General features: G+C 46.2%; 2 protein-coding genes across 6 annotated transcripts; both read right to left on the bottom strand.

Annotated features, from left to right (window-relative positions):
- Positions 1-2,431: 2,431 nt before the first annotated feature.
- Positions 2,432-5,344, bottom strand: LOC144888723 (uncharacterized). The gene is made up of 2 exons (XM_078767780.1): positions 4,949-5,344; positions 2,432-3,428 (listed from the first exon to the last, which is right to left on the bottom strand). The coding sequence occupies exons 1-2, from the start codon at positions 5,304-5,306 to the stop codon at positions 2,512-2,514; spliced, it is 1,275 nt and encodes a 424-aa protein (XP_078623906.1). The 5' UTR covers positions 5,307-5,344; the 3' UTR covers positions 2,432-2,511.
- Positions 5,345-11,449: 6,105 nt separating this feature from the next.
- LOC137439130 (F-box/WD repeat-containing protein 5) lies at positions 11,450-48,225 on the bottom strand. 5 transcript variants are annotated; one of them, XM_068134845.2, is made up of 10 exons: positions 47,991-48,210; positions 44,683-44,745; positions 43,663-43,820; positions 43,165-43,333; positions 39,760-39,908; positions 29,880-30,225; positions 29,202-29,276; positions 24,121-24,256; positions 23,644-23,868; positions 11,450-12,476 (listed from the first exon to the last, which is right to left on the bottom strand). In XM_068134845.2, the coding sequence occupies exons 1-10, from the start codon at positions 48,172-48,174 to the stop codon at positions 12,257-12,259; spliced, it is 1,725 nt and encodes a 574-aa protein (XP_067990946.2). In that variant the 5' UTR covers positions 48,175-48,210; the 3' UTR covers positions 11,450-12,256. The 5 variants fall into 5 exon arrangements, with proteins under 5 accessions (XP_067990946.2, XP_067990943.2, XP_067990944.2 ...); XM_068134842.2 differs by having other exon boundaries at positions 29,202-29,396; XM_068134843.2 differs by lacking the exon at positions 44,683-44,745 and having other exon boundaries at positions 29,202-29,396; positions 47,991-48,225.
- Between the last annotated feature and the right edge of the window lie 23,864 nt (positions 48,226-72,089).

Below are 72,089 nucleotides of genomic sequence, written 5' to 3' on the forward strand. Positions count from 1 at the left end.
GCATATACCTCCCTCGCCTTCTCAGATAGATGGCTCACAAGATGGCCGACCCACAAGCTCTCATCAATGCCACCGGCAGCCAACAACTTCTCCGCCATCTCCAGATACGCTTCTGGCTTCGTGTCTCCCGTCCAGTCCGGCAAACGAACATGAACAGTTTCCGGGACTCTTGCAGCAGACCCCTCTGCCCGCTGTCGTTCAGTCAACATTCGCAACTCATGCTCTCTGACGTGTTCAGCTTCTGCTGCTGCCGCACGCTCTCTCTCTCTCTCACGCTCTCTCTCTGCTGCCGCATGCTCTCTCTCTGCTGCTGTCTCTGCTGCCGCATGCGCTCTCTCTGCTGCTGCACGCTCTCCCTCTGCTGCTGCCCGCTCTCCCTCTGCTGCCGCAGCACGCTCTGCCTCTGCTGCTGCCGCACGCTCTCTCTCTCTCTCACGCTCTCTCTCTGCTGCCGCACGCTCTGCCTCTGCCCTGTCATTCTCCCTGTTATACATGTCAAGTTGTTGAACCGGAGTCAGCCCGGTCCAGAAGGGCGAACGCATGCATTTAGTCATGATGGAATCGCTTCCTAACATCTCGGGTTGAGTGACCGGGTCAAGGCTGCTTGCGTCGCTCACATCGCCACCCACGTGACTGTCAACATGATCAGGTTGAACTCTCACTTCTCTGGTCGACATAGCTTGGCTACGAGTTATCATAAGACAAGGCACAAAACACAACGCTCAAACACAACGCTCTGTTGGGGAAATACGACACGAACTACACAATATCACCCGCACATCAAATTGCCAATGAGAAAAATACCACGTACAAATACTCACGTTTTTTTTTTTTTTTTTGTCGGTTGTTTGGAGGGATCCGAGGCTCACTTATTCTGCAGTGAAGCACCACCCAAGACAGCGTCCTACGGCGAGAAAGTTCCTCCAAGACGGCGTCCGCTGGTGAGAAGATGCAGAGAAGATGCAGATGCCGAATTCCCGTCTCAATTCGAATGTCTCTCACTTGAAAGATCCTAGGACGAGCAACCCATTTGTCGCGATCCCGGCTGTGAAATGGTTCCCAGCACGGAATACGGACGTTAATGTCCGGGCTTCAAGTAGTCCACGGAGTGGACAGAGAGAACTCAATAAACACAATTGTGTTTTAATCGGCCTTCTAGGGGTAAGGCACGATGCTTTATTGGCTCGATCACAAAACCATGAAAGGTAACAAAATGGAATAAACTGCACAAAGCCTGCAGGAACTGTCGGCAACAGACGCTCCTAACAGGACGCAGGTAAGATCACTCGCGGCTCCAATCGACGATCTCCGGGACTCGGAGGGTAACAGGATGGAATTCACCGCACAAGGCCGGCAGGAACGGTCGGCCAGCAGCTCCAACACGAAGCAGGCAATCACTCGCGGTTCCAATCTACGAGATCCGGGAATCACTCGTTCTCTTCCGGAGTTACTCGCTCGTAAAATACCGAACTGTAATCGACCAGCCCAACTCGGCTGTCGTGAGGATTCAAGGAAAGCCCTTTTGAGATTTCCCACTCGGAGCCTTCGAGCCGCGTCCGTTGCACAAGATGGCCACCGCCTCTTTTCACTCTCCACCAATCACGTGCCGAATCGCCTCCCGATCGCGTGAGGCTCCAAGGAGGCCACGTCACGCGGTGGGCGGGGCACCAAATCTGGGTGAGAACAGGTGGTTTCACCGGTGGTTTCTCACAATAGTCATAGCGATAAGTTGAAAATGAATCCAATCTGAAAATATGGTCCGCCGCAGCTGAAACACATGTTGTGCCGCAAATAAATCATTTTTATTTTACTTTTTTAAAATTAACTTCTCACTTCTACCTTCTATGATCAGTTCATCTTCTTTGATTTGAAGAATGGCAATGAGTGGCAGTTGACGGCTGACTCCTTTTACTTTTTAGAAGATTCATTTTCAACTTATTTATTTAAAACAGTACAACATGTATACATTACGCATGTCATGGAAAGTGCTTGCATGATTAACAGTGTTTAAGAGTACTGTTACTTTTGCTTCGTTTCCATGTTCAATACATAATGTATACATGCCAGGATAAGGCAGACAGACATAAATAATTGAGACAATCAAATTTGTTTATGATATCCATTACATTATAATTTACATCATTGTTCAATTTACAGCTTTCAAGTTTGAGAAATTTGTACTATTAACTATATTCACAGGTATAAGGTCGAAATCATGAACACAGGACTTTCATTTAAAAAATGATTGTACTTAAGAATAAATTAATTTTAAACATGTCAACCACACATAGATGACAATCAGTGAAAAAATCACTGATCATCCAGGATTCGAACCAGGAATTATGCTACTGCATAATGCTTTGGCATGGGTCGTTTTCCTTTTGAGGCCAAGAAAATTATATCTTGCGAAATTGATAGCAGCCTTCTTTGTTTGTCATCTGGAACTTCTACAAAGTCTGCACCATCCGGCTCACTGGATACACCTATCAGCCAAGCAAGGAAGTTGAACAGTTAAAAAGGAACCTCTGCCTTTACTTTATCTTCTGTTAGGTCGTCAGAAGTAGGTGGCCATGGTGGTGGTGAAGATGGCTTATTGGAGACAGCAGCCTTTATGATAAGTGCAGCGCTATACAGCATGCGTAAGTCGTCATTTGTGGGTGGTACTTTGGATTCTGAAACAGTTGGTATACTCTCCTCTTCATTATCTGTGCTGTCATCTGTTAAACTCCCTGCTGTATCGTCTACCAAGTCCTCGGCCATATCTTCTGCTGATAGACACTCACTAAACACAATGTCACTCATGTTTCTACTTTTGGCTTTGATGAAGACTAACTGTGGAAAGCTTTTCTGTAGTCGCGTCTTCAGATGCCATGTTCGATATGGTGCATCGATGCCGCTGACATCTTTAATGGCGCGGATAAATATCTTATTGAGTTTACTCAATGTAAGAATTTCTTTGCCTATAATTAGACGCTTTCTGATGGTGTTTTGGCTGAATTTGTCAAAAGCATCAATATAGCCATTTTGAACTGGGGTCAATGGCTTGCCAGGTTTACTCAAAAATCTTGTGTAGTTCTTGTAGCAGCCATGATGGTACTGAAGCTCCCTGGCAACCAAGTCCTCCCCTTCTATTTGATGCAGCATTGGTACATCCTCTTTTGCTTTTGCAGCCTTTAGAAGTTGACCTCCACTGATGAGTTCACATTTTACTAGCCTTACCATTGACCTCTTTCCTGAGATGTGACTGCGCTTGTATTGGTTGCTATGGCAGAAAATGCACTCTTCAGGAAGCATATGTCGCCTGCTCCAATCTCTTTGGCTGCTGTTTGCATCTGAGGAACGCAACATTCTCTTTCTGCTGGGCTCTCCACTGCTTTCACTAACTACAACTGGACCATCGTCAAGTTCGTTCATGTCTGTCCCGGCATCTGCATCAAACAGAAGGAAGAAACAAATTTTGAGTGATTAGAATTTAACTTTTTTTCAACAAATATGAAACATGTATTTATTTTCTTCCTACCTACCAACCATTGAATTATTGTCTAAACATAAATATACACAATTGTTTTCATTTTTTTTCTTCCAGTTACTTGTATACCCAATTTTTTCTGACAATATATTTAAAAATATATATAATACAATTATATTTTTGTTTGGCCTTTAGGATATCATGGGATGGAACGTGCAATTTGATGCAACAATAAAAACTTGTGCCATCTCACGTTGGTATTTGCCCCAAATAAAGCTGGCAGCATCATCCATGCATTGACAAAATAGCGGTCACACTCAAAGTAACTGTGCAAGTAAACATTTGCACCTTAAAAGTATACATGCACACTGTGCACAAAAAATTGTCGATAGCTCCGCCGTCTTCCAGGATTTTTTGAGAAACTGTTTAGAACAAAGTCCACATGTTATTTTTTTTAATTGTCGATAGCTCCGACGTCTTCAAGGATTTCTCGGGAACTGTTAAAAACAAAGTGGGGTTTTTTTTCCGCCACCAAGACGGCAAAGTGTTTTTTCATATCTAATGTATTTCATTGATATTCAGTTGTTGTTTTTCTACTCAGATCAGTGAGTAAATTTTCTTTTTTGCCTCAATAGTAGGTGACGTTTTTTTTCTTCAAAAAACTTCCATGTCACCCCCCCCCCCCCCCCAAGAATCTATTGGTGCATCCCTTGTTATACATTTGTACACGCTTTGCTAGTAAAAATATTAATGACCATGACCACCGCGCAAAAAAACAACAACAAAACAAAAATACAAAATAAAAATAAACTCAACATGTGTTTATTGTTTATAATTATAGAGTTTAAAATTTTGCAAACATCTGTCTTTTTTAGTAACAAATATCAAATCATGGTTTTTTTAACAACTTCTCCGACAAGGTAAACATACTTTTTATTACCATCATTTACAGGACAGTAAGAAGTACCTACCGTACAATTTAGTAAAAATGTGTAGTCTACATGTACAAAATTATTTCTTAATTCTTTGTGGATCCTAAAAACTGTAATGAGGTGTGACATGAGCCTGATGACATAAACCACAATATCCCCACATATCATGATACTATTACTAAAGTAAAAGAGCATGCTTGCAATAGTACGATTTGTATTATAAATTGTAGTCTTGAAATAGATAAACAAAATCATAAAATGTACATTTCATCATGCATGACTTGCTGAGTCTGCTGTACATTTGTCAATTGAATTTGAAGATACTACTCTTCTAAGGCCAACTCCAAATCTTCCGGAACTTGTTACTAACTTGCTTGAATCAAGCATGATGATTTATTTGATCATGATATATGGCAATGTAATGTGAATTCTATCATCACGATCAGATTCTATCATCATGATCATGTCTATGTTTGCAGAACAATTGAAACTTTTGGCTAAACTTAAAGCTTACTAAAAAAATTACTACATAATCATATTAACTTACCATGAGATGTAGATGTTTCGGTCTTTTTCTCCTTCAGCCTGTTCACTTTACTGATGTCACAAAAGCGACGTGAACAATCATAATGGTAGCCAATGTTGGGATTTTCTGGTTTGGCTTCAATGCAGGATTGTGTATCGGCAAAATCAAGCCCCAGCTTTACCGCACAGTCGGCCAGTAAATCGCGTTCTTTACAGTCATAGAGCAACCATTTACTCGCAAATTCAACAAAGCGGGCCCAGTTTTTATCATTGAATTGAATGAAATTGCTTTTAGTTTTATGGACAACATGCATCACGCAAAATTTGGACGAAAATTGAACAGGTTTTCCTGTCACTGCCGAAGCAATGGGCGTCGCCATCTTGGTTTGTCAGCTACCGAACGGAGCTTAGTATGAGCTGCGTGATTGGACAATTACGGCACCTGACGTATCTGGAGCGCTCATTCGCTGAATTTATCACGTGAACAACCTTGTCCGCGAATTTTAAACCTGATTTTTTTATCGAAATTCTTTCTTTATTTGTATTTTAATGTGCAGGTATATTTATTGGGGACATTATTATATCGAATGGAACGAATATTTTGCTGATTTTCATGAATAAATCAAGTAATCCCCATTCCTGTTGCACGAAAAAGTGGATTTTAATGGTATGCCCCATGGCCTATAAGCTGTCATTGCAGTGTTTCCCAGGCATCAGTGTGTGTGCCGTCCCCCGGGTGGACGTTAAACTGGGTGTCCCGTTCTTGGACGTTAAACATCCCACGGCATCCTTTGTGAAGAGTAGGTGAGCTTTCGCCGCCATCTTGAACAAATTACAAATTCTTGCCCTGACATCCTGAGTTGGAGTGGCGACCCGACCTGGAAAGTAGCTGAGTACGTGCTTGTGTAGGGCACCAATGCTCTGTATGGTACATGATGATGATGATTATGATGATTATATTGGATTTATTTTGAATTGTTAAAAGGTTATTTTAAAAGATCGTTCTCCTTGTTGGACCTAAGTATGAAGGATAGAATATGTCTGTGAGCGCAGGTCCTCGCACGTTTGCAGAAAGAAAATGCACACCTGAAGCTGTTATTGTACCACGTGGAGCAGAAAAACTCGACTGTAAGTCCATCGTTTTATTTTCTCCAACTCGATTCAATCCCATTGGTAAGAACTCCATTAATTTTCATCAAGTCTCTGTGCACAAAACGTGTTGAATGTACAACTGTTCCTACAATGGAATTCATGCAAAAATATGAGTAATGTGTCATGTGACTTGATTTCCACCTGCTGTGTGTTCACAAAAAAACAATGGTAAAAGGCACGAAAAGCAAAGTCTATCTCTGCAACACCTTAAACGATGAATGGGTTGTGAAACTACACCTTCAGTGATATAATAATGACAATAAAATAAATAAATAAATAATAACCACAATAAAATAAATAAATAATAACGACAGAGTTCATAGAACACCTTACCCTACGCAGTGTTGATGAAATATGACATGGGAAGAGTCTCTTAGACTCTTGCTTTGCGTTTCCGAGCACGATATACATTCGGTTTGTTCAGGAATCTTACATAACAGGAATCCATTATGAAGCGGATGTGTCAAACGGAACAGTCCAGAGCTGACGATGCTCCGCTGTGATGCTGTTTTCATCACCCTCAAGGTTTACCCACACAATTACAAACCTTCTGCCAACTCCTCGAGGAGAAAATGACGATTTTGAAACAATCTTTGAGATAAACGTGCACCAAACAAGCAGACCTAGGCACCACCATACATGTCAGAATGCAGAATCTCAAAAGGTTACTATGCCCCCAGGGCATTAATATTTTCCCTAACGAAAGGTCTTTTGAAAAGTACTGCTAAACGGAAGGTTTTTTGAAAGTGCCAAAAAGGCCAATTGTTTTCTTCAGTATTCAAGTATATAATTCAATTTAAATAAAATAAAAATTTTAAATGTAATAGAAAAAAAACACCTTTTTTGAAGTTTACCACCATTGATACACCGTCTTTTACACCACCCTATCAAACACGTTACATTAGTTATTCATGCCTGGTGTTTATGTGCTTTACGACGTTGATAAAAACAGTAACTTTCCTGTTTGGAATGATTTTCAATTTTGTTTGACTGCCAGACAGGCCAACAAACTAGAGAAATTACCTTACTCTGTGCACATACACATTCGGGAGGAGATTCCTTACAATTTGCCAAATTCAGAGCCAAAGTACTGCTGAACTCAGCAAAGAAAGCAGAAGACAAGAGGGAGCAAGAGGGAAGCACAGCAACAGTAGAGAACAGGGACATCGGGAGATCTGTGGAAGGGAGACGGTTGGGGCGGGGTACACGGAATAAACAATATGGACACTACAGGGGATTTCAGGAAAGAAAACAGGGAATTTGAAGGAGGTGGATTTGGGGTCTTTTAACGGGGGTAGAAAAGATCAAGATTTTGGATGTTTTGAGATGGTGGTGAACAGCCGTTTTGAAGACCTGGAGGGAGGAGTGGGATTGAAGAGAGTGAGGGAGTTTGTTCCAGAGGCGGGGAAAAAGAGGAATGAAAGAGTTACAGGTGAGCAGAGGGTCTTTATTTTGGCATTTTCACCAGAAGAGTGTTGCTGGCAGATCTTGTGTGTCCTGAAGGAATATTTGGGGATCAGAGCATGGCCAGAGCTGGGGGAGCTATGCCAGAGAGGAGTCAGTAGAATATAGAAAGACCGCCAACATGCCTGTGTTGAGAGAAAAGCCCTCATAATCAGCTTCGTCATGGGAGATACCAATTATTCATAAAGTCTTGGTTTCTACAGTGTGAAGCCGAGCTAGGTGTGAAGCAGGAGCACCAGCCCAGAGGGGAGAGCAGTACTCCATCAAGCTGCTGGTGAAAGTTTTGTATGTGGTTAGGAGCTCAGAGTTCGGTTGCTAAAAGCCCGGATAAGCCTATTCTGTGGATAAATCACGTATCCGGTCCATTAAATTTATCCACAGGATAGCTTCTAGCAACCGGGCCCAGTTGGGCCAAGAAAGGACTTCGCACGACGGAGGATGTCCAGTTGACGACTGGCTTTGGAGGCCAGCTTGGAAATGTGGTTTTCCCAGGAAAGATCATGGCAGATAGTGAGACCCAAAATCTTGAGTGACAGAACTTCTCAGAGAGGATTGTTGAGAAAGTAGATGGGAGGGTTGTCCAGTCGGTCTTTTCGGAGAGATATTGTGAGAGTGTGAGATTAGTCAGGATTGAAAGACATGTTCCACTTGTTTGACCAGTCTGATTTTGTCCAGGTCTGCCGAGAATGAGGAGGCTGCTCCCTGCCGATCTGAGGGATGAGGAATGGAGCGGCAGAGAGTGGAGTCATCAGCAAAGAGATAGAGAGGATTTTCCAGAGAGTCGGAGAGATCATTGATGAAGACCAGAAAAAGCACAGGGCCCAGAACACTGCCTTGGGGAACTCCAGCCTGGACAGGAAGAGGAGATGAGAGAAACCAATTTCGAGGCACACGTTGACTCAGACAGGAAAGGAAGTACGCAAGCCATGCCCGGAGGTTTCCATGGATACCATAAGAGGAGAGTTTGGAGAGCAGAGCAGATTGCCAGACCGTATAGAAGGCACGTGATAAGTCAAGGGAGACAGGTCTGATTTCCTGTTTGGCATTGAGGACCTCCATCCATTGTTGAGACAGCAGAATCAGCATGTCTAGAGTAGAGTGACCTGGTCTGAATCGAAATTGATGATTTGAGATCAAGCCATTGGAGAAGAGGAAGGATTTGATATCCGAAGCGATGATTGATTCCATGACCTTGCTGATTATTGGGAGCAAGCTGATTGGTCTGTCGTTGCAAGGATCTGTTTTTGCACCTTTTTTGTGTGAAGCGGTAATATTGGCTGATTTCCAAGCAGATGGCAGAATACCTTGAGCAAAGGAGAGGGTGAAGAGAGCAGAGAGAGGGTGAGATAGAGCGGTAGAGCAGAGGGGGAACGGTAGAGCAGAGGGGGAGCGGTAGGGCAGAGGGGAAGCCGTAGCCGGAGGCACTCCTGGGGTCGTGGTGGAGAGAGGTTAGTGCAAGGAGAGTGAGGAATGCAGTTTTTGATAAAGATAGCAACCCCACCACCAGGACGACGCTCGGGTCTATTATACCGGAGGAGTGAGAAACCAGGGAGAGATACTAAGGAGTCCGAGATATCTTGAAGGAGGAAAGTTTCTCTTAAACAAATAAAGTCTGGTTTGTCAGAAGCAACCTGTATGGGGAGATCAGGAGGTGGATCGTAAACTACGAGGTGATCGTAAACTACGATCGAGGTGATTTAACGACACGTTAAAATACATCACCTTTTGGCCATCTTAAAGCCCTGTAGGCCAACAATGCAACATTTACAATCTCAATAAAATTGGTCCAAGAAAATACATCCAGGTATCATTTAACGACACACACGGAAATATCGTCATTTTCATAACGATACATTTAATTATACTCTTGTATGTTATGTTATGTCATCACATGTCGCCATTTTGGAAAGTAGCTAATTGTTTTGCAAAAACCAACGGAACTGCAAAAGGCCTGAAACTTGAGCCCTTTCATTCAAATACTCAAAACAATAAGAGTTGGCCCTTCTCAGGCTGGATGAACAACCTGTAGGAATAAGTAATTTACCTTCGATGGAATCGAATCAGAAAGAAATCACGAATGCTGTGAGACAGGAGTCACACGGAATCAGAAACAACTAGAACAGCACTCGGTAGAGAGCAATCCTCCGCCAGGCTGAACTGTTTGTATCAAACCGATAGGCCGGATCTGGATCTTTGCCAAAGTCGAATTGATTCGTCCTTGGCACACTTCCAGCCTGTCTACTAAGTTTAATCCGAATCCATCCATAACCTTTTGAGATATCGTGATCAAGGTCAGACAGACAGACAAACAGATGTGAAAACATGACCTCCATCCACCTTCAGCGGCGGAGGTAGGCCTATATTCATTGCGATCAGGTAATGGTTGCCGATCGAGAACAGGAAGAATCAGAAACAGAAGTCGGAATGATGGACACAATCTTGTATTCAATATGGAACTGGAAGGGCACAAGTCACTCGGACATGGACCTGCGAGGAATACAGGATCAGAGTGTAGTGCAGACAAAATGGGACAAGTAATGAAGCATACATAGACACAAGTAACAATTACCTGTGTATTATGGCACATCTAATGCAAACCTCCATTAGTTTTTTCCCCACCAAGAGGAGTTCATATGGCCGGTCATTATATGGGTTTGAGATACGTAGACTTGTCTGTTTTCGCTTACATGGCGGCATCAGTCCGCACGCGTTGGCGCCATTTTGTTTTTAGGTTCCAGGGCCCTGAATTGTTCGGTCTGTCTTCACCTGCGTTTACTGCACTTTTTTGAGAGAGGAGACATCGACTGAACCCCAAAGAGTTGGAAGGTTCACTCTTGCCAGACAATTATCCTTAACAATGGATTTTCTCCTCACTCTGACCCTCGACACCTAAACTTTTGGCATATAATCCAGTTTTATACATGGAACCTTTTATTTACTTATTTTTATTTTAACGTTTTACTAACTTTTTTAAGGTATGCAGTGGATACTTAAATGCAACTGCAAACAAGGCAAAGGAATGACTGATCATCAATGCGGAGAGGACGATGGTTACCGGGCAACACGGGTTTGTGACGTTTGCATCACATTTGACCTTTTCCAGTCAATTGTGGATTGTCCTTGGGAAATTTTGTGCAAAAAGTGAAAGCAGCACAATATTATGAATGATATATACAAAACATCCAGCGGCAAGTGATGGTGACGGAGTCTGAACTGCCCTTGTTGGTAAAGGTGGAACCCTATCAACCCCCCGTTCCTTGCAACGGCAAATGCCAACCCTAATCACTCACGCCACTACATGTACAACCACCTGCAGACCCCTAGACACATTAAAACTACACCACAAAGACACTATAGTGCCATTCTTCCTAACATCCCCCCACCAAACAATGGAAACTACAAAAATCACATCCACACCCACATCACCACAAATACAACAAACCTGGGCCCAAACAGTATCCTGGGCACAAACCCCCACCCATCGATGACACAGAGGAATTACTTCCCAGGTCTGATCGTGTTCACCTTTCACGGCTTCACTGTGGACACCACCCACAACTTTTACACTACAAACAGACTCGACGACACCACTGACAACTGCAACCACTGCCAGGCCGCTCCAACACAATAAAACATCAAATAAATATGTTGTGCAATAGCACATCATCTTGGATGTGAGGGATCTCTGGGTCGCTCCTGTGAGATCAATTGGCTATCTCTGTGCCGTTGGCCTGTTCAACCGGAACTCACTGGGGCAGCACAACAACAACCATGCGGAGCTCATGTAGACCTGTGACGTGCGTAAAATCTTGGACAAGACTTCAACCAGATCTGTTGCACACTCTCAAACAAATCCCATGGACTCATATAAAGGTAAAAAGAAAACGGAATTCATGAAATCATGATATTATATTACACCATTTAATATCCTATTTTAAAATGTTTTGACCAACTCTCAAATGTTCACAGTCACAGTTTGTGGCGATATTAAAGGTGATCCTAGTAAAAAACCAGCTTACCTATTGTGTTATATTATACAACGCAAGCTTCAAACTTGTACTTAACGGAACAGTATAAAGCATCTCAAAGCAATTTCCCATGATCAGAAAGCACCACCGTCAACAAATCCATTAAAACATGTTTGCAAGGACTAAGCCCAAGAGCACTAGGAACCGGATGGCATTGCAGAATTAAGCAGCGATGGAGCTGTTGCAACAACACCTGTGCAATTAAGGAGGTGCAACGAAGCACAATGTGTAATAGGGAGCACCCATAGGCTGACGTTGCTCCCATTAATGGCCTCAAATGGACAGAACAGCAAAATACAAGTTTTATACCAGCTCCAAACAAGGCATCTGAAATGGCATTGTCTATCCCGCAGGTGCATCCGGAAGAAGGAGCAGCAAAACAGCTCTGAGGTTACCCAAATGTCCAACCACTGCTCGAGAAGAACACAAGGGGGGAAGCTCTCCATTCTATTGGAATTGGAATTATGAGTAGAGATGTCGTGTTCTCTCGTCCTTCATGGAGAAATCCATGCGGAATATTTAAAACTGTTTACAACTGGGCATGCCTTCTCGTCCAATGACCGTTTAAGGATGGATTTAAACACAAGACCTGAAATAAATATACACAAGGCACTTTAACGCTTTTTGGGGTTAGTATCAATCCGTGAGAGAAGCACAGCAACCGTGTACCCTTGGTCACGTGGTGCCTACAAGAGTTGCTCCGAGAGAACTCGTGGAGCCGTTCCTTGGCGCATGGCGCTCCGTGAGCTCCAAAGCCGCAGCGTGTTGTCTGCAGAGGCAGACAGCAACAGGTGTGGTCTAGACGTACAGGTGGCAACGGCGTGCACGCGGTCTCCATGATGAAGGTGTGCCACCGCCACACCGTAATGGCGATCCCACAGTGTGGCGAACCGCTCTTCGGAGCCACTAAGGGTGTGGTGGGGATGAAACAAGAAAAGGAAACAACTAAACATGAATTAAAAGGTAACTTTTTGGATGAAATTATGCACATTCTTTCATAGCCTGAAGATGTTTTTTTGGGTCTAAATAATATATCTCTTCATCGTTTATTTATAAAGATAGGTTTAGCATTTGACACGGTGCAGTTTGATTCTCGCTAATTCTAACAGACATCCTCTTGAGGTGACACAACATGTCGAGAATGCACAATTACACTGCACACCAATACACTAACAACGCAATAGCGCTTGAGGTACCTGTTTGGCCCCCACTGGAACTGCACAACTGCATAGCATCAGGAACAGTGGAGAAAGAAACAGCACCACCGAGCACTACTCAAAACCTTCTGTCAATAGACTCACCTCCACCTTATCAGCAAACAACCCGTTTTTTTTTAACTACCTAAAAGCTTCCCGTGCACACCTTAAGTACAAACACCAGTTTTAAAATCATTCCGTCCAGTGGTTCAGAAGTAAAACAAACACAAGACCAATAGTCTAATAACTGCATAGCAGGGCTTGGATCTGCTGAGTGGAGGGGAGGATCTGCTGTTACCCCGTCATGTGACCACATACGCAACTCTGATTGGTGGATGTTTGTGAGGGACATACATACATACATACATACATACATACATACATACATTGGATGGACAGACAAACTCAAACGGCATTGCCCTACAGGCTACACTGTAAAAATATGGCTGCCGATCCACGTCACTGATGACGTCATCAATTTAGTTTTTCATGATCATTTTATCCCGAGATCACGCTCAAGAAATTTCTTACTGGTCAGATCAAGCATTCTACTTGTTGATTTATGACGTCATAATGACGGCACCTATGACATCATCACTAGCATATGTCATTCCCCATGGGGAGTACTTTACAATGAGCCACCTTTCAATTTTTTTCCATGGAGCGGTTTCGGAGATAGAGAGGTGCAATGTTTTTAGGTTTTTTTCAAGATGGCACCCGTACCACGTGACCTATGAAGTCATAATTATAATTTAAAAATTCTGCAGGAGGAGGCGCTCATGGTGAAAATTTCGTGTCAATACATACATACATACATACAAATATATACATACATACATACATATGTACAAACATACATACAAACATACATACAAACATACATACATCAGATGGATAGACAAACATTGTTCCAGACAGCATTGCCCTATGCTGTAAAAATGCAATGTCAGATGTTAAAGGAGCAAAATAAAATGTGCAGCAAATTAAATTAAATTAAATTAAAGAAATTAAAATATTCCATTATTCAGTTACCAACAAAAATTATAAAGTTGAAGACAAAAATGTCCAGGAAAGTTTGAAGTAGGGTATCAAGGACAGGCACGTGACTAGAAACAGCACCGAGCAGATTCCAAACCAACTACTTCTACGAATCCGCATGCCCAGCTAAGGGGCATAGTGACCCCGTTGGGTGTTGACCATTTTGCATTTTGGTCCCTTGAGACGGAGAGAGAGGGGGGGGAGTATGGTGGTGGGGGAGGTGGGGACACCTCAAATATTTCACAGATTCATGTGATAAATTGAAGCATGTAAAGAGCTCCGAGGAATTTTCAAACATTCAGTGCAACGAAATAAAGCCTAATGCGACCTAAAAGGTAATTTGTTTTATCATGTATGAATTGATGGAAGAAGCGACTAAAACGGGAAAAATTAAATTGAGAAGAGGAGAAGAGAGGATTCTTCTTCACTCTCTCCAATGTAGCTGCAGGTCTGCACCATCACTGGAGAGCACGGCTGTGAAGGTGAGGGCATGCCCCCTATAGGTTGGGACAAAGACTTGTGGAAGTTAGCTCGGATGCATGGCGAAAACTCACCGACCCTTGTGGAAAAGACACTGTGACATCTTCAAAGTCCAAAAGTTCTAGTGTACTTTTATTCTGGACCATTAATCTCATGAAAAGGTTGTTCCTTAACATAACCACCACAAAAAGGATTAGCATAGTTTGGGCCTCTTTTATGACCCACAGACATTCATTGGTTTACTTGTAGAATTGACTAGAAAACTAGAATGATACTCGGTAGAGTGCATAGTCCTGGCTCACGTGTTCATGCTGAACGAAAATACTGTTATTAACTGAACACACTAATATTATGGTCCATTGTTTTTATGACCCATATACCCATATCATCCATGCACGCTATCGTGTCACATAACTTACATTTCCATTATCCGAAGAATTATTGACTGGTTATTAGGATATTTAACGACCACGTCCTGAGCCAGGTTTGGTGATCTGGAGAAAGCATTCGATAGGGTTCCACGCAAAGTATTGACATGGGCATTGAGGAAGTTAGGAGTGGAGGAATGGTTGATCAGAGTAGTGATGGCAATGTACAAAAGAGCGCACACAGCTGTAAGGACGAAGGACGGGAAGTGGGGAGTTTGAGGTGAAGGTGGGAGTGCATCAGGGGTCGGTACGAAGTCCATTACTATTTGTAGCTGTGATGGAGGTGCTGGCTCAGAACGTAAAGGAGGGTTTACCGTGGGAGTTGTATGCAGATGATCTGGTGTTGCTTGCGGAAAGTATGGATGGACTGAAAGAAAAGATGAACAAGTGGAAGGAATGTATGGAGACAAAAGGTCTGAAGGTGAATATCGGAAAGACGAAGGTGATGGCAAGTGGTAAAGCATGTGGTGAGGTGGAAAGAACTGGGAAGTGGCCATGTGCTGTGTGCAGGAAGGGTGTCGGAGTGAACTCCATTCAATGTACAATGTGCGCTGAGTGGGTTCATCAAAAATGTAGTGGTCTGAGAGGGTCATTAACCAGTGTGGCAGCTACATTCAAATGTAAGGTGTGCACAGAGGGAGCTGCAGATGGAGGAAATGTTGAGTTGGATCTTGGAGACGGCATGAAGCTGGAAGGTGTGAAAACATTTTGCTACCTCGGAGACATGCTGAATGGAGAAGGTGGATCAGACTCGGCAACGGTTGCTAGAGTGAGATGTGTATGGAAGAAGTTTCGGGAACTGAGTGGCGTGCTGATGATGAGGGGAGTGTCGTTGAAGCTGAAGGGAAAGGTGTATGCTGCATGTGTGAGAAGTGTTATGATTTATGGGAGCGAGACATGGGTAATGAACGTAGAGCAGCAACGAAGGTTGGAAAGGGTGGAAATGCGAATGGTTCGACGGATGTGCGGAGTATCGTTGAGAGAGAGGAAGACAAATGATGAATTGCGAAAGATGATGGGAATAGAGCCTGTGATTGATGCTGTGAAGAGGAACAGGTTGAGATGGTTTGGTCATGTGTTGAGGAAGGATGAAAGTGACTGGTTGAGAAGAGTGATGGAAATGAATGTAGGAGTAGAGGACGGGGAAGACCGAGAAAGACTTGGCTAAAGATGGTGGAAGAAGAAATGTGGGCAAGGGGGTTAACAAGGAGAGATGCAGAAAATAGGGCAAAATGGAGAAGATTGTCATGGGGACCGCAAGGCTAACCCCCGCTATAGTAGGGAAAATGGCCTTTAAAATGCATGTTGTTGTTGTTGTTGTTGTTGTAACGACCACCTTTGTGCACATTAATGCTAAATTGCGTCAATGAAGGTGAATATGAAATTTGTTTTTAAAATATATTCCCCATGGCGAGTCAAACATGTTTTTTTTTGTATACAAAGTCGAGGCTCGTGTAAGAGCTGACACATTAAACGCAAAAACATAAACGGACACATAGAATACCCAATTTCAGTGAGCTGGCGACAAGAGGGGGAGAGAGAGGGAAGCACACAAGCACAACAACAGTAGAGAGCAGGGACATCGGGAGATCTGTGGAAGGGAGAGGGCGGGAGGGTAGGGGGGACACTCCTAGGAATTTCAGGAAAGAAGTTGTAATTTGAAAAAGGTGGATTTGGGGTGTATTAACGGGGGTAGAAAAGATCAAGGTTTTGGATGGAGGAAGATAGGAGATGGTGGTGAACAGTTGTTTTGAAGACCTGGAGAGAGGAGAGGGATTGAAGAGAGTGAGGGAGATTGTTCCAGAGTTGGGAAAAAAGAGGAATGAAAGAGTAAAGGTGAGCAGAGAGTCTTGATTTTGGCAGTTTCACCAGAAGAGGGTTGACAGATCTTGTGCGTTGTGCAGAAATATTTGGGGGACAAAGCACAGACAGAACAGGGGGAGCAAGGCCGGAGAGGAGTCGGTAGAAGACAGAAAGACCACCTACCTGCCTGCGGTGAGTGAGTGAAAGGCCCTCAGAATCAATTTCATCACGGGAGATTCCAATGATTCTAAAAGCTTTGGTTTCTACAGCGTGAAGCCGAGCAAGGTGTGAAGTTTCACATTGATCTGTTAAGTGTTTCAGGAGAAGACGATTTTTTAAACATTTTTAATTTCAATCAATATGGCCACCAGACTATGTGACTGATGACATCATAAATGTAATTCTTTGCTAACCTCCGTTCGTAGATCAGATACATGACGTTTCAGATTTTTCGGAAAAGGATTTCGATTCAACCAATTGTGGCTTGAATACCACCTCACCCATATCATGGTTATCACCTGATATACCTTATGGGGGAGTTGATGACATAGGCCAAGTTAAAAAAAAAATCATTTAGTGGTTTCAGATATGTCCAAATTTTTCCTTTAATGCAATATGGCTACCATAACATGTGACCTATGAGTGGTCAATAAAATATTCTCCATAGGGAGTCCCTCCTATGTTTAAAGTTTCGCATTGATCAGACAAGTGGTTGCAGAGAAAAAAACTGAAGATAAAAAATATATAGATGTGGACAGACACACACGCGCACACACACACACACACACACACACACACACACACACACACACACACACACACACACACACACACACAGATTACAATAGGCAACCCCTTCGATGTGAGACGAAAGATAAGCTTGAACTGAAGGTGAGAATAAGTTCAGTTAAGTGAAGTCGAATGAAGTATAACTGAAAGTTTTGGTTGCCCGTTTCTTTGACAGCACAATGATCAAAAATGGATGTTTCAACACCCAAAGTCCATTGCTGTTCGGGATAACAGTGGACAGAGATTTAATATACACACTCAATTAAAGTTTGCTGTCAGAGGAAAAGCTAAACTGATCGAAAACATTAATTGATCAGTGTCCTTAATGGAAGAAGGTAAATTTAAGAACCGCTGCACACAGGCTGACGCAACGCAACAAGATTGTCGGCGACAGTTTTTGATAATAGTGCAATGTGTGGCGGTTGATGACTGTCGTAAACTAGTTTTTCCAGATGCATCGGTGCTAATGGAAATAGTAGAACATGTTCAACTTTTATGACGAGTTATCCACAACAATCGTGCATCATCATGTGGTGTGCGGCAGTCTTTGACAATCGCCCAACACGGCGCAATGTATTGACCAATTAAGCTTCAGCTTACAGTAGCTTCCAGCTATAGCATCATATCATGCAGCATTTTTATAGTTGTAGCTTATGTGAACTTTGAAGCCCAAAAAGGTGTTATAGTCAGGGCCCTTAGGGATATTTTGGTTCAAATTCTTCCAAAAGCATCAAATTTGGCGCAGATGTTGCCCATGCCATACTCTTTCGATTTTTGACGGGCGCCAAGGGCGGTATGATCCGGGGACCGTACCGGTCCATCCCGCCATGTCACCTGACCTATGACGTCATAATTAGGATATGCATCCAATCACATGGCGTACTATAAGTGGTCAAAGTTCAAAATGAATCGATCGAAAAATGAAGGCAGGGATCCTATTTTAAGGTTTTCATAAAATCCAATATGGCCGCCAGGTCACATGACCTATGACGTCATATTTATGACATGTATACAATCATGTATACATGAACCCGGATCATGATCGCACAAAAATTAAACACAAGGATATGGCATACAGTTCATAAAACATCAAAATCCGTACCTTTGTAATTAAACACAAGGATATGGCATACAGTTCATAAAACATCAAAATCCGTACCTTTGTAATTAGACTGATGAACTGCATATGCCTGAAAATTAGGAAATAGACATGTAAAACTCTTCCGGGTTCGGTTGCGAGAGGACGCTGGCGTTGCATATTCGCCGCTTCTCCGACTGGATGGATGTACAGGGTCTGCTTCTACCTTTCTGACCTGACATCTCACACCTGTCCTGCCTTTTCACACCCGCACGTGCCGCGTGTTCTCCGGCTGGATAACGGAATCTGCTTTTGATGGTACGGAATACGGAATTCGAAAGGCCCGCTCCCGTTGATTGTGGCCGTGGCCTTGTTTGCCGGTGGCCTTGTGGCCTTGTTTGCCGCTGTGGTCTTGATTAGCGGCTGCAGTCGTTTGCCGCTGCGTTTGCCGCTGCGTTTGCCGCTTTGCCTCCTCGACCTTGGCCTCGTACTCGTCCCTTCGCTCCTGCCTGGCATGGCTCTGAAGTACTCCGCCGCAAGGCTTCTTCTGCTCAATACCCGCTCCACCCCATCATGCATCTCTGCCATCAAATCAAATGGACTCCTCCGACGACCCAGGTACATTCACCGTGGCTCCGGTCGCAAGTTTGTTTATTTGCAATCAGGTCACTCCATCCCCGTCCTCTGGTCGGCTCAGCGCACTCTCACTCTTCGTCCCAGCGCACCTGGTCACAGCAACCCACACGATTGCACCTCTTGCCTACGAACCCTGGCTAAATCACCTGAATTCATCCCTGCTGTTCAAAACAACATCAAGCTCACCCTGTTCAACACCCGGCCCCTCAACAATAAATGCCTCATCCTGAACGAATACATCCTGGATAACAAACTGGACTTTCTCTGTCTCACCGAAACCTGGCAACAACCTCTGGACTACTACACACTCAACCTCACCACACCCAATGGATATTCCTACGTCAATAAACCACGCTCGGAGGGCCGAGGTGGTGGAATTGCCGTTATCCACCGTCAAGACATCAAGACCAACCTCATCTCCATCTCATCTGCTCCATCATTTGAACACCTGGCTTTAAAACTCTCTGGTCACACGCAGTCAGTCATGGCTGTCGTCTACCGCCCTCCCAAACCACACCCATCATTCCTGTCTGACTTCTCCTACTTTCTGACCCAGCTATGTTCCCTCTCCCCCTCAATCCTCCTCCTTGGTGATTTCAATATCCACATGGACTCCACTGACTCCACAATAACCACTGACTTCACTGATTTACTCACCTGCTTTAACCTCACTCAACATGTCGACTTTCCTACCCATATCCGTGGTCACATTTTGGACCTTGTCTGCTCCACTGGATTAAATTTGCACCATCTCTATGGCTCCGACCTCACCCTCTCTGACCACTTAGCCATCACTCTGACCATCAACATCCCCGCCCCAACACCAAGGCATTATCGCACAATCAACTTCCGTAAGCTAAACGCTCTTTCACCTACCTCATTCTCATCCACCCTCTCTGAAAAAATGTCCACTTCTCCCTTCATTGACCTCCACACCCCTTCCGACCTCACTGACTACTACAACCACACTCTCTCCTCCTGCCTTGACCAGCTTGCGCCTGTAAAAACCAAAACAGTTTCTTTCACCCATTCTGCTCCCTGGTTTACCCCTGAACTCCACCTGATGAAAACTCGTGCTCGCCAACTTGAAAGACTCCGCAATAAAACGGGTCTCACAGTTCACTCCCAAGCCTACAAGGACCACATACAACACTACAAAGATGCCCTCTCCCGCGCCCGCTCTGCCTACTACTCTCAAATTATCCACTCTGGCTCCGGAAACCCAAAAGCACTCTTCTCGACAATAAACAAACTCCTCCGCCCCCTGAACACCACCACCCAGTCATTCACAGTAGACAACTGCATCTCCTTCCTCTCTTTCTTCCAACGCAAAATTGACAACATCTACAACAGCTTGACCACCGCCGCACCCGCTCCCCCTCCAACCACCTGCCCCCCCTTGTCCTGCCATCCCCTGTCTCGGTTCTCCCCAATCTCTCCTACTGACCTCTCTGAACTCCTCATAGGAATGAAAACTGCCACCTGCACTCTTGACCCCATCCCCTCCAGCTTTGTCAAAGCCTCCCTCCCTGCTCTCTCTCCACTTATCATTGCAACAATAAACTCCTCCCTGTCTACAGGCATCGTCCCACCTTCCCTCAAAATTGCTGCTGTTACCCCCATTCTAAAAAAACCTGGTCTAAACCCTGACACCCTAAACAACTTCAGACCCATCTCCAACCTACCCTTTCTGTCAAAAGTTTTGGAACGCGCTGTAGCCACTCAACTCAAACATCATCTCTCTGCCAATAACTTGTATGAAACATTCCAATCCGGATTCCGCTCCAACCACAGTACTGAAACTGCTCTCCTCAAAATCACCAACGACCTTCTCCTCTCCTCTGACGCTGGCAACCTCAACATTCTCGTCCTCCTCGACCTCAGCGCTGCCTTTGACACCATCGATCACACTATCCTCCTCACCCGACTTGAATCCACCTTTAACGTCACCGGCACTGCCCTCTCTTGGATTAAATCATACCTCTCTGACAGATGCCAGTTCATCTCCATCAATAACTGCAAATCCCCCACTGCTCCCCTCCCCCAAGGTGTCCCCCAAGGTTCAGTTCTTGGCCCCCTCCTCTTCATCCTTTACCTGTCCCCGCTCGGTCACTTAATCCGCCGTCATGGTCTCCAATTCCACTGCTTCGCCGATGACATCCAGCTTTTCATCTCCACCAAGTCCGTCTCCACCGACACCCACTCTATCCTGACAAACTGCATCACTGAAATAAAATCCTGGCTTCAAATCAACTTCCTCAAGCTTAACTGTGATAAATCTGAAATAATCATCATTGGCCCAAAAACGCTCACAAAATCCACCCATAACTTTGCCCTCAACATCGACGGTATCCCAGTATCCACCTCCCCTCACATCCGGAATCTTGGCGTCATCTTTGACCAAACCCTTTCCTTCGACAAATACACTAAACAGATCACAAAGTCAGCCTTCTTTCACCTGAAAAACATTGCCCGTCTCCGCTCATCCCTCTCCTCCACGGCTGCAGAAACCCTCATCCACGCCTTCATCACCTCCCGTCTGGACTACTGCAATAGCCTCCTCTATGGTTCACCCTCAAAAATCACCAATAAACTCCAATACATTCAGAACTCCGCTGCCCGTCTACTCACTCATTCCCGGACCCGTGACCACATCACCCCCGTCCTTTACAAGCTTCACTGGCTCCCCATCCCCCAGAGAATCCAGTACAAAATCCTCCTCTTGACATACAAAGCCCTCCATAACCTGGCCCCATCCTACCTGGCTGACCTCCTCTCCAGACACACTCCCACCCGCAACCTCCGCTCTGCTGGTACCAACCTCCTGACCCCCTCCATCCGGACCAAATTCAGATCCTGGGGGGACAAGGCCTTCTCCATCGCTGCTCCCACCCTCTGGAACTCACTACCTCACACCATCAGAGACTCCTCCTCACTCACCACATTCAAAACATCACTAAAGACCCACCTGTTCAACGCTGCATTCAACATTCAACCCACAGCATTTAACCCCTGACTATCTCTTCTCCTTCTCCCTCCTTTTGCTTTAAATATTTCCCTATTGATTCTTGTCTTGTCTTTTTGATTCTTGTCTTATATATATGCCGTATATCGCTGCTGTTTGTTTTCTTGATTCTTGTCTTTTTGCAATTGTTGTTTTCATGTATTGTTATGCATTATGTTTTCCACTCTGTCAAAGCGCCTTTGGGCTTCTGGAAAAGCGCTATACAAAATAAATGAATTATTATTATTATTATTAAATATTTCCTCTAATTGTCAAAAATAAGGTCAGAGTTCGATTACCCAACCCAGAAACATAAAATGGTGAACCTCGCATAAATCGTGACAAAAAACCCAAAAACCGACATGTTTGACTCAAAAATGACCTTTAAGATGACCTTGAGGGTTGACCTTGACCTCGAATCATCAAAATAACATCATAATTGGATTCCTCGACCTCGAAAACCCCTGAAAAGTGGTATCATACATGATTCCAACCATTTTGGTTATTTAACTGATTTTCCTCTAATCCGGGTGGCGGCCATTTAGTATTTCGCCAATATGGGGCCCCCGCGGGGGGGGGGGGGGGGCGCCCGTCTTGGCGCCCGTCAAAAATCGAAAGAGTATGGCATGGGCAACATCCGGGCCAAATTTGGTGCTTTTGGAAGAATTTGAACCAAACGGCCCCAAAATATCCCTAAGGGCCCTGACTATTAGGAAAGTTCAATGTAGTAGCCCGACCTGTGTCTCCTTAAGTATTTAGCAAACCTTCAGGAACAATTCTCAGTACATGGTGCAATGGAAAACTTTTAATGACAAAGTCTTTGCCTTTCAATTACAGTATACTCGATTTACTTGTTTGGGAAGATGATAAATTATATACTTGGAACAAAAATCGGTATCCGTTTAATAATAAAGTGCTCGTTTTAAAAGCACGTCTTTCCCGGATTTAAGAAGAAGAAGCTGGAACACGAGCTTAATGCAGTGGAGGGTCGAGCTTAACATCCCAGAGGAAACGGGTAAATATAAATGAGTTCCCCCATCTTGTACATCAAGTTCCACCAGCAAGTTGTTGAACGCTCCCCGAGCTGGCCTTCTCCCCACCTAGAGCTTTACCAGCAGCCGCTTCTTTCTCCAGGCCGTTGGCAACGTAACAATCCTATTACCAAAGCAGCAGTGCTCAGAGCCTTCACCCTTCACATCCTCTCCCTGCATTTCTTCTTGGTCGCCATTTTGGTTAACTAAAATAGTGTTTTTCACAATAGCGCAGTGCGCGGCAGCCTCTGACAAAACAAGGTTCGTTGCCAAAGATCTTGTTTTGTTGTGCTGGATTGTGGGAAGCAACCTTAAGAGTGGTAAACTGGCCATCCGGAGGTGAATCATTGGATTTCCGAGTGTTGAGCGATTCCATAATTAGTTGGGTCCATTTGAAATGGAGTGAATGGTCTACAGACCACCCTATGAGAATCATTGCATGCACACTGGCAGGTAGTAAAGTCAACAAGAGTGGACCGCTTTCGACTTTTAAAATAATCAAGCTAAACTACAACAGTGCAGCCACTTCCGCTTTGTATAGCCATAGCAAAGTCCGCCAGTTACCCTATATTTCTGCGCAACGAGCACACCTTGCCACAAGATCGTGAGTAACCGCTAGTTGGAAGAACGATGTCTCATCCCCAGGTGAGAAGGCGAGCTGGGCCCGTGGAACCACACACACAGGTGCCTCTTCAAATATTTCAGTATCCAATGCAAATGCGCGTAGCTCCACCTCACGTGCAACAGGCGGCGGATTCATTGGGTCTGAGATTAGAGTTCCAGGTGGCCATGAACGACAGGTCATGTACAGTACCCTGCACAAAAAGTCACATGCAGTACTTGTATGGCATGACAATTAGTGTTTGTTACCTCATATAGAATAACTAGGTCATGTATCTAGGAACATTAAAATTGATGTGGACCTATCCCGTGCAGCATAACAAAAACACTCAACCATAGCATTTCCAAATGATTATACATTAACCTTCCCCAAAGCCAGATAAATAGCCCACACAGCAAGGAAATTATTTCCCTTCCCTTCCTCCGACATCTCTTTTCCTCCACACCTGTGGTCTGGTGAAAGTCCCATTCCAACGACATTCGCGTCTAGGTCAATCACGTAATCCACAGGGTCCAGCAATCCCTCCGCTTCCCATGCTGGGCCCTCACATGTTGTTTGCGCTGGCCACACACGCTTCAGACCTGTCACAAACATTTAATCGTCCATGATGTTGCTGGTTGTCCTTGTGACCTTTAATTATCGATTTCTACATAATCTAAGGCTCGTAGTGGAGCACACACACACACGTTAGAGAGAAACAGCCACTGAGCTTGGAGGAAGTGCCGGCACTTCCAGGGGCACTCTGGGAAGCAGCGACGTCACAACAACGGCACCGCCTTTCTCACCGCATTCAGCGGAGTATTTCCCCAAGGAGGAATTTCCTCCTCTCCATGGATGCCAACCCATGGGGATTGTCCATCCTCTTAACCTCTTAGTTGCTGAATGTCGAGCAAGGAAGGAGAACGTACCATTTATAAAGTATTTGGTATGACCCGGCTGACGTTTGAACTGACGACCTCCCAGACTCGGAATGGGCACTTCTTCAATGAAACTGACATACAACTGTTCAACATTCATCTTACCCTCATCGTGTGATTCTCGTGTTCAAGTAACAACCTCATAATGTCATTCAATCATTGCGCCGAGCCATATAAATTTTACCATATTCACAATAAATAACACGACGGAAGGCGTCATCTCAAAGTAAATACCACAATTGTCTTATATCTAAGGGGTTAAAGCATAATCAATTCAATGGTAGGTTATTGGTTCACGAGTTATCAAGTGACCACGATATTCGTCATGGGTGTGTGTCTGTCTGTCTGTCCGCAGCATAACTACCCGATGATATCATCCGATCTTGATGAAACTTGGGTGGGAGGTTGATATCATGATCTAGTTGTGTCCTGCCTCGAGTGGCGTATTGCGCCCATTGTGGGCGGAGCCACGCCCAAAAAAGATGTCTTTTTATGGGGTATTTGAGTTCAAGCTACATCTTCTCCGAGGGAGTTGGTGGAATCTGACAGGGGTTTCGGTATCTGGTTAGGCCAATGTCATGTGTCTAGCCCCATGGAGCTCGATTTTTCATTTTCGCCCCAAGGTCAAGGTCACAAGGTCACGAAATTTAGAAAAGTCGATTTTTTATGGTTTTATTACATTGTTCGCTTCCTGATAGGGTGAAATATCGTACATGATCTTATATTATCACATACATCATGAAATACAAGTTTTCCAACAAATTTCAGAATCTTCGACCTTTGGCCTTTGAAGGTCACAAAGGTCAAATTTTCAAAGTTGTCGGAATCGAATCGAATTTTGGGTATTGTGGAGCTAACTAACCTCATAACATTGCTCATTGAGCATTGTCATTGAATACCGCGCGCTCGTGAACCATCGTCGTCTCCTGACTTGCTTAAATTTGCTGTGCATTGTGTGTGGTTGACATGGTCATGGTCAAAGGTCATGTCACCTTTAGCTGAAAGAAGCAGATTTCCATTGACACAATACATTGTGAACCGGCTGAAGGGATATTGACCAAACTTGGCATAACTATGGACTGCAATACGAAGATGAAGTAATTCAATTTTGGGTCCAAAAGTTCAAAGGCCTAAGGTCAAGTGCCCTTTGAAAGTCATTTTGCAGACCATAACTCAAGTAAGAAGCATTTGATGTTGTCTTTCTTCTACTTATCTCTCTTCTATTGTCTTTTCTTCTTTCTCTCTAATTTTTCATGAGACCTTTGATTGAGATCAAACATAACAGTGAGTTTGCATCTAACGTGTGCGAAGGCATATCCATCGATGCATTCAAATTCAATTCTACATTCTATTTTTTTTATACATTCCCATGACTACTCTTACCATTTCTTCACAACTGCTCTTTGGTTCTTGTTGCCTTCTGAGAACCCAATCAACTACTGCTCCATGGTATTTGTGGCCTTCTGAGAGCCCAATCAACTACTGCTCCTTGGTATTTGTGGCCTTCTGAGAGCCCAATCAACCACTGCTCCTTGGTATTTGTGGCCTTCTGAGAGCCCAATCAACCACTGCTCCTTGGTATTTGTGGCCTTCTGAGAACCCAAACAACTACTGCTCCTTGATATTTGTGGCCTTCTGAGAGCCCAATAAACTACTGCTCCTTGGTATTTGTGGCCTTCTGAGAGCCCAATCAACCACTGCTCCTTGGTATTTGTGGCCTTCTGAGAACCCAAACAACTACTGCTCCTTGATATTTGTGGCCTTCTGAGAGCCCAATCAACCACTGCTCCTTGGTATTTGTGGCCTTCTGAGAACCCAAACAACTACTGCTCCTTGGTATTTGTGGCCTTCTGAGAGCCCAATAAACTACTGCTCCTTGGTATTTGTGGCCTTCTGAGAACCCAAACAACTACTGCTCCTTGATATTTGTGGTCTTCTGAGAACCCAATCAACTACTGCTCCTTGGTATTTGTGGCCTTCTGAGAGCCCAATCAACTACTGCTCCTTGGTATTTGTGGCCTTCTGAGAACCCAAACAACTACTGCTCTTTGATATTTGTGGCCTTCTGAGAACCCAATCAACTACTGCTCCTTGGTATTTGTGGCCTTCTGAGAGCCCAATCAACTACTGCTCCTTGGTATTTGTGGCCTTCTGAGAACCCAAACAACTACTGCTCCTTGATATTTGTGGCCTTCTGAGAACCCAATCAACTACTGCTCCTTGGTATTTGTGGCCTTCTGAGAGCCCAATCAACTACTGCTCCTTGGTATTTGTGGCCTTCTGAGAACCCAAACAACTACTGCTCCTTGGTATTTGTGGCCTTCTGAGAACCCAAACAACTACTGCTCCTTGGTATTTGTGGCCTTCTGAGAACCCAAACAACTACTGCTCCTTGGTATTTGTGGCCTTCTGAGAACCCAAACAACTACTGCTCTTTGATATTTGTGGCCTTCTGAGAACCCAATCAACTACTGCTCCTTGGTATTTGTGGCCTTCTGAGAGCCCAATCAACTACTGCTCCTTGGTATTTGTGGCCTTCTGAGAACCCAATCAACTACTGCTCCGTGGTATTTGTGGCCTTCTGAGAACCCAATCAACTACTGCTCCTTAGTATTTGTGGCCTTCTGAGAACCCAAACAACTACTGCTCCTTGATATTTGTGGCCTTCTGAGAACCCAATCAACTACTGCTCCTTAGTATTTGTGGCCTTCTGAGAACCCAAACAACTACTGCTCCTTGATATTTGTGGCCTTCTGAGAACCCAATCAACTACTGCTCCTTGGTATTTGTGGCCTTCTGAGAGCCCAATCAACTACTGCTCCTTAGTATTTGTGGCCTTCTGAGAGCCCAATCAACTACTGCTCTTTGGTATTTGTGGCCTTCTGAGAACCCAATCAACTACTGCTCCGTGGTATTTGTGGCCTTCTGAGAACCCAATCAACTACTGCCCCTTAGTATTTGTGGCCTTCTGAGAACCCAAACAACTACTGCTCCTTGGTATTTGTGGCCTTCTGAGAACCCAAACAACTACTGCTCCTTGGTACTCGATAATATGCTTTCTCGTCAACGAAAGCATGATGCAGTTTCCGTTTCTTTGCCAAATACTTTTCTTGTTCATTGTCTGAAAAGGAAAATCACCTCTGTTGTTGATCTTCATGGTATAAAACCAAAGTAGTCGTCGTCTACATTTACCACTTTTCTTAGTCTTCTTTCCACCACATTTAAAAAAAAATTCAATGCCTGCCCAATCAGTTTAACTCCTCTGTAAGATGAACATAATAAAGGGTTTCCCTTCATCTTGAACAAGTGCACAATAAGTGATATTTGTCCAATCTTCAGGATAACTCCTCCTCCTCAGACTTTTCGACAAACTGTGTCATCCACTTGATTCCTACAACTCTAGGCACCTCTATAACCTCGACTGAGAATCCGGTTGGACTCACCCGCATTTCCTTTCTTTAATCTTCTAATAGCCGATTCAACTTCCTCTTCACATATCTCTTCTTCTGAACCTTCAACTTTATAACATTCCACGTCATTCTTCCATTGGTTTTCCTATTCCAAGAGCTTTTTAAAGTAAGTTTTCCATTCCTTATCAACCACATAATTTTTTTCACAATTTGTCCGTTTTGTTTTACAAACGATGAACTTCCCTCTCGTAATTTTTCTCATGTAAAATTTGCTTTATCTTGATGATCTATATTTTTTTGCCTCTTTTTGTAATAAACTTCTTTCTTCCGCTTGAACATTTCTTGGACTCGAAAATTCCACCACCATGTTTCTCATTCTTTTTGAAACCTGCCAGTGGTTATCCATAAATATTGATCACCATCTACATTTGAGGCAACATCCCATCTACAGCTTTAGAAGTTACAAACTTCAACTAATTTTCGGATACTCTTGAAATTTTTCTCTGCTTTTCACATCTTTAAGCTTCCAACTTTTACATGTTTCATTCACTTCTGAGCTCCTTGATTTTCTTTTCATTTGCGATATAAAAAATATCCAACTACCAATCATTGCTGACTCACATTCTTCACTGGCTATTTTATTTTCACATCGTTTATCCTTCTCAAACTCCTTCACATGAGAATAGATAGATAAATCAATCTGGCTCTTTGCAACTCCGCTTGTAAAAGTCACGAGTTGATTTTTTCTTTTCTTGAAGTCAGTATTTAGCATACCCACATCTCTTGCTTCTGTTTTTCTAATACCTGCCTCGTTCTTTTCATCATGGACAACGTTATGTCTGTTTCGTTCCTCGGCGATGTTCAAATCTCCACCAATAATCTCTTCTTCTTTGTAGCTTATTACTTGAGCCAAAGCTTTCGTTCATCCCAGATCGATCTTCGATCATATTTTATACACACACACACACACACACACACACACACACACACACACACACACACACACACCAAGAAGTAATAGTTGCTTGACTAAAACTGTCATGATAAGGAGAGATTTTTTTAGCAACAACTTCAACTTCATCTTGTTATTTTTCTTTTTCTTCAATTAATTGATTAATGAAATTCTTCCTTGGGTTTTTGTGTTGAAAAGTGACATCATGCTCAAGCAGGAGACAAAAAGACTGATGCGGGCGGCATACCGATCTGGTGTGCTGTGTGGGTACGTCTTCCCCGTGTGAAGATGAGCCACTTGCAGGGCACGTCGGTGTCGGTTTCTGGTCGCAAAGGGGAAACAAGTTTGTTGCCAAGTAAATGCAAGGCTGCTTGTGTTTCTGCACGGGTCCCAAGGGTGCAGCAAGCCTCACCAATAACCTGCTCGCCATTTCCGTCCGTTTCTGAGAGAGCAAAAATGAGATCACGATAACCCTTTTACGATTGCATTTTTGGAGTTTTGAATTAGAAGAAAGAATGAGTCCCTGTATGAATAAAAATACTCCCAATCCTGATGAAGAGCATTCAGCACTCATGACCGATGAGGAAACAAATAAAACCCAGTTGTGGTAGTAAAGTAGTATTTCGTCACCCCGATGATCAGTTAAACAGCATTAGTAAGTATAAAGGCTGCCTGGTTGCAAGTGAACCATACGAGGACCACCTGGAAGACAATGAGATGCTTACATGATGCGGAAAAAGAAAGATGGACAACTAGTATCGGTCGGTCATTGGAGGAATGTGAAAGAAGTTCATTATAGTACAAACACGTTGAGTAGATTTTCTATTTGCTCAAGGCTATCGGTGTAATGCAAAGGTTGGTAAACGCAACAGGTATTGATTGAAGGACACACACGGATAAAACTAAAAGCAGTTGTACGAATTACCTTGTCCATGTTCAGTGGCACATTTTGATACATTCCCAGCCATCCCCAAGGTACTGGTCGGCTGAGCATCACATGAGCAGAAACCTTTATTCGATTGAGGTTGTTCTTCAGCTCCATGTTCAGGTGATGAACAAACTATATCTCCAAAGGTCTTGCAAAGTGCAGATGCCTTTGCTTCAGCTTCATTTGCATCGTTTCTGCTGGGAGCCTCACCTAGCACGGCTCCTTGATCCCTGTGGCCTCCACGTCCTGTAGTGTCGGCTACCAAAAGTGATCGCACCACACTGCCATTGATGTTGAGGAAGCGAAAAAGTTTCCTCACAACGTCAGTTTGTGGTTCCAGGTCCTGCCAGATAAGATATTCCATTTATTAGAACCTGAGGCAGGCAATTGCTTGAAATTTCCAATCTTTATGGTTAAAATATACTCATACTATTTACTCTAATTTCAATTAACTTAATAGTTTCTCAATAACATACAGAGACAAAAAAAACAATTGTGTTCACTTTTAGAAAATAAATATAGCAACAAAAAAACTCAATCAAAAAACTCACCAAAACAAAGTTTTATATATCTATATATATATTGTTACGGAACCCAACGTCGGCCTCGGTTCCCGTTATCGAGGGGGGATTAAGCCCCTCGTCTGTTACTGACCGACGTGGTCCTGGGGGTATGACGCCACGCCCGGTCGGCGCTGGGTAGGGTTTTAGGCCCACAAGTCCTATGACCAAAATACCAGCGCTTCCCGGTACGCGAAGGAACACCCCCCGCTCACGGCCGCAGCGTAATGGATGTTGCGCCGAGCGAAGCGAACTGCGGCGTGAGCCGTTTACCAAGACTAGACCCGATTCCTTAAACGTTGGCCAAATCGTGCCACCGGTATTCAATTGGCAAATCACCAAAACGACAAGGATGTGAAGAAGAGGAAGACGAAGGCAAAAGGGTTGGAAATGCTACTATATTTATTACTATTATTTACACAATGAAAGGAACCAAGGAGAAGGAAGGATAATAAAGTAAAAACAGAAGAAGAAGAAGCGGACACAGTGCACCTTAGCTTACCTAAGCAGTCTTAATTAATACCCCAGGACAAGACACACAAAACAGACTACGAGCAAACTCACACGAATGGGGAAATTGCAGGCAGGAATGAAAGGACTGGAAGGAGAGGAACGCTCCGCTCGAACCGGAGCACGGTCGGCCCGGGAGTCAGCAGCCGCCGCCCTTCCTCGATCGGCACGTTCAGCAGCCGCCGTCAACGCCCTGGCTGCGGTCGTGCGGGCTGCCGCGATACGAGCACCCTGGCGGAGTCAAAGCTGCGTGGCTCCAAGCTGGTGGTGGTTGATTTCAAGGTTGATGCTCATCTGCCGCTTCTCTGGCTCATCTCAGGACGCATCTCCCGTCTCTCTCTGAAGCTCGTCTCTCGTGTGGGGGCCTCGTGGTGCGGGTTATATATGCCCCTCCCTCTAACCTTTTTGAACCTCCCCGATCGTTCTTTCTCTGCCCGCTCAAGCCGAACCCCTTTGGCTGGGTTGGTTGAGCGGGGCCGACTCACTCCTCCTTTCTATGACGAGGTGGAGACACGCCTTTCTTCTCCGAGCCGGAGCACATGGCAATGGCGGCGAATGCAGTTGGCAATCGAGGCTTTGGGAATGGGGCTTTGGGAATGAAAGGGGATCTACCTTATTTCCTTTGGTGCAATGGAGAATGTCAACTAGTGTGAACAGAGCCTTAACCTACATAGAATAAGGAGATAACTGTAAAAGAAGGATATATGATTGGCTACGTGTGGTATATGAAATAACTAGGAGGACGCCCTTTGATCTTTTACACTTGGAGGTATTTACAACAATTCATTACATTTTACAGAGGGTGATATTTACACAACAATTTACACAACAATTTCTCAAATCCACAACAATATATATATATATATAATTATATATATATGCTCGCTACGCTCGCCTCGTCCATGCGCGCTCGCTTTCGAAGTTAAGTAACTTTTCACAATTGTGTTTTTGTCGAAACTGGTCTTGCATGTACCTATTGGGGTGTCTTTAATGGTATTCTTGGCATTGGTTTTTCATACCTGTGTACAGAATCGTACAGAGTCTTTGTACAGAGTCTTTCTTATCGCGTATTCTGAGGCCTAAGTGTAGTACTAGGCTACCGTGTCCGACCTTGGCTTGAGGCTTTGTTTTTGTCTCAGCGGTTCTCCGATCGCGCTGCAATTATTTTCCGGTCTCTGATTTTCATGGTCTTTTCATCCCATACTTCCTTGTTTTAAAATCTAAAAAACAAACAAAAAAAACAAAAAACATTTCCTTCTGTTCTTATTCGTTTATTCGTTCTTATTTGTTCGTTCGTTCTTCGACCACGTTGTTTGTGATCACGTTGTTAAAAAATGTCTCATCTGAACCCTGAAGACCTGTATTCTGTCATATTCTATAACACCTTTTTCTTCTTCTATAAAAGGATGCTTTCGACTTGCTCACCAAATCCATTCATTCCAAAAAAAAATTCCATCTCTTATAGTGCATCTTTCATTCATTCCCTAAACTCTCCAGCACTCCATCCTCCCTCCAGCGTCCTCAAACGTATTTTTGACTCGAATGTCTCAAGAAACTCATTTTGCAATAAATGTTCGTTTCCCATTAATCGTACATTTTTCAAAATCCCATCACCCCTCCCCTCTAAATCTACCCCCTTGCCCCTCCCCTACAAATCTTCCCCATCACCCATCTCTTTCAAATCTTCCCCCTCCCCTCCAAATCTTCCCAATCACTCATTCCTTTCAAATCTCCCCCCACCCCCCTCCCCTCCGAGACTCTCCCTCGCTCCTCCCCTCCTAGACTCCCCTCTCACCCCTCCTCCTCAAAGCGTCCTCCCCGCTTCTTCCCCCTTCCAACTTTCACCTTCATCTCCCTCAACCTTCTGCCTCGCTCTTCCCCCTCGTCAAATAACACCTCACTGCGCCTCTCCCAATCACCATCAAACCTTTTGTCTGCCCCATTCTTCCCTTTCTCCAAGCTATTCTGTAATCTCCGACACACCTTCAACAGCTCTCCCTACCTCTTCCTCCTCTTCCACATCTTACCCTACCGCTCCCATCCCCTCCCCCCCTGTTCTGTATCCGATGCTCCCCCTTCCTCTTCCTTAACAGTATGGACCTCAAACATCCGGGGCCTTCGCTCAAACTTGTCTGATCTCTCCATACAGGTTGCTTCTGACAAACCAGACGTGATCTGCTCAACAGAAACTTTCCTCCTTCATGATGTCTCTGATTCCTTGGTATCTCTCCCAGGTTACTCCCTCCTCCGGTATGATAGACCTGAGCCTCGTCCTGGAGGTGGGGTTGCTATCTTTATAAAAAAACTCTCTTCCTCACTCGCCCTGCACTGCCCTCTCTCCACCTCACCCCTAGGAATACCTTTGGCTACGGCTTCCCCTTCGCTCCCACCTTTTGTTCATATGTGTGTTGTACCGTCCACCAAACAGTGATGACTCCATCTACATCTCGCTGTCTGAGAATATGGACCAACTTCTATCTACCCATCCCAACTCTCTCTTCCTCATATGTGGTGATTTCAACTGTCACCATGCCAGTTGGCTGGGTGTGGGTACCTCTCTCACCAGCCATGGCTCTTCAGCAAAGGACTTCTGTGACTCACTGGGACTGACACAATCTGTCAATTTCCCGACCCGGATTTCAGTCAACGGAGCATCTTCTCTTCTGGACTTGGTTATGACTAACTTCCCTGAAAATGTCTGCTGCTCTTCTTCTGCTCCAATCGGCTCTTCTGATCATGTGTTTGTTAAAGTGGACATCTCTCTGACCATTCTCAGAGAGCCTCCTCAGCGTCGACGAGTCTGGCATTTCACTCAGGCCAACTGGCACGGTCTTCAAGCAGCCATCAATCATCTGGACTGGTCTCCCATCTCTACTGCCTCTGACATAAATTCTTCCTGGGAATTCTTCCCAAGCAAACTGCTCTCTCTCATGCACAGATTTATCCCATCTCGTCTTCTGTTGTCATACCCTTCCTCCCGTCCATGGTACACGGAATCTTGTGGTGAGGCTATTGCCCAGAAACAACTTGCTTTCGTCTCCTGGAAAGCAAATCCAACGGAAGGAAATCTCATTTCCTTTCAGAAAGCCCGAAACAAGTGTGTGTCCACCCTCAGGAGAGCCAGGAAACAATATCTCTCCGTCCTCAGGACCGAACTCTCTTATCTGTCTCCCTCTTCCAAATCCTGGTGGCGTCTGATAAAATCTGTTTCTGGTGTTTGTTCCCCCTCCATCCCCTCCCTCACCTTAAATGGCCACACGGCTGACTCCGCACGTGAAAAAGCCATTAGCCATTTAATCAATTAAAAATCAATAAAAAATCAATTTAATCAAATTAAATTTTTTTAATTTAATAGCAATTAAAAAGCCATTTAATTGCAGAGATTGTCAGAGATGAAAGCCATTAGGAAAGAGCCAACAACAATTACAAGAATGCCTTACAGGTCCTCAATGCCAAACAGGAAATTAGAGCAGTCTCCCTTGACATATCACGTGCCTTCGATACGGTCTGGCACCCCGCTCTGCTCACCAAACTCTCCTCTTTTGGTATCCATGGAAATCTCCACGCATGGCTGGCGGACTTCTTCTCTAGTCGTAGTCAACGTGTGGCCCTGAATGGGTTTCTCTCATCTCCTCTTCCTGTTCAGGCTGGAGTTCCACAAGGCAGTGTTCTGGGCCCTGTGCTTTTCTGGTCTTCATCAATGATCTCTCTGACTCTCTTGAAAATCCTCTGTATCTCTTTGCTGATGACTCTACTCTCTGTCGCTCCATTCTTCATCCCTCAGATCAGCAGTCTGCTGCCTCCTCACTCTCTGCAGACCTGGACAAAATCACAGACTGGGCAAACAAGTGGAACATGTCTTTCAATCCTGACAAATCTCACACTCTTACGATGTCTCTCCGAAAAGACCGACTGGACAACCCTCCCATCCACTTTCTGAATAATCCTCTCCAAGAAGTTCTGTCACTCAAGCTTTTGGGTCTCACTATCTGCCATGATCTTTCCTGGGAAAACCACATTTCAAATCTGGCCTCCAAAGCCAGTCGCCGACTGGGCATCCTCCGTCGTGCGAAGTCCTTCCTTGGCACACCTGAGCTCCTCACCACGTACAAGGCTTTCATCCGCAGCTCAATGGAATACTGCTCTCCCCTCTGGGCTGGTGCTCCTGCCTCACACCTAGCTCGTCTTCACGCTGTTGAAACCAAAGCATTCAGAATCATTGGAATCTCCCACGATGAAGCTAACTCCAAGGGCCTCTCACTCACTCACCGCAGGCAAGTTGGTGGTCTTTCCGTCTTCTACCGACTCCTCTCTAGCCTTGCCCCCCCAGCTCTCTCTGGGCTCTGTCCCGCAAATATTCCTACAGGTCGCACAAGATCTGCCTGCAACCCTCTTATGGTCAAACTGCCAAAATCAAGACTCTCTGCTCACCTTCACTCCTTCATTCCTCTTTTCTCCCACCTCTGGAACAAACTCCCTCACTCTCTTCAATCCCACTCCACCCTCCAGGTCTTTAAAACAGCTGTTCACCACCATCTCTTATCTTCCCCCATCCAAAACCTTGATCTTTTCTACCCCCGCTAATTTCACCCCAATTCCACTTTTTTGAAATACCAACTTCTGTCCTGGAAGTCCTTGGTGTCCTTGTGTTTTATACTTCTCCCTCCACCTCCCCCCCCCCCCTTCCCACACCTCCTCCCCCCAAGCCCTCTCCCTTCCACACATCTCCCTGCTCTCAAATGTCGTGTTTGTGTGCTTCCCCTTCTCTCCCCATCTTGTCTTCCGCTCCCTCTTTTTATATATTTTGTTTGTCTGGTTGATTTGTTTGTGAAGTAAATGTTAGCTCTTTCACGAGCCTCGATTCAGTATACAAAAAAAGAAAAAAAGAAGAAAAAAAAAGCGGCGTTACTGAGGAACGGGCTTATTTTAGCTGAGGCTAATGACTGTACCGGAGTTGCTGTGTTGTCATGATTTACACCAATCATAATACAAACAATTACTTTGCACAAATGTATTTGTTGTGTTTGTGATATTACATTTTTATAGGCAATTTAGGTTGAAGATTTAGGTTGAATGTTTTTTTTTTAAGAAAGAACCCCTCAGCACATACATAGGGGAGGGGTAGGTGCAGACTGGAAGTTTGGGAAGATTACACCTCACCACCACGTAATTCAAAACACCTCACCACCAAGTAATTCAAAACACCTCACAGCCATAAAACACATAATAAAAACACCTCACAACCACAAAATTAAAAACACCTCACCACAACGAAATTCAAAACACCTCACAGCCATCAAACACGTAATAAAAACACACCACCACAAAATTAAAAACACACCACCACAAAATTAAAAACACCTCACAGCCATAAAACACGTAATAAAAACACCACACAGCCATAAAACACGCAATAAAAACACCTCACCACCACAAAATTAAAAACACCTCACAGCCATAAAACACGCAATAAAAACACCTCACAGCCATAAAACACGTAATAAAAACACCTCACAGCCATAAAACACGTAATAAAAACACCTCACCACCACGAAATTAAAAACACCTCACAGCCATAAAACACGTAATAAAAACACCTCACCACCACGAAATTAAAAACACCTCACAGCCATAAAACACGTAATAAAAACACCTCACCACCACGAAATTAAAAACACCTCACAGCCATAAAACACATAATAAAAACACCTCACCACCACGAAATTAAAAACACCTCACAGCCATAAAACACGTAATAAAAACACCTCACAGCCATAAAACACGTAATAAAAACACCTCACAGCCATAAAACACATAATAAAAACACCTCACCACCATGAAATTAAAAACACCTCGCAGCCATAAAACACATAATAAAAACACCTCACCACCACAAAATTAAAAACACCTCACAGCCATAAAACACGTAATAAAAACACCTCACCACCACGAAATTAAAAACACCTCACAGCCATAAAACACGTAATAAAAACACCTCACCACCACGAAATTAAAAACACCTCACCACCACAAAATTAAAAACACCTCACAGCCATAAAACACGCAATAAAAACACCTCACCACCACAAAATTAAAAACACCTCACAGCCATAAAACACGTAATAAAAACACCTCACAGCCATAAAACACGTAATAAAAACACCTCACCACCACGAAATTAAAAACACCTCACAGCCATAAAACACATAATAAAAACACCTCACCACCACGAAATTAAAAACACCTCACAGCCATAAAACACATAATAAAAACACCTCACCACCACGAAATTAAAAACACCTCACAGCCATAAAACACGTAATAAAAACACCTCACAGCCATAAAACACGTAATAAAAACACCTCACAGCCATAAAACACGTAATAAAAACACCTCACAGCCATAAAACACATAATAAAAACACCTCACCACCATGAAATTAAAAACACCTCGCAGCCATAAAACACGTAATAAAAACACCTCACAGCCATAAAACACGTAATAAAAACACCTCACAGCCATAAAACACGTAATAAAAACACCTCACCACCACGAAATTAAAAACACCTCACAGCCATAAAACACGTAATAAAAACACCTCACAGCCATAAAACACGTAATAAAAACACCTCACCACCACGAAATTAAAAACACCTCACAGCCATAAAACACATAATAAAAACACCTCACCACCACGAAATTAAAAACACCACACAGCCATAAAACACGAAATAAAAACACCTCACCACCACGAAATTAAAAACACCTCACAGCCATAAAACACATAATAAAAACACCTCACCACCATGAAATTAAAAACACCTCACAGCCATAAAACACGTAATAAAAACACCTCACCACCACGAAATTAAAAACACCTCACAGCCATAAAACACATAATAAAAACACCTCACCACCACAAAATTAAAAACACCTCACAGCCATAAAACACGCAATAAAAACACCTCACCACCACGAAATTAAAAACACCTCACAGCCATAAAACACATAATAAAAACACCTCACCACCATGAAATTAAAAACACCTCACAGCCATAAAACACATAATAAAAACACCTCACCACCACAAAATTAAAAACACCTCACAGCCATAAAACACGCAATAAAAACACCTCACCACCACGAAATTAAAAACACCTCACCACCACAAAATTAAAAACACCTCACAGCCATAAAACACGCAATAAAAACACCTCACCACCACAAAATTAAAAACACCTCACAGCCATAAAACACGTAATAAAAACACCTCACAGCCATAAAACACGTAATAAAAACACCTCACCACCACGAAATTAAAAACACCTCACAGCCATAAAACACATAATAAAAACACCTCACCACCACAAAATTAAAAACACCTCACAGCCATAAAACACGTAATAAAAACACCTCACCACCACGAAATTAAAAACACCTCACAGCCATAAAACACGTAATAAAAACACCTCACAGCCATAAAACACGTAATAAAAACACCTCACCACCACGAAAATAAAAACACCTCACAGCCATAAAACACGTAATAAAAACACCTCACAGCCATAAAACACGTAATAAAAACACCTCACCACCACGAAATTAAAAACACCTCACAGCCATAAAACACATAATAAAAACACCTCACCACCATGAAATTAAAAACACCTCACAGCCATAAAACACGTAATAAAAACACCTCACCACCACAAAATTAAAAACACCTCACAGCCATAAAACACGTAATAAAAACACCTCACCACCACAAAATTAAAAACACCTCACAGCCATAAAACACGTAATAAAAACACCTCACAGCCATAAAACACATAATAAAAACACCTCACCACCGTGAAATTAAAAACACCTCACAGCCATAAAACACGTAATAAAAACACCTCACAGCCATAAAACACGTAATAAAAACACCTCACAGCCATAAAACACATAATAAAAACACCTCACCACCGTGAAATTAAAAACACCTCACAGCCATAAAACACGTAATAAAAACACCTCACAGCCATAAAACACGTAATAAAAACACCTCACCACCACGAAATTAAAAACACCTCACAGCCATAAAACACATAATAAAAACACCTCACCACCACGAAATTAAAAACACCTCACAGCCATAAAACACATAATAAAAACACCTCACCACCACGAAATTAAAAACACCTCACAGCCATAAAAGACATAATAAAAACACCTCACCACCATGAAATTAAAAACACCACACAGCCATAAAACACATAATAAAAACACCTCACCACCACAAAATTAAAAACACCTCACAGCCATAAAACACGTAATAAAAACACCTCACAGCCATAAAACACGTAATAAAAACACCTCACAGCCATAAAACACGTAATATCCCCTGAGGTCCTGAGTCCACCCTCAGGAGAGCCAGGAAACAATATCTCTCCGTTCTCAGGTAAAAGCTTCCAACTTCTTCTTCTTCTTTCTTCCTACCATGCTTGTACAGTGAAATCCGCTATTTGAACGGAACGCCTTTGGAGTTAAAGCTGGCTTTGGCTATCCGTGATTTCCCGGTCTTAACCAAAGGGGAGTCACGCGACAATATCAAACAATATTTGCCTTTATAATCAGAAATTGAGCCCAAGCTTATCGTACGAATCCACACATCAGCTGACTTCATGTCACACAATGTTGTACCATGTTTTATCGTAAAACTCACGCCAGCCTCGATACAAAATTTGATAATCTGAATTTTCTTCAATGACAATCGATACTCTAGCTAGGCAACACCATGACGTCTCCCAAACCTATATGTGTACCTGGAAGGCACTGTTCACCCACAGCTCGGAGATTGAGGTGAAGCCGCCCAGTGGGTGGTGCGAAACCGACAGCAAGTGGCGTTGACCGAGCCATGCACCCAATGAGGCCGCAGGCTTGTTTCGGATGCGTGATAGCAGGGTGAAATCCGCTGTGCAAAGTAATGTATGCAGTACAATCAGGAACAATCAGTGCTGTTGAAGAGTCATTAATGCATTTCATCCATTAGCATCAGTAACAAATTTCCAATGAGACATGGATAGGAAGTAAATAAATCACTTTAAGGTGGATGGTTGGTTAAATGAAGGATACCATTACAGTCACGTAATATGGGAAGGAAAAGTTGAGACATGAGCACTTATTAAGAAATTTCTCTGCTCTCGTAGCCAACGTATGCCTCTCAACGGAATCCTTTCTTCTTCTCTCCCTGTTAAGACTGGAGTGCCCCAATGCAGTTTTCTCGGCCGCATCCTATTCCTGATCTTCATCAATGATTTATCTGACTGGAAAATCCTCTTTACCTATTTTCTGATAACTCTACCCTCTGCCATGAAATCCTCATCCTTCTGCCAGGAAGGCTGCAGCCTCTTTCCTCTCTTCACACCTTGAGAAAAAAAAAATCACAAACTGGTCAAACACTTGGAATATGTCAGTTAAAGTTTATAAAAGCAAAAACTGGACTTACAAGTGGGTAAAGCCGACGTTTCGGCGAGAATCCACTCGCTTTGTTCACTGTAAGTCCAGCTTTTGCTTTTATAAACTTTTACCGATTTACAGACTTGGCATTTAATATAGAATTTTTTTTTTTCTTGACTTGGGTTTACTTTCTTAACTCAGTATATCAATCTGGTGAGTTTCTTTTACACTTTGGTGATTTATTTGTTAAAAGAACCATGTCACTGATTGTCTGTCGCAGCAAGAAGTCAACAACAGGATTATATCACAGGTGGCGTGGCAAAATGTATGGACAGGTGCATTTCATGATTGGCTTCACAGTCGGGTATACAAGGGTTGTTGCGTTCTGCATTAGTGGAAAACAACTGCTGCACGTCTCCAAAAGTTATTGCCGCTTCCTCTGGAGATGGTCCGTCAACTCGACAATGCTGTTTGTCATGGAGTGGTGGCTTTACGAAATTACGGCATGAAACAGCGTGCTATTGCTCGGCAGTATGGCATCACTCAAGGTCAGGTGTCAAAGATCCTGAAACGAAATGCTCAGAGAGGTGTCCCTACTCCAATACCGAGGCCAGGACGTCCACGCAGAACCACAAGGAGAGATGATCGTCAGCTGCACCGGTTAGTCCGCAATGGCCGTACCAAGTCAGCTAATCGGCTTAGGGCTGAGTGGCAGCAACTGACAAATGTGCCTGTATCCAGAAGGCTAGTCAACCAACGACTGGTTCAAGCAGGCTATCGTGCCAGGCGTCCCCTGAGAAAGCCACGCCTGACAAGACAACACCGCCAGCGCTGATTGCAGTGGGCCAGAGAGCACCGTCAATGGCAGCCAGGACACTGGAATCACGTGATCTTCAGTGACGAGTCTAGATTTCTGGTCTATCGTCAAGATGGCCGCGTCCGAGTGCGCAGACAAGTGCATGAAGCCTACAACAAAGATTGTATAGTGCCAAGAGTCCAAGCTGGAGGTGGTGGGGTGACCGTTTGGGCTGCTTTTCATGCAGGGGGCAAAACTGACCTGGTTGTTCTGAATGGAAACCTGAACCAGTTCAAGTACAGGGCCATTCTGGAAGAAACATTGCTTCCATTTGCTCGTGAAGCCTTTCGAGGAAACTTTGTCTTCCAAGATGACAATGCACGGCCTCATCGTGCTCGCATAATCCAACACTTTCTTGCTGACCGTGGTGTAGAGCATATGGAGTGGCCCTTCCATGTCCCCGGATATGAATCTGATAGAGAACTTTTGGGCAGAATTAACGCGTCAAATCGACCACTTGGACCAGCAGCCGAACTCTGTGCATGAATTGCAGCAGGCTATTGTCACTGCATGGCAAGCGATTCCTGTCCAAACCTTGGCAAATCTCATGAACAGCATGCCTCAACGTGTACGTGCTCCCCTGAATGCTCGTGGGGGTTACACGAAGTACTGAACTGTAATTTTACTGTCCGTAATCCCAGTCGTAATTTAACTTTTGTTTTTGTTAAAAAAAAATTTGGCTAATGTGCAAAATAAAGAGATACTTCTGGAAAACGTACAGAAGTTTAACACAGTACTGTCCATGAATTGAGTTCGATATCAGTTTACATCACTTTCAAGGATCAATTTATTTGTTTCGAAATGTCAAATGTGGTTTTTGTTTCTTTTAAAGGTCACATTAACAAAATCTAGAATAAATTCAACATAATTCCAATGAACTTTTGGTTCTAAGACATCTTGAAAAGTAAGTTCACCCCCACAAAAAAAATATTCCATATTAAATGCCAAGTCTGTAATTTGACTGGATGAATCGTAACAACCTGCATCGATTTACTTGGAATATGTCATTAAATCCTGATCAACTTATCTCTTCCTCTCTACCACTCTCCTAATCTACCGCTCTCCTACTCTCTACCGCTCTCCTACTCTCTACCGCTCTCCTACTCTCTACCGCTCTCCTACTCTCTACTGCTCTCCTACTCTCTACCGCTCTCCTACTCTCTACCGCTCTCCTACTCTCTACCGCTCTCCTACTCTCTACCGCTCTCCTACTCTCTTCCGCTCTCCTACTCTCTACCGCTCTCCCACTCCCTACCGCTCTCCCACTCTCTACCGCTCTCCTACTCTCGACCGCTCTCCTACTCTCGACAGCCCTCCTACTCTCGACCGCCCTCCTACTCTCGACCGCCCTCCTACTCTCGACCGCTCTCCTACTCTCGACCGCTCTCCTACTCTCGACCGCTCTCCTACTCTCGACCGCTCTCCTACTCTCGACCGCTCTCCTACTCTCTACCGCTCTCCTACTCTCTACCGCTCTCCTGCTCTCTACCGCTCTCCTGCCCTCTACCGCTCTCCTGCCCTCTACCGCTCTCCTGCTCTCTACCGCTCTCTACCGCTCTCCTCCTCTCTACCACTCTCCTCCTCTCTACTGCTCGCCTCTCTCCTACTTTCTACCACTCTCCTACTCTCTACCGCTCTCCTACTCTCTACCGCTCTCCTACTCTCTACCGCTCTCCTACTCTCTACTGCTGTCACTGCAACATTTTCACCACCACCGCTCGCACCTGATTGTTCAACTATCTATACCTTCCTGTATTATATACGAGAAAGAGTACCTGGGGTTACCAGGTAACAATGAGTCGCTTCCTGATGTGAATATGAAGAGAGGGGGAGGAGGAGAGGAGGGAGGGGGAATGGAAGGGGAAGGGGTTGTAAGTTACATAACAGAACTTTTTGACAAAATCCCAATACCAACCCATGCTTAAGACAATGATTTCTCCTGCATCATGTGGTGTGCAGAGTGGTCCAGACACCATCAACAGCGAGTCATCCTCGTTGAATTGGCAGTAGCGCACATACTGCCATCCATGCGGGCGCAGGCAGACACTGTGTCGCAGTGTCACAGCCGTACCCAATGCCCATATCTGCCAGTCAGTCAATGGCACCAACAAAATTAACATTCAAAACAACGTGTAACTAAACAGGTTAAAATTTGGAGAATTTAATTCATTTAACGGTAATTTTATAAACCTGGACCATTGGAATAACCACTATATTCAAAAGCGATTGCACATAACTAAGTTCCTTCTTCCTGGTATTTCAGCTCCCACTCGTCACATATGCAATACACCCTTCGACCATGACCACTCATTATTATCTGATCACTTTATCTCGGACCTCTTACCCTGAAGTCACAACAAATCAAACTCCATGCGAAATTCCCCCAATTTTGTTTCTACAATTGCTTATTGACCTTTATGGTGCAGTCTTTGGCACACGAGGCAAAGTGTCGGCCGTCTCCTGAGAAGGTCACGTGCAACACCTCGTCCACATGCACGTGCAACTGCACCACCTCCACACAAGGCACAGCCTCATGAAGCCGACGGAACTCAGCCTGCCAGGACTCTGCTCCTGCAGCACAGATCACGTGTAAGGGCTCGAGTTCAGTAAAACATAAAACAAATAAATCGGTATTGCTATTTTAGAATGAAGAGCATATGAAACATTGTGAACATCCATCAGTGTAAAATGATACTTGGTATTTATTTAATACCAATACGGTTGTGTTTACATCGTAAATCCTCTTTAGTTTGCGCATTGCTGTTTTTCACGGCAAAATGTCACAGTGATTTAACCATCAACCACGATCTGTGCTCGGAAGACCAAATATCCAAGCTGACCATGAGAGGTATTTGCTGCCTTGGCATTCTCTGTTGAGTAAGGTCGTTCCTCGGTACTCTTCAGACTACTCCATGAAGAATGGCTTCCCATTTTGGGCTGAGGCCCCTGCATCACAATCTCGACCAGTGATATTTTCTATAATACAGCCATTAACCTTCCCCATCAAAGCTCTCTGACTCACACATTACTTCTCGGCTCTCCTCTTTTCTTTCATAACTCATTCCCTTCTTTGTTGCATCCATCTGTTTTCCCACTATCTGTATGTTACATGTCTTACTTCAGTCACATGACATTCCCCTATCCCATGGGCAGAGACTTTGCATTAAAAAAAAAAATCACACCCGGAACTTGTGGGTGCTGTTGAGGCCAAAGCCCTGAGGCTCATTGGAGGAAGTTGAAGCTCAACGTATACATACACCTGGCCCTCCGCTGGCACATGACAGGTCTCATTTTACATTTTGTCAACTCTCTTCTCACCTTGCACCATCAGCATTTTCAATCACCTATCTCACTCCAGCCCCATTTGCTGACAAAACACTCATCATCCAGCTCACTCCTTGTTTCCCCAAGTGAATCCAGGTGAACAGCTCACCTCCAACCCTTTTTGCTTTGGTCCCTGCAACCACCTTCCTGCATGATTCCAGTCCTGCTCCTCCTTTCATTCATAAAAAATACCGTAGAAATGGGGGGAATAGGGACAGCAAGGTGAATAGGGACACAAACTGAAAAAAAGTTCGGAAACTTTTTTCGCTGAAAATTGATAACCATACTGATTTGTTGATATTTGGGTTGAAAGTGTTCTCTTGTTTTTTTAAAAAGCAACTTATAGTCCCTATTAACCCCATATATGGATTAAATAGGAATAAATAGGATTTTTATGGCTGTCCCTATTCACCCCGTTTTACGGGAAAATAGGGACAGTCACTACGACACACAACAACATGCATTTTAAAGGCCATTTTCCCTGCTAGAGCGGGGGTTAGCCTTGCGGTCCCCATGACAATCTTCTCCATTTTGCCCTATTTTCTGCATCTCCCCTTGTTAACCCCCTTGCCCGCATTTCTTCTTCCACCATCTTTAGCCAAGTCTTTCTCGGTCTTCCCCGTCCTCTACGTCCTTCTACATTCATTTCCATCACTCTTCTCAACCAGTCACTTTCATCCTTCCTCAACACATGACCAAACCATCTCAACCTGTTCCTCCTCACAGCATCAATCACAGGCTCTATTCCCATCATCTTTCGCAATTCATCATTTGTCTTCCTCTCTCTCAACGATACTCAGCACATCCACCGAACCATTCGCATTTCCACCCTTTCCAGCCTTCGTTGCTGTTCTACGTTCATTACCCATGTCTCGCTCCCATAAATCATAACACTTCTCACACATGCAGCATACACCTTTCCTTTCAGCTTCAACGACACTCCCCTCCTCGTCAGCACGCCACTCAGTTCCCGAAACTTCTTCCATGCACATCTCACTCAAGCAACCGTTGCCGAGTCTGATCCACCTTCTCCATTCAGCATGTCTCCGAGGTAGCAAAATGTTTTCACACCTTCCAGTTTCACGCCATCTCCAAGATCCAACTCAACATTTCCTCCATCTGCAGCTCCCTCTGTGCACACCTTACATTTGAATGTAGCTGCCACACTGGTTAATGACCCTCTCAGACCACTACATTTTTGATGAACCCACTCAGTGCACATTGTACACTGAATGGAGTTCACTCCGACACCCTTCCTGCACACAGCACATGGCCACTTCCCAGTTCTTTCCACCTCACCACATGCTTTACCACTTGCCATCACCTTCGTCTTTCCGATATTCACCTTCAGACCTTTTGTCTCCATACATTCCTTCCACTTGTTCATCTTTTCCTTCAGTCCATCCATACTTTCCGCAATCAACACCAGATCATCTGCATACAACAACTCCCACGGTAAACCCTCCTTTACGTTCTGAGCCAGCACCTCCATCACAGCTACAAATAGTAATGGACTTAGTACCGACCCCTGATGCACTCCCACCTTCACCTCAAACTCACCACTGTTCCCGTCCTTCGTCCTTACAGCTGTGCGCGCTCTTTTGTACATTGCCATCACTACTCTGATCAACCATTCCTCCACTCCTAACTTCCTCAAGCCCATGTCAATACTTTCACATGCCAAGGAAGGCAGTGAAAGCACTCCATTTATCATCAAGAGTTGATCCCTTGCTATAGGTTTTTGTGGTTCAAGCCAGACATGAACACTGTCAACAAATGTCCATGAAAACAATGGGAAAGTTTGTACATTATCTATCTAGTATCTATACCATAAAAAGGAGCCGTGCGTGCGAGTTCCACCCATTGGTTGGACAGCTCACCTGACTCTATCCAAAATTTATAAACTATGGCTGCCAATTGAGGGACCCTTTAGAATTACCCATTAGAACCCTTTTTCTCAAGCAGCGCTTTTACTGTGGAGGTTACGCACGTTTGCTATTATTTCAGACTATTTTATCTTAATAATGTGACTGATTTCTGTGAAGTCAAAGCGATAATAGGGGAGCAGAAAGCGGTTAATATTCCGAAGACGTCCGTTTCGAAGTGGTTCCGTCTGTTTCGACGTGGGAATGCCCATTTGCTTTTATGAGCGGGAGGAGGGTGAGAGTAAAGATGGGACAACTTTGGAAGGGGAGGAGGGATTGAAGACTTTCAGTGCGTGGAGGCGTGGGGGTTTGAACGCTTGAGTGTGGGGAGAGGATCGAAGATTTCCCTACCCATAACGAAATCAAACGTCTAGGGGCGGCCTTCCTCTAAAACCATCTTTTTTCGCATGCAGCATACAGGGGGTGGGGAGGGTGAGGGAGGAGCAGGGGAGAGGGAGCGGCAGGGGTGGGGAGGAGTGAGGGGCAGGGGTGAGGGAGAGGGCAGGGTGGGAGGGGGGAAGAGGGAATGAGCAGGGTGGGGAGGGAGGAGGGAAGGGGGGTGGTGGCAAGAGAGGGGAGGGATAGAGGTGAGAGAGAAGGGGCAGTGTTTGGGGGGTGGGGAGAGGGAGGAGCTGGGGGTGGAGGGAAGGGGTGGGGTGGAGGGGAAGGGGTGGGGTGGGGTGGAGTGGGAAGGGAGTGGAAGGGTGGAGGTGAGACGGAAGGGCCGGGGAGAGGGAAGGGCCAATGTGAGAGGGAGGGGGGAGGGGTTAAGATGTGAGGAGAGAGGGGAGAAGTTAAGATGTGAGGGGAGAGGGGAGGGGTTAAGATGTGAGGGGAGAGGGGAAGGATTAAGAGGCGAGGGGAGAGGGGAGGGGTTAAGATGTAAGGGGAGAGGGGAGGGGTTAAGAGGCGAGGGAAGAGGGGAGGGGTTAAGATGTGAGGAGAGAGGGGAGGGGTTAAGAATAAGATATGAGGGGAGAGGGGAGGGGTTAAGATGTGAGGAGAGAGGGGAGGGGTTAAGATGTGAGGGGAGAGGGGAGGGGTTAAGATGTGAGGGTAGGGGTTAAGGGGTTAAGATGTGAGGGTAGGGGTTCAGGGGTTAAGATGTGAGGGGAGGGGTTAAGATGTGAGGGTAGGGGTTAAGGGGTTAAGATGTGAGGAGGGAGGGGAGGGGTTAAGATGTGAGGGTAGGGGTTGAGGGGTTAAGATGTGCAACACATAAATAACGTCAACAAACACAACATTGGGGGATATTATAAAATAAAACTTGGAGGGTTTAGGAAGGAAGTCTGCGAGAGTTTTCACCATGGCGATTGTTGACGCCAGATGTGAAATGACATGCCGGAGTATTTTGTCACAATGTTTGTTACTTAAAGGTATCGAGTAATTATCGGTAGACAAGTCGCGCGGATGTTCGGCCTGCACCAGGTTGCCGACAGAGCTTTGATTTAACGCTAATGAAAGGTGTCCGCGCCAGCTTGGCTCGCCTGACCCGGGCGTCGTGTCACAGATCGAGGAATGCCGAAGTGCCGGTAGAAAAGGTCTCTCCAGAGGAAGTCGTCGTTCGATACTTGGCACCACTGTCGGCACACCGCTCCCGCCGTCAGCAGGTCGCGCACCCCGAGCGCTGAGAAGAGCTCCAGCAGCACCGGGTCGGGCAACCGCGGGCATTCCATCCCGGAAAGCCGTAATGGACGTACAGTAGTCGGGAATCACAGATGCACTGTACCAATCCGCCGATTCCAACGCTCACTTTCGACATCTAGCACCGGCACAAGAACTACCTCATCCGGATTAAGATGTAACACCCCCACATAAACTACCTCATCCGGATTAAGATGTAACACCCCCACAGAAACGACCTCACCCGGATTAAGATGTAACACCCCCACAGGAACGACCTCACCCGGATTAAGATGTAACACCCCCACAGAAACTACCTCATCCGGATTAAGATGTAACACCCCCACAGAAACTACCTCATCCGGATTAAGATGTAACACCCCCACAGAAACGACCTCACCCGGATTAAGATGTAACACCCCCACAGAAACTACCTCATCCGGATTAAGATGTAACACCCCCACAGAAACTACCTCATCCGGATTAAGATGTAACACCCCCACAGAAACTACCTCATCCGGATTAAGATGTAACACCCCCACAGAAACTACCTCATCCGGATTAAGATGTAACACCCCCACAGAAACGACCTCATCCGGATTAAGATGTAACACCCCCACAGGAACTACCTCATCCGGATTAAGATGTAACACCCCCACAGAAACGACCTCATCCGGATTAAGATGTAACACCCCCACAGAAACGACCTCATCCGGATTAAGATGTAACACCCCCACAGAAACGACCTCATCTGGATGAGGATGTAACACCCCCACAGAAACGACCTCATTCTGATTAAGATGTAACACCCCCACAGGAACGACCTCATCCGGATTAAGATGTAACACCCCCACAGAAACGACCTCATCCGGATTAAGATGTAACACCCCCACAGAAACTACCTCATCCGGATTAAGATGTAACACCCCCACAGAAACTACCTCATCCGGATTAAGATGTAACACCCCCACAGAAACTACCTCATCCGGATTAAGATGTAACACCCCCACAGAAACGACCTCATCCGGATTAAGATGTAACACCCCCACAGGAACTACCTCATCCGGATTAAGATGTAACACCCCCACAGAAACTACCTCATCCGGATTAAGATGTAACACCCCCACAGAAACGACCTCATCCGGATTAAGATGTAACACCCCCACAGAAACTACCTCATCCGGATTAAGATGTAACACCCCCACAGAAACGACCTCATCCGGATTAAGATGTAACACCCCCACAGAAACTACCTCATCCGGATTAAGATGTAACACCCCCACAGAAACTACCTCATCCGGATTAAGATGTAACACCCCCACAGAAACTACCTCATCCGGATTAAGATGTAACACCTCCACAGAAACGACCTCATCCGGATTAAGATGTAACACCCCCACAGAAACTACCTCATTCTGATTAAGATGTAACACCCCCACAGAAACTACCTCATCCGGATTAAGATGTAACACCCCCACAGAAACGACCTCATCCGGATTAAGATGTAACACCCCCACAGAAACGACCTCATCCGGATTAAGATGTAACACCCCCACAGGAACTACCTCATCCGGATTAAGATGTAACACCCCCACAGAAACTACCTCATCCGGATTAAGATGTAACACCCCCACAGAAACGACCTCATCTGGATGAGGATGTAACACCCCCACAGAAACTACCTCATTCTGATTAAGATGTAACACCCCCACAGGAACGACCTCATCCGGATTAAGATGTAACACCCCCACAGAAACGACCTCATCCGGATTAAGATGTAACACCCCCACAGGAACTACCTCATCCGGATTAAGATGTAACACCCCCACAGGAACTACCTCATCCGGATTAAGATGTAACACCCCCACAGGAACCACCTCATCCGGATTAAGATGTAACACCCCCACAGGAACGACCTCATCCGGATTAAGATGTAACACCCCCACAGAAACGACCTCATCCGGATTAAGATGTAACACCCCCACAGGAACTACCTCATCCGGATTAAGATGTAACACCCCCACAGGAACTACCTCATCCGGATTAAGATGTAACACCCCCACAGAAACTACCTCATCCGGATTAAGATGTAACACCCCCACAGAAACGACCTCATCTGGATGAGGATGTAACACCCCCACAGAAACTACCTCATTCTGATTAAGATGTAACACCCCCACAGGAACGACCTCATCCGGATTAAGATGTAACACCCCCACAGAAACGACCTCATCCGGATTAAGATGTAACACCCCCACAGAAACTACCTCATCCGGATTAAGATGTAACACCCCCACAGGAACTACCTCATCCGGATTAAGATGTAACACCCCCACAGAAACGACCTCATCCGGATTAAGATGTAACACCCCCACAGAAACTACCTCATCCGGATTAAGATGTAACACCTCCACAGAAACTACCTCATCCGGATTAAGATGTAACACCCCCACAGAAACTACCTCATCCGGATTAAGATGTAACACCCCCACAGAAACGACCTCATCCGGATTAAGATGTAACACCCCCACAGGAACTACCTCATCCGGATTAAGATGTAACACCCCCACAGAAACGACCTCATCCGGATTAAGATGTAACACCCCCACAGGAACTACCTCATCCGGATTAAGATGTAACACCCCCACAGAAACTACCTCATCCGGATTAAGATGTAACACCCCCACAGAAACGACCTCATCCGGATTAAGATGTAACACCCCCACAGAAACTACCTCATCCGGATTAAGATGTAACACCCCCACAGAAACTACCTCATCCGGATTAAGATGTCACTCCACCACAGGAACTACCTCATCCGGATTAAGATGTAACACCCCCACAGAAACGACCTCATCCGGATTAAGATGTAACACCCCCACAGAAACGACCTCATCCGGATTAAGATGTAACACCCCCACAGGAACTACCTCATCCGGATTAAGATGTAACACCCCCACAGAAACTACCTCATCCGGATTAAGATGTAACACCCCCACAGAAACGACCTCATCCGGATTAAGATGTAACACCCCCACAGAAACTACCTCATCCGGATTAAGATGTAACACCCCCACAGAAACTACCTCATCCGGATTAAGATGTCACTCCACCACAGGAACTACCTCATCCGGATTAAGATGTAACACCCCCACAGAAACGACCTCATCCGGATTAAGATGTAACACCCCCACAGAAACGACCTCATCCGGATTAAGATGTAACACCCCCACAGGAACTAACTGATCCGGATTAAGTGTAATTGGGGCTGTAAAACCCTTATGTATCATGTGCGGTCCACCAGGTTTCAGATTTAAAAGGTATAGGGCTGCACATTGAGCATGAAAATGAGGGTGAAGTGGAAACGAGCTTCCTACCATCTAATTTTGATATTTTTACAAAGTATGGGCCCTGACTACTTCACACAACAAAAATACCCAGAATCCCCTTGGGGGAACATGTTCAAGTGACGTCATCAAGATGGCCTCTGTTTTTTTAAGTTTTTGTATTTTATTTTTACACTGAGGATCCCTGTGTCCTGATCTGTAATAAAATGATACTAGCATCTGATTTAAATATTCTATTTAATAATATTAATATTTAATAATATTTAAAAATAATATTATTAATTATATTTAATAATATTTAAAATAATATTTAAATAATATCTAAATAATAAATTAATTCAAATGCATGCATTGCAATGCATTTAAATTAATTTAATAATTTAATTTAAATATTTAAATAATATTTAAATAATAAATTAATTTAAATGCATGCATTGCAATGCATTTAAATTAATTTAATAATTTAATTTAAATATTTAAATAATATTTAAATAATAAATTAATTTAAATGCATGCATTGCAATGCATTTAAATTAATTTAATCATTTAATTTAAATATTTAAATAATATTTAAATAATAAATTAATTTAAATGCATGCATTGCAATGCATTTAAATTAATTTAATAATTTAATTTAAATATTTAAATAATATTTAAATAATAAATTAATTTAAATGCATGCATTGCAATGCATTTAAATTAATTTAATCATTTAATTTAAATATTTAAATAATATTTAAATTAAACGCAGCTGATGCATTAAGATCAATTTCTTGGGTACTAGGGTATTCAGTTGTTGGTTGTAATTTTTCTATGTCTCTGCGAATAATACTAACTGCACGGTGAAGTATTTGGGAATCATTTTTGTAATCAGAACCATTGTTGTTAGCACATTCTCACGAACTTCTGCTGGCTTCATATTCGCTGCTGTAAGTTTTATTCCTTTATTTTTATTCTCTGGTTCTCCACAAATGAAACAGTGTTCATCCCAGGAAAAGGCTGATGTTTTTCTCTTGACAGTAAAACTTCTATATAAACGGTTAGGTACCACGTCAGCACCTGTACACAATGCCAAACTTTACAATTTTGGCAGCCATTTTGATGACGTCATTTAAGCATGTTCCCCCAGAGGTATTCTGGGTATTTTTGGTTTGTAAACTTGTCAAGGCCCCTACTTTATAAAAATACCAAAAGTAGCTGGGAGGAAGCTAGTTGCCAGTTCCGCCATTTTTAAGGCACTTTTTGACAATAATCTTCAGCCCGAGTAGGGACACGTCACTTTCCATAACAACCAAGGTGGTACAACTGATGGCAGCAAAGCTCCGTTGTCACGTGATGCCTTGTTCCCAGGTGGAGTCGCACGTGATTAATTTAAGCTGACGCCTGCATCGCGATGGTGTAAGGTGGGTTGCATCTCGGAGCACGCCTTCCTAACGATCGTTCCTAAAGCCGGCTGTCTCATATGCATGCAGATTGTAAACGTGAAAGATCTCACGGTATCTCAAAAAGAGCAGCCCACTGTGTATTGTTTCCAGGCCAATCAGTGGGAATTCCCCGAAACTACCTGTGAAATTCAATAGGAAAGGGGAAAGGATCTCCATGTGGTTATTCGGATGGTGATGAGCATTGGGTTGGGACTCGAACATAAAGTAATAAATTCAATTGATGGGATATGGTTAAAGCACAAACACGGGTCACGTGTGCAACCTTGGATTACAGCTGCACCTGCCAGGTAAAGCTAACTGAGTAATGGCAGGTGTCGTCCTGCGAACAAGCCAGACAGCATCATCCTGCGAACTCAAGATCGATAAGAGGGAATTTTGATACTATTCATTTCCAGGAATATCCTATAAACAATCCTTCGGGAATACGAAGGAAAACATCATTTGATGGGTAAAACGCCCCCACCGTTACCCCCACTGTTACCCTTACTGTTACCCGATGGTTACCCAACCGTTACCCCTACAGTTACCCTGGGTTACCCCTACTGTTGCCCTGGGTTGCCCCCACTGTTACCCTTTGATTACCCCCACGGTTTCCCCTACTGTTGCCCTGGGTTACCCCTCCTGTTACCCCTCCGTGGGTTACCCCCCACTGTAACCCCCACTCTTTCCCATGGGTTACCCCCACTGTTAGCCACATTATTACCCCCACTGTTATCCATGGGATACCCGCATTGTTACCCCCACTGTTACCCCCATGTGTTTATCACATCACAGTTTATCACAATTTACAACTTTGCAAGTTTTCAAACAACAGTTCGCAACATGTCGTTCATTGCATGTTGGAAAGTCATTGTTGTTTGTGTTGCTGTTGGAGTACAGACGTCTCCGTGCCCGATAAAGGCAGCGTTCAAATGTCTGAATCCGGTCAGTTTATTTAATGTTTATAATTACGCGCCGATCGCTTGGCTGGTCGTGTGTGTAGTGTCATAAGGAACAAGGGAAAAATCACAGAGGTCATTTACACACAGGGGATTTACCATTAACCTCTAAGCTACATAGCACAAGAGCCACTCTCCGTATGGCCACACGCAACACTTAATCCGAACACACGGTGCCGACTTAAGTTACAGGTTTCTTCTTCTTCACGACAGTCGGAGCACTATCCTATACACTCCTATCTGACCCTAAGGTATTTCATTGCCTACCCCCCATAAACGTAATAGTACTTAGTTACTGTACAATAGAATTAATTCCATTGGTGTTGCATTAACCAGGGTCAGGTCATGATTCATGGGCAAAACCTCCCCCCCAATCCCCTCTACCCCCCTGCCATGCAAGGGGGTGGGGGATGTGTGGAGAAAGAAGACTCACAATTCCCACCCATATAAATGCCACAGTGCAGGTTGTTTACTGATCCCTGCTGCAGGCCAGGGGTGAGGGACGTATTAGCCACAGGCACAAAATATATTTTCCCCACCTCTCCCACTACCCCCCTTCCCCGAGGCTGCTCCCAAATTGAGAGAGCTGTGTTTCTAGTGAATGACAATGGTTGGGAGACAAATTACAACCTCAAAACACTTACACTGGTTTCTCATAATCAGCAGCTAAGCTGAAACACCTGTGCCACTTGCCTTCAGCATGCCTTTCCCATAAAAACAACAAGTCTGAGCACACCTTAAGGGTTACATGATCCTCGCCATAGCTCTGCCCCCGCCAAGCGGCTATGTAAGCACGGTTCCAGGCATTAAGAGAGGTGATTCTTGGCTTTAGTGTGTGTGACTTGGCTTAGAGGTGGTGTGCAAGGAAGGAAGGAAGGAAGGATGGAAGGACTGACACTGAGCCAAGTTGTGGGACAGAGTTGGCAGAGCGGAGCGCCGGGCAATCAATCGATCCTGGCACCGTGTGGGGAGCATTCCGGAGACCAAGGGCCAGCTGATTTATCACGTCATAATGGAGCCACACACTTCTCCTCAGTACACACCTTAACTGAAGTAATATCTCCTCTTTACCCCTCACCTAAGCGAATGGGAAACATGGCCTTGTCAGCCCTCGTTCGGTGAGGCAAGAGAGGTTGCAAAAGCCTCAAGCTTCCTTTCTTTCTTGTCTACCTACACTTCCGCTGACGATTCTGAATGGCCGCCCTTTAAATAGATAATTGTATATAAGCTAGGCAGATCGGGACATCTCTGTCATGTGTCCCTGTACTTTGTACAAGTTTGATCCCTTGTATGTACTTGATTTCTCATACATTAATTGCTTATATGCTCCCTCTCGCCCTCCCCTCTGCCCCCCCCCCCCTCCGCCCAATCCCTGTAAATAAAACCCCTCTTGTTGAATTGTTCTTCGAATCGGCTAGTGATGTCTTTTCCTTCATTGATTCAGTATAGCCCATGCTGGCATAGCCCGGACCTTCTTCCCCACTGATTGGCTCCACACATTAGCGCTCTGGCAGTTTTTTCTCGGCTGCATCTAATTAAGATTTAAAATATAAGAGCAGTGCATATTGAGGGTGTGAAACCCAGTTAGAAAGACTCCTCACCCCAGGTAAACGGTAATTAGACTGAGGACCCTGGGGGATTTGGCTGACTAATGGCATTCGCAGCTGTTTAGCAACCTGCCCGGGTCGCGGAGTTATCCATGTCCGATGGCCTCGGGTCCCATAGTCCTGGAGGAACCGTCACAACACCCTCGACCCCCGTAGTAAACCCTGGAACCCAGGACCTAACGATATTAACCCCAATGCTCTTGCAGACATGCATAAAGCAACCAATAAAAACTGCACAAGGTAAGCCTTTTGCTGTTTCAAACCCGACCTGGGTTCCTCTGCAGCTGCAAACATTCATAAGTAGCATATGCATGAAAATCCCAATGCAACATGTCCCCTCAGCCGCTGGACCGGTTTCATCACTCGGTGAGTCATCGGTGAGGTGACATCATAGACAGAAAACGTGCACGCACCCCCGATGTTTCCAAGTATGTACCACATGCAATGCCAATAGCAGTTAACATTTAAACAACAATACCCAATCATGCTTCTCAGCAATAAATGGAGGGAATAATCACTCACCTCTCACCAAATCAATTACCCCAGGTGGCTAGGATTTCTGTAAATTAACCTGCCATGCTCTTCCAAGGAAAGAAAGCTGCATAAAGCAACCAATAAAAAGTCTACCCCTCACATCAATATTTCCAGAAATCATCATATATATTAGTGGGCTGGCAGGATGGCCTAGAGGTACACACGCTCTCCAAGCCTCCCTAAGCCGTCTATCCTGAGTTTGAATGCAGACCCAGCTACAAACTGTCATCCCAGTGTTTCACAGGCAGGTGATACATCAATGTGTGTGCCATGCCTCGGATGGACGATAAACTGGGTGTCCTGTCTCCTGGGATTAGTAGATAGATGTTAAACATCCCCCGGTGTCCTACACGAAGAGTAGGTGAGCTGTCACCTGCACAATTAGCAAATTGCAATTCGTACGAAGAGGTCCAAGAGGCGGTGCACGAATGGCTACACAAGCAGCCAAAATGTATTTTTTTCTGGAGGAGTCCAGGCCTTAGTGAAGCGCTGGAAAAAATGCATTGAACGCAATGGAGATTATGTTGAAAAATAACAGTTGTTACACACGAACATGCAATAAACAAGTTGAGAAAAATATTTTAAGGTTACTTATACATATATTGTAGATATACTGCAAGACCCCAACATATATGTGAGATATATGGAGTGTGACGAGCACTCTTCCCTGTCTCCACACATGTGCAGACCATAGCGTCGCCTCTGACCTGGAAGCCTCAGCAAAGCCAGTCAACAGCATTGAGATTTTTATGGTCTGCTTTCGGTCTGATTCTTACCTCCTCTTATTCATTCCTCTTTTTTTTCCACATGTGGAGCCAACTTCCACATTTTCTTCAATCTCATTCTTCCATCCAGATCTTCAGTTTTTGTACCACCGATCACGCCCATTCCAAAACCCCTCCGTCCGCAAACCCAAGCCCTTCCCAATTTCCAGTTTTTCTTTCCTGGGAGTTCCCTTCTGTGTCCATCTTGTCTGCGTCATCCATCATTTCCTGCCCCCCATTCCTCCCCACACCCAAGTCTCCCTCTATTTTGTCCTTCAACTACACTGTAGGTGTCCTCCCTCTCTCTACTATTCATTATGTTCTGTTGCATCCTGATCCATCCAGTATTCTCGCTCTTCCACTGTCATTGACTCTGTATACAAAAGAAAATGCATTGGGTAGTTCAGTTGAAGATTGTTCCAGAGAGACGGTGAGGGTGAGACAGTGAGATTTTCCAGGTGTGAAGGAGATGTTTCATCTATTGGATGAGCATCTGGTGAATTCCAAATCAGCAGAGAGTAACGCAGCAACTCTCTGCATCTTCATCAGATGGGGATAGTGTGTGGTATGTTATGGAGTCTTCTGCAAAGAAGAGAAGAGATGGTTTCCACAGTATTGGAATAGATGTATTGTTTTGGATTGGAAGACTCGAGCAAATACTGCAGAATTTGAGCACAACAGCCTCCATTGGAAGAGGGTTCAATTGATGGCAACACAATCATTGTGGGAGTGGAGGAAGTCAGAGAGCCAGGTATGAAGGTGACCTTGTAAGTTACAAGCTGTGAAGTTGATAAGCAGAGCATTATCAACCTGAGAAGGAATTAATTGGATGATTACATTTCAATCCAATGTGAAAACTATTTCTTTATGAACATGAAGGAACAACCTGTAAAGGGATGTATGCAGAATTTACATCCACACAACCCCTCACATTGTCACTCAGGGTGTAAGTGTAAGAGATTCCACACACTACACACTCTCCATGAACCCCACACAACGTCTCACTCCACACCTCACTCCACCTAACCCTGACCTATCACTCTGTGCACTTCACTTCACTTTACACTCCACACCTCACTCCACCTAACCCTAACCTATCACTCTGTGCACTTCACTTCACTTTACACTCCACACCTCACTCCACATAACCCTAACCTATCACTCTGTGCACTTCACTTCACTTTACACTCCACACCTCACTCCACCTAACCCTAACCTATCACTCTGTGCACTTCACTTCACTTTACACTTCACACCTCACTCCGCATAACCCTAACCCATCACTCTGTGCACTTCACTTCACTTTACACTTCACACCTCACTCCACATAACCCTAACCCATCACTCTGTGCACTTCACTTTACACTCTACACCTCACTCCACCTAACCCTAACCTATCACTCTGTGCACTTCACTTCACTTTACACTCCACACCTCACTCCACCTAACCCTAACCCATCACTCTGTGCACTTCACTTTACACTCCACACCTCACTCCACATAACCCTAACCTATCACTCTGTGCACTTCACTTCGCTTTACACTCCACACCTCACTCCACATAACCCTAACCCATCACTCTGTGCACTTCACTTTACACTCCACACCTCACTCCACATAACCCTAACCTATCACTCTGTGCACTCCACTTCACTTTACACTCCACACCTCACTCCACATAACCCTAACCTATCACTCTGTGCACCTCACTTTACACTCCACACCTCACTCCACATAACCCTAACCTATCACTCTGTGCACTTCACTTTACACTCCACACCTCACTCCACATAACCCTAACCTATCACTCTGTGCACTTCACTTTACACTCCACACCTCACTCCACATAACCATAACCCATCACTCTGTGCACTTCACTTTACACTCCACACCTCACTCCACATAACCATAACCTATCACTCTGTGCACTTCACTTTACACTCCACACCTCACTCCACATAACCATAACCCATCACTCTGTGCACTTCACTTTACACTCCACACCTCACTCCACATAACCCTAACCCATCACTCTGTGCACTTCACTTTACTTGCAATGAATCTGGATCCACAGGAGGAAAGCCACGTGACCTGCCAAGCCTGCCATAACTCAGCACCAGAGGATCGAGTAAAAACTGAAACCCCAACAGTGTTTGCTTGAGTACCGAGATAGCATGGTTTCCATGGAGACCGCCTTGTTGTTAAGCGGTGCCGAGCTCTACGTTCCGTTGGAGTGCTTACTTGAACGTTTTGTATCAAACGAGCCGCTTGGCAAGCGATAGCAAGCCGCTTCATAACGGAACACACCCTCTGCACTCTCACGACTGGACTCCATATTTTAATTTACTGCTTGTGAAGCCACGGAATTACTGATCAACATTCGCACGAGAGAAACTATCGATTTCCTTGCAGGTTGAAAGAAAAAAAGTTTCAAAAAGTTAAAGAATCAATTTTAAAACCTTAAGATAACGAAGGATGAAACTTCAAAGTTACCGTTTATTTTACTGCAGGTAAAATGTAAACTTTACTGCAGGTTCATCACAATTTAAACCGTAACTTCATAAATTTACAAATTACTTCATAAATATTTAACATACTTTGAATTTTCGTTCGATTCACATTGTTTGGTACTGTGGCGGACACAAAAGCCCACTGGCGTGGTGACATCATTCCACGCACCGAGTGGGCGGTGGCCACGCCCGAGGGGTAGGCGTGGCCTCATGATATACCCCGGGCGACCAGCCCGGAGGAGTTTAGTGTTACAGTGTAGTCTTACAATAAAGACGTTTATATGTTACCGCTTGTCCGCTTCCTCCTTGCTCACAAGCAGCGCGCGTAACGCCGCGCTTTACTGGTGACCCTCGACGTTGGATCTGCCGGAGCGATCCTTCCACACGCGACACCATCGCCATGGCCGCCTTCGTCAAACTTCCGGAATTTTGGGAGGCTCAGGCCGAAGTCTGGTTCGTCCAGGCCGAAGCCCAATTTCAGCTTCGGCACCTCACCGGCGATGACACGCGCTACTGCCACGTCGTCGCCTCCCTCGGGCCCGGCACGGCCGCTCGAGTTGTGTCCGTCCTTCGCCACCCACCGGACGGCCACAAGTACGAGGCACTCAAGCGGCTACTCCTAGCCACGTTCAGCCTCACGGACGACGCACGGGCCGACCGCCTCCTGGATCTCCCCGAGCTCGGTGAGACGCGCCTGTCGGTCCGAATGGACCATATGCTGTCACTGTTGGGCGACGAAGCCCCCGGTTCGCTATTCCGGGCGCTTTTCCGTCGCCAACTTCCAGCGCAGGTTCGCCTCGCGTTGGCCGGGACCGGGCTAACGGAACCCCGAGCATTGGTGGCCGAGGCGGACAAGTACTTCGCCGCTTCGGACACGCGGGCGAGCGTTGGCGTGGCCGTCACGGCCTTCGACGCTGATGTTCCACAGCATCATCTTCTACAGCACGCTGATGTTCCACAGCATCATCTTCTACAGCACGCTGATGTTCCACAGCATCATCTTCTACAGCACGCTGATGTTCCACAGCATCATCTTCTACAGCACGTTGTGGTTCAGCAGCATGCTGATACGCACCTCGTGAACGCCGCCACGCCCCGCCCACCGCCGCGGCGAAAACCGCCACCGCGGGGAAACCCGTCGACTCCACCGGCCTGGCGGAGCCAGCCGCACTCCTCCAGCTCCACCACCTGGTGCTGGTTCCACGCCAAGTTCGGCCACGAAGCTCGGCGGTGTCATCCGCCGTGCTCCTTCAACGGGTCGGGAAACGCCCGGGCCGGCGCTCAATTGTGGCGATGAGCGCCGGCCGTTCGAGCAGCCTGCTGTTCATAACGGACACCTTCTCCGGGCGCCGTTACCTGTGCGACACGGGAGCACAGGTGAGTGTCATTCCCGCCGGCACGTCAGACAAGCACGCCGCGGGTGGGGGCCCCGCGCTGCTTGCCGCGAACGGGACGCCCATCCGTACGTACGGAAAACGCTGCCTCTCTCTGCGGTTTGGAGGGCAGGTTTTCCGATGGACGTTCGTCACCGCCGACGTGCCCATGGCACTGCTTGGCGCGGACTTCCTGTGCGCTAATGGGCTCCTGGTCGACGTCAAGCGCAGACGGCTTGTCCAGGCCGAGACGTTCAGCTCGCTCGCATGTGCGTTGCCCAGCTCAACGAGCGGCTTGCCAAGCGGCTTGCCGAACGATTCGGTTCCGGCCACGTTGGTCTGTACGCTTCCGGCAGCGGACGCATTCACCCGCCTCCTCGCCGGCTTCCCGGCCCTCACGCGGCCCACCTTCTCGGCGGGGGCCGTCAAGCACGGGGTGGCCCATCACATCCCCACCGTCGGGCCACCGGTCTACGCCCGGGCACGCCGCCTCGAGCCGACGAAGCTGGCGGTGGCAAAAGCGGCGTTCCCTACCCTGGAGCGACTCGGCATCGTTCGGCGCTCAGAGAGCGCTTGGGCGTCGCCGCTGCACATCGTGCCGAAGCCCGGCGGGGGATGGCGACCGTGCGGGGACTATCGCCGTCTCAATGACGCCACGACTCCCGACCGCTACCCCGTCCCCCACATTCAGGACTTTTCCGCCCGTTTGGCGGGCAGGTCCTTCTTCTCGAAGGTGGACCTCATACGCGGCTACCATCAGGTCCCCGTCAGGCCGGAGGACGTCCCGAAGACGGCGGTCATCACGCCATTCGGACTCTTCGAGTTCCTGCGCATGCCCTTCGGTCTGAAGAATGCGGCTCAGGCGTTCCAGCGACTGATGAACAGCGTCCTGCGCGACTTGGATTTTGTCTACGTCTACCTGGACGATATCCTCGTCGCCAGCGCGTCCCGCGAAGAGCACCTACGCCACCTCCGCACGCTCTTCGAACGCCTGGGCCAGCATGGCCTGATTGTGAACCCCGCAAAGTGCCGGTTCGGCGCCGCCACAATCGATTTTCTGGGGCACCGTGTCACCAGGCACGGCGCCGTCCCCCTGCCGGCCAAGGTGGAGGCGGTGAAGGGGTTTCCGCGCCCCCGCACGATCAGAGGGCTGCAGGAGTTCCTGGGCATGGTGAACTTTTACCATCGGTTCCTGCCCCGTATCGCCCAGCTCCTGCGCCCCCTGCACGAAGCTCTCCGAGGTAAGCCGGGCAAAGGCGACGTTACCTGGACCGAGCAGATGGACACGGCGTTCACGGGCGCGAAGCTCGCCTTGGCTAACGCCACCATGCTCGCGCACCCGGCGCCCGATGCACCGATCGCCCTCACCACCGATGCCTCGGACTACGCGGTGGGTGCGGTGCACGAGCAATGGGTGCGTGGAGCTTGGCAACCGCTGGCGTTCTTTAGCCGGCAGCTTCGCCCGCCCGAACGCCGTTACAGTACCTTCGACCGCGAGTTGCTCGGACTTCACTTGGCGGTCAGGCACTTCCGCCATCTGCTCGAGGGCCGGGCGTTCACTGCCTTCGTCGACCACAAGCCGCTGATCTTCGCGATGGGCAAGGTCACTGAGCCGTGGTCGGCCCGGCAGCAGCGTCACCTCTCGGCCGTGTCCGAGTACACGACGGACATCCAGCACGTCGCGGGGAAGGACAACCCGGTGGCGGATTGCCTTTCCCGGGCCGTCGCCCACGCAGTCCACCTCGGCATCGACTATGCCCGGATGGCAGCGGACCAGGCTGCTGACCCCGACGTCCAGGCCTTGCGGACCGCCGTCACGGGCCTCCGCGTCACCGAGGTGCCGTTCGACGGCGCGGGCACGGCTCTCTTGTGCGACGTCTCCCTCGGGCGTCCTCGCCCCATCGTGCCCGCGGGCTGGCAGCGCCAGGTGTTTGACGCCATCCACGGCCTGTCCCACCCGGGCGCGAGGGCCTCCCAAAGGCTGATCGCCGACAAGTTCGTCTGGCATGGCCTCCGGAAGGCCGTCCGCGGCTGGGCCAGGACGTGCCTCGCGTGCCAGCGCGCCAAGGTGCACCGGCACACCCAGGCCCCGTTGGCCCCGTTCACGGTGCCGGAACGCCGGTTTGACCACGTCCACGTGGACCTGGTGGGACCTCTGCCCCCCTCGCGGGGTTTCACCTACGTCCTCACCATGGTGGACCGCACCACCCGGTGGCCGGAGGCCGTGCCCTTGGCGTCGACAACGGCGGCCGATGTCGCGCAGGCTTTCATCGCCACCTGGGTCGCCCGGTTCGGCGCCCCCTCAGACATCTCATCCGACCGCGGCCCCCAGTTCACCTCGGAGCTCTGGGGGGCGGTTGCGCAGGGGCTCGGGGTCCGGCTGCACCGAACCACGGCCTACCACCCCCAGGCTAACGGCCTGTGTGAGCGATTTCACCGCTCATTGAAGGCCGCGCTCCGGGCCACCCTCCGCGACGGCGGCTGGGTCGACAGGCTCCCCTGGGTCCTGCTGGGCCTCCGGACGGCGCCCAAGGAGGACCTGCGCGCATCCGCGGCGGAGTTGGTCTTCGGGCAACCGCTGCGGGTGCCGGGCGAGTTCCTCCCCGACTCCACGGCACCATGGTCCGCGGCACAGCAGCGCTCCGCTCTGCAAGAGACCGCCCAGAGGTTCGCCCCGGTGCCAACGGCATGCCACGGGCACCCACCGACGCACGTCGCCCCGGAGCTTCGCACGGCGGAGTACGTCTTCGTCCGCCACGATGCCCATCGGACACCACTGCGGCCCCCGTACGACGGGCCTTTCCGCGTGCTGGAGACCGGGGCGAAGCACTTCACCCTGGACATCGGCGGTACTCCTGACCGCGTTTCGGTAGACCGCCTCAAGCCGGCCCACCTCGATGTGGACCATCCACCGCCAGTGGCCCGACCCCCACGTCGGGGCCGCCCTCCTGCGGGCGGACCCCCGGCACCGCCCAGCCCCGCCGCCACGGCGGCCCCCGGTCCTGCACCCATCCCAGGGGCAGCCAGGGGCATCCCACCTGGTATCCCTGCACCCCGGACGCCGCCGATCGCCAGGGGGCGCTTCGGCCGGGTCATTCGTCTGCCCCGCAAACTGGCCCTCCAAGTGCGCGGGAATTCTGGGGGGGCGCGTGTGGCGGACACAAAAGCCCACTGGCGTGGTGACATCATTCCACGCACCGAGTGGGCGGTGGCCACGCCCGAGGGGTAGGCGTGGCCTCATGATATACCCCGGGCGACCAGCCCGGAGGAGTTTAGTGTTACAGTGTAGTCTTACAATAAAGACGTTTATATGTTACCGCTTGTCCGCTTCCTCCTTGCTCACAAGCAGCGCGCGTAACGCCGCGCTTTAGTACTTCAATGCATGATGCGTCCACGTTGCCATGGCTACCTCCACGAGTCTTACGTCATGAAGAACAAGCGCAATGGCAGTTGGTGGAACTTGGCGGAGTGAAGAAAGCGCATCTTCTGGTCCTGATTAATCGATATTCTTTAATCGATACACGATGGGAAACACCCGAGTGTTTACATCATCAAGAGACGCCTCATGAGGAGACGCAAGATGGCGACCAGGATGTCGAGTCAACTGATGAAGCACCCAACGTAAGAAATCTCTTTGGTTGTTTGTTCAATAATTATCACTCGTTGGTTATTATCAGTTACTGGGTGTAATGTATCTGGACAAACTACGATCAATTGTCGTACACGTTTATTCACTCTGCCGATACAGGCCCGATTCACCTCAGCGCCATCCGAGCTCGCGCGTAGTGATACAATGCCGTCACCGTGTAGGGATACCATGCGGTCACGGTGTAGGGATACAACGGTGATTATTTGCACTTCATACATGACATCCTCCCCTTTAAGTCCAAAATTACCAAGAGCAATACGTGCTAGATTTCAAGAATTGACATTTCAAAAGCAACATTTCCAAAACATGTGAAAATATGTGTGCAAACGGTTATGAGAATAATGAAAATACGTGAAAATAGAACATGTGTCACCGTGAAAATAGAACATGTGTCACCGTGAAAAAAAACATCTTCAAAGATTCAACCGGTCGGGTGCTTTTCTCTCACGCATTGACCGTCGCGGTGTACCACTACCAGTGGATACAGAGTCCGAGGTGATCCCTTTGGGTCGCGGTGTACCAGTGGATACAGAGTCCGAGGTGATCCCTTTGGGTCGCGGTGTACCAGTGGATACAGAGTCTGAGGTGATCCCTTTGGGTCGCGGTGTACCAGTGGATACAGAGTCCGAGGTGATCCCTTTGGGTCGCGGTGTACCAGTGGATACAGAGTCCGAGGTGATCCCTTTGGGTCGCGGTGTACCAGTGGATACAGAGTCCGAGGTGATCCCTTTGGGTGGCGGTGTACCAGTGGATACAGAGGCCGAGGTGATCCCTTTGGGTCGCGGTGTACCAGTGGATACAGAGTCCGAGGTGATCCCTTTAGGTCGCGGTGTACCAGTGGATACAGAGTCCGAGGTGAGTCCTTTGGGTCGCGGTGTACCAGTGGATACAGAGTCCGAGGTGAGTCCTTTGGGTCGCGGTGTACCAGTGGATACAGAGTCCGAGGTGATCCCTTTGGTCTCCACGAAGGGTGTAGCGTTCGCAGAGGTTTTCGGGGCATCCGAGCCGGCTGAAGGGGCCACGACGATCTCCGGCAGTGGCGGGTCGAACTGTTGTCCTGACTGTGACGATGCTGCAGGCTCCATCGACTCACAGTGACGGTAGGTTATGTGGTCCTGATGTCGACGAATTTCGCGGCCGTCCTGCAGGCAAATCACGCAGGACAGTGGACCTGGCTTCTCGAAGATGTTCCCCGGTAGCCACGTAGCACCTGCACCAAAATTTCGGGCAAACACGAGATCTCCAATGTTGATACAGCGACTGTTGGACGTCTTATTGTGCACCAACTTTTGATTAAGCTGGCTCTGATAAACGTTTGATGATATTTCTGGTTTGAGATTGTCAAGTGTCGATCTCAAGTGTCGTTTCATCAATAACTCAGACGGAGCTGCACCGGTTGTTGATTGTGGCGTGATACGGTATTTGAACAGGAGACGAGACAGCTTTGTTTCCAGGGTTCCCTCCTGAAGTTTCTGCAATCCGGATTTGATGATTCCCACGGATCGTTCGGCCAAGCCATTTGAAGCCTGGTGATGTGGGCTGACAAACTTATGTTTGATGCCGTTCCGACGTGTAAACTCGGCAAACTCGGCACTGGAAAAACACGAACCGTTATCACTCACGATCATCCTGGGCAGACCATGAGTGGCGAAACAGCGTCTGAGTCTTTCGATGACAATGGCTGACGTAGTACCACGCGTCACATAGGCATCCATCCATTTTGTGTGCGCGTCCGTAATTATTAGAATCATGCTGCCGTTAATAGGCCCGGCATAATCGAGATGTAGGCGATGCCACGGTTCGCTGGGCCATTCCCAGGGATGCAGTGGCGCTTTCGCAGGTGTATTCCGGGTGCTCTGGCAGGGTAACAATGTCGAACATGATGCTCGATATCAGCATCAAGATTCGGCCACCACACATAGTTTCTGGCGAGTGACTTCATCTTCACAATCCCGGGGTGACAGTCATGGATTTCATCCATGACCCTGGAACGCAGATTTTTCGGGATCACGACACGACATCCCCAGAGTAGGCAACCATTTTCCACGCTGAGTTCGTTTTTACGTGCTTTAAAAGCCGCAAAATCTGGGTCACCCTCAGGTAGCAAATGCAATCCAAGCTGTACAGCCTGGACAGTTCTGGACAGAACGGGGTCTCGTCGAGTATGAGTGCGGATCTGGCTGGAATCGACAGCGCAATCTTACAGATGATCCATCAGTGCGATAATGGATCCTGGTATAGGCGAATCATCAACGGATTCTGGAAGGGGTAACCGACTCATGGCATCTGCATTTGTGATAGACGAACCGGGCTTATAACATATGGTGTAGTCATAAGCAGCGAGAAACAGGGACCAGCGGATGATCCTGGGCGGTAGTTTGTCGGATGTCGCCTTAGTTGGACCAAACAGACTGATCAGCGGCTTGTGATCAGTGCGAATCGTGAAATGATGTCCAAGAAGGTACTGGCGAAATTTGCCGACGCCGAAAACGATTCCCAATCCTTCCTTGTCAAGTTGGGAATAGTTCTTCTCTGTCGGGGACAACGTTCTGGATGCAAATGCAACCGGTCTTTCCGTACCATCAGGCATCACGTGTGATAATACACTCCCCACTCCATACCGACAGGCATCGCATGTCAGCACAATATCCTTCTCTGGATCAAAATGAACGAGAACATTGGACGATTTGAGCAGATCCTTAGAGGTCTGGAATGCTGATTGTTCAGTAAACCCCCAGCTCCAGGAGACTCCTTTCCTCAAAAGCCGATAAAGGGGGCCCAAAACGTCTGTCACATTCGGGATGTAACGACCATAGAACTGAAGCAAACCGAGGTATGACTTCAATTCGGTCACATCTCGTGGAGCAGGAGCATCCTTGATAGCTCGGACTTTCTCATCTGTCGGGTGTAGACCCTCGGCATCAATCGTATGACCCAGGTACGTGACTGATGGCACCATAAACTTGCACTTGTCTCGACGCAAACGTAGGCCGGAGTCCGAAATCTTCTTCAGAACTCTCTCCAGGTTTTGTAGATGTTCCGCGTCCGTACGACCAGTAACCAGAATATCATCCTGGTAACAAACGACGTTGCGTTTGGCGGCAAACAAACTGTCCATGACACGCTGATAAATTCCAGGTGCAGATTTCACTCCAAAACTGAGTCGGTGGTACCTGTACAACCCACGATGTGTGTTGATGGTAAGATACTGTTTCGAATTCTCGTCCAAGCGGAGCTGTAGATAGGCGGATTTGAGATCGAGTTTCGTAAAAGTCGTGCCTCCCGTGAGACGAGCATAGAGGTCTTCGATCCTCGGGATTGGATATTTATCCAATGAAGAACACTTGTTCACGGTCATTTTATAATCTCCACATATGCGGATGGACTGGTCCGATTTTATGACCGGAACGATGGGCGCTGCCCATTCGGCATACTGGATTTGCTCGATGATGCCCAGATTTTCAAGATGATCCAGTTCCTTGTCAATCCGCTCCCGCAGGGCGAAAGGGACTGGGCGAGCCCTGCAAAATATAGGATTGGCATCCCGGTCAACCCTGAGTTTAGCCGTATGTCCTTTCAAGGTTCCAAGCTCATCCCTGAAGACATCCGGGTACATATCCAGCACATTTTTGAGTGTGTATGCTGCGGTAGGAGAAACGTTGGCTGCCCGGAGTTGATGAATGCTTTTCCACTTCAGTCGAATTATGCTCAACCAGTTCCTGCCGAGTAAGTACGGGCCCTTTCCAGGAATGATGATCAGGGGTAGGTGAAACTCACGGTTATCGTAGCCCACCGTGACGTCACATGTAACGCAGGGAACAATCTTCTCACCTGAATAGGTGGAGAGTCCATAGGTAGTAGGTTTCAGATGGGGTCGGTCAGCATCACTCCACAGGTTTGTGAAAACAGCATGGCTGATGAGCGAGACGGCTGCACCAGTGTCGACCTCCATTTGCAATGGTCGATTGTTGACGACAACATTGGCAAGAAGAGGGTCCCGCCTATGGTGAGAATCGATATGAAGCAGGTCATACGATTCTGAGTTGTCGGAAACAGAGCTCACCTGGTCAAGCTCAGGTTCCTCCGAACCGATAAACTGATGAATCTTGTCAGCAGCTTTTCCTTTTCCCGATTTGCGAGTGATGCAAGCTGGAGCAATATGGCCAGTTTTCGAACAGAAATGGCAGGTGGCATCTTTGAACCGACACGTCTCCGGAGGGTGCTTTCCGTTGCACCGAAAACATTTGTTGTGGGTTTGAGACTGCACTGGCTTCTGACGAGGAGCCTTGTTCCAACGTTTTGGCTGAACATGATCCAACCGATTCACAGCAGGGCTGGTACCAGACGAGCGAGTGGCACCGATGCTTGTAGCGTTGCGTTCAGCACTTTCCATGGAAATGGCAGTGTCTCTGGCATTTTGGAACATCAGTCTTCTCTCAGCAAGCAGGCGTCTACGAGTGCGGTCATCGGACATGCCAACCACCAGCAAATCACGGAGCATGTCATCAATCGTGTCCCCAAACTCACACAGATGTGACAGTTTTTTGAGGTGTGCAATGAAGTCTGCGATCGACTGACCTTGCTGCTGTCTGCACATGTAAAAATTAAACCGACACAGGATGACTGAAGGAGATGGATTGCAATGTTCCTTCAAAGCGACCTTGAGCTCTGCATACGTGAGCTCTTGGATTGTCCGAGGCCGAATCAGGTTTTTAACGAGTGTGAACATCTCACCTCCGCAAACGGACAGGAAGACGGCCTTCATCTGGGCTTCGGTCGCGATGCCGTTCGCCTCGAAATAAAAAGACAACCGCTCAGAATACGTGTCAAAATCCCCCGCATGAGGGTCAAATTCATCGATATGGCCGAAATAAGTCATGGTCTAGATGTTTATCCTCATCGCCATGTCATGTATCTGGACAAACTACGATCAATTGTCATACACGTTTATTCACTCTGCCGATACAGGCCCGATTCACCTCAGCGCCATCCGAGCTCGCGAGTAGTGATACAATGCCGTCACCGTGTAGGGATCCCATGCGGTCACGGTGTAGGGATACAACGGTGATTATTTGCACTTCATACATGACACTGGGGAACCTGCATCAGGTACAGGGGAACCTACATCACATACAAGGGAAACCTGCATCATGTATAGGGGAACCTGTATCATGTATAGGGGAACCTGCATCATGTATAGGGGAACCTGCATCATGTATAGGGAACCTTTATCACGTATAGGGGAACCTGTATCACGTATAGGGGAACCTGTATCACGTATAGGGGAACCTGTATCACGTATAGGGGAACCTGTATCACGTATAGGGGAACCTGTATCACGTATAGGGGAACCTGTATCACGTATAGGAGAACCTGTATCACTTATCGGGAAACCTGTATCATGTATAGGGGAACCTGTATCACGCATAGGGGAACCTGTATCATGTATAGGGGAACCTGCATCACGTATAGGGGAACCTGCATCACCCCTCTATCGGTACCTGTCCAATTCCATGTTAAACCTTCATCCTGTCACTGTACCCCTCTATCGGTACCTGTCCAATTCCATGTTCAACCTTCATCCTGTCACTGTACCCCTCTATCGGTACCTGTCCAATTCCATGTTAAACCTTCATCCTGTCACTGTACCCCTCTATCGGTACCTGTCCAATTCCATGTTAAACCTTCATCCTGTCACTGTACCCCTCTATCGGTACCTGTGCAATTCCATGTTAAACCTTCATCCTGTCACTGTACCCCTCTATCGGTACCTGTCCAATTCCATGTTAAACCTTCATCCTGTCACTGTACCCCTCTATCGGTACCTATCCAATTCCTTGTTAAACCTTCATCCTGTCACTGTACCCCTCTATCAGTACCTGTCCAATTCCATGTTCAACCTTCATCCTGTCACTGTACCCCTCGATCGGTACCTGTCCAATTCCATGTTAAACCTTCATCCTGTCACTGTACCTCTCTATCGGTACCTGTCCAATTCCATGTTCAACCTTCATCCTGTCACTGTACCCCTCTATCGGTACCTGTCCAATTCCATGTTAAACCTTCATCCTGTCACTGTACCCCTCTATCGGTACCTGTCCAATTCCATGTTAAACCTTCATCCTGTCACTGTACCTCTCTATCGGTACCTGTCCAATTCCATGTTAAACCTTCATCCTGTCACTGTACCTCTCTATCGGTACCTGTCCAATTCCATGTTAAACCTTCATCCTGTCACTGTACCCCTCTATCGGTACCTGTCCAATTCCTTGTTAAACCTTCATCCTGTCACTGTACCTCTCTATCGGTACCTGTCCAATTCCATGTTAAACCTTCATCCTGTCACTGTACCTCTCTATCGGTACCTGTCCAATTCCATGTTAAACCTTCATCCTGTCACTGTACCCCTCTATCGGTACCTGTCCAATTCCATGTTCAACCTTCATCCTGTCACTGTACCCCTCTATCGGTACCTGTCCAATTCCTTGTTAAACCTTCATCCTGTCACTATACCCCTCTATCGGTACCTGTCCAATTCCTTGTTAAACCTTCATCCTGTCACTGTACCCCTCTATTGGTACCTGTCCAATTCCATGTTAACGTCTCTCTCGTCCCTGCTGCGACCATCTTCCCAGGATGATAATTCCATATTATATTTATGACTTTGTGAAATACCAGACTTGTTACCATAGTCAGGTTCACTATGTTTTTTCGTTCAAAATTTTGGTAGATTAGCAAAACTATACATTTCTGGAATATTCAGAGCATGAGGAATCCAAAAATTAATGTTTGCATTTGCATAGACACCTTTGCGAAAATGACCCTCAGGACAGTGATGAAGATCTGTAAAAGCATATTCCTGAACGGTATAGACCTCGTAGATCCTGTGTTTAGGACTTATAGTTCAATCTGATACTACCTATAACTTCCTATAACAACCTATAACTTCAAAGGACTTGCAATATCATGTATTATGTAATACAGTTATATCACAAATATAAAGACAATGGTTTTCAATTACCTTTGTTTGTTGCTTTTCTATAATCCTGAGCACTATTTTGAGGCCTTTATTGGATTCCTTGACCCAGAAAACATAGGATTAGCATATTTAATTAAGTCTCTAGGTTGACTAGAAGCCGAGATCACGCAAAATGTGTACTTTATGGCGGCCATTTTCAAAATCCAAAATGGCGGCCATGCAGGTGTCTGTGCAAATACCAACATTGATTTTCAGATTCTCCATGCTCTGAAGATTCCAAAAATGTGCAGGTTTGCTAATCCCAAAATTTTGAACGAAATTATATTTGTTAACATAGTGAACCTGACTACCATGCCAACGCTCGTATTTACTCTCAACCAAACAGGAAGTAAGCTGATGGGTCTGTACTTGAGGGGATCGTTTTTTGCTCAATTTTTTATATCGTGCAGTGATGTTGGTGGATTTCCAATAAAATGGGAGATGACCGATGGTAAAAAAAACAAGGTGAAAAGGGAAAAGAGAGGATGTGCAAGAGCAGAAGAACATGTTTTTGGGGGCACTGAAGTGCTGATGCCGCCAGATCCACCGGTGGAGTCAGAGTCCAGGGTTGAAATGACCTTCTCTACCTTCTCAGGTGCACAAGACACAGAGTCCAGAAGCAGATGGTAAAACAGAGAAGGATGGGTACCGACAGTGAGGTGTGAGGGACACAAGATTTGGAAGCAAACACATAAATGAGGCATTCGGCCTTCTCACGAGTGGAGTCAGCTGTGGGACCATTTAAAGGAAGGGATTTATACATACGAGGAGAACATACACCAT

The sequence above is a fragment of the Myxine glutinosa genome, chromosome 13, assembly GCF_964187855.1.
Source record: "Myxine glutinosa chromosome 13, kmMyxGlut1.1, whole genome shotgun sequence".
NCBI lineage: Eukaryota > Metazoa > Chordata > Myxini > Myxiniformes > Myxinidae > Myxine > Myxine glutinosa.

Bases quoted from the DNA above. Each gene is read 5' to 3' on its own strand.
- LOC144888723 (XM_078767780.1), bottom strand. From the start codon at position 5,306: ATGGCGACGCCCATTGCTTCGGCAGTGACAGGAAAACCTGTTCAATTT. The intron at 3,429-4,948 runs GTAAGTTAATAT...TGTTTGATGCAG, and splicing joins CGAAACATCTACATCTCATG to ATGCCGGGACAGACATGAAC.
- LOC137439130 (XM_068134842.2), bottom strand. From the start codon at position 48,174: ATGGAATGCCCGCGGTTGCCCGACCCGGTGCTGCTGGAGCTCTTCTCA. The intron at 43,334-43,662 runs GTCAATAAGCAA...ACTGACTGGCAG, and splicing joins CCAAAGACTGCACCATAAAG to ATATGGGCATTGGGTACGGC. The intron at 30,226-39,759 runs GTACACATATAG...CTTATCTGGCAG, and splicing joins GGGTGAACAGTGCCTTCCAG to GACCTGGAACCACAAACTGA.